This window comes from Ambystoma mexicanum, chromosome 10 (genome assembly GCF_040938575.1).
Source record: "Ambystoma mexicanum isolate Mex_15411 chromosome 10, UKY_AmexF1_1, whole genome shotgun sequence".
NCBI classification, from domain to species: Eukaryota; Metazoa; Chordata; class Amphibia; order Caudata; family Ambystomatidae; genus Ambystoma; species Ambystoma mexicanum.
Window position 1 is genome coordinate 548,830,917 of NC_090932.1, and position 72,089 is coordinate 548,903,005.

Genomic DNA, 72,089 nt, shown 5'->3' on the forward strand with positions numbered 1-72,089 from the left:
AGCTAAAACTTTGAAAATGATTCTAAGCCCATCACTATTGCCAGAAAAAGAGGAGACAAGACCAATGAATTGGTTACAGCAACCAATTTCGGGGTTTAGAAAGTGTGGTTTTTGCACCATGTGTAATTACGGAGTGCCAAATACAGATGTGTTCATAAATACAAATGGAGTGAAAACTCGGATTAAAGAACAGATAAACTGTAGATCTAAATACGTTATCTATGCCATAATATGTGTTTGCAACCTAGTATACATTGGAAGTACCATTCGTGTGTTAAGAACGAGAATTAGAGAGCACATCTCTGCAATTGGAAGCCAAGATAAGAACCTTAAACTGTCATATCATTGGCAAAATCACCATCAGTTACAAAATAAAAAAGACATCAGATTTGTGGGCCTCAAAAAGATCAAAATGGGCAAACGTGGAGGTGACCAAGAATTACGTCTGCGGCAGGAAGAAGCCAGACTTATTTGTCATTTTGAAACTGTGGAACAGGGTCTGAACTCGGACAATGAAATGGCCCCCTTCTTATGAAAAATGGCATATGCTTTGGATTTTTAACTTTACCATGATTTAAAATGCATAATGTTTTTTGTTGTGCTACTCTATTATAAGATAAGTAACAATCATCAGAGATATGAACTACCAATACTAACATAGGCAGAGCAATGTGTTGCAAAAACTACACTAATTTTAAACCTCGTCAACAAATTTCAATCCCCAAGAGGAAGACAGTCCACTTAGAATCATGATGATATAAAGCCAGGATCTAAATAGAAATGCAACTAGGAGAAGCCCGGAACAGAATGAGGTGCGGAGAAAAAAAATTATTTTTGTCAAAATCACTACCATAACCATAATCCTTCACACCTAGGAATAGACAGTGACAACCATTTGCTGCTAGTCATTTTACTCGAATTTAAAAACGTACGGGTAACAACATGTTTTCAGTAACACATTTACTATGGTTTGGTAACTACCTACGGTGGCAAACATTGACCCGTATTTACTTTAATTTGGGAATAATAGGCGGACATTTTTTTTTTCAATGAACAAAAACCAACTGGTTAAGAAAAATTGGGGTTTGTAAGGGCCAATGATAACCCGACATACAGAGGAACATGGTAAGCCATCCCAAAATATGGCCAGCACGTTCCCAATTGAACAGAAAGTGATGAAGGACTTAGGTACACTGGGGATTTAGCAATACTTAGCAAGCCCCGAGAGTTTGAGGAAACCCGACGCTTGGAGCGCGAGCATTAGAATTTTCAGGCAAGCCCTTGGAGTAGGTGGGAAGCCCACCTTAAGTTACTCGCACGCATCAGAGCGTGCTTTGAAAAACAATCCCGCATCGGGAAACATAGGAAAAGAGAAATGAGATTAATCTTAGAATTGTAAACAAAAATACGCGTTGCTACGCATGGAATTCTGTCTTAAAGACAACCATGCAATTATCGCATTGCCGCTTTAGGCATTCGAAACTCAGGTATTGTTAAATTCAGTACCCAGGAAAGTACTGTGATTGGTTTACTATATAATTAACTGCCGTTATTTGTTAAAGAGGTTTGGACATTACACGCTGCATATCTTAAATAAGTTTCATGACCTTACGCATATGAGATTGGAATTGGTGTAGACAGTGACAAGCATACAAAATGAGTGTTTATAGTCCGGGTCACAGGAAATCGGGATGTCAGCCTCGAGTCAGATATGACATGCCCTATACCAATATTAATGTATTCATGCTCCTTTGTATAGGTGGGATTGAGCCCAAGAATTAAAAGCTAATTGTGAAGATAAGAACAATATTCATTGTATGAACCTCAACGCTACACAAAAAGGGTAAGAGGTGATGTATGTCATCCTCTGACAAACATAATGATGACAATCACACTAATCAAAAGTAGTGATATCTATAAGAAGCACATCAAATGAGATGTAGATACAATTAGCAGGAGCACTCCAACCTCCCTGCACCTACTGCTCTGACATAGTGGCATATACTTACGGTCTGGTTCACTAAAACGCACAAGGTGAAATGTTTTTTGCAATGTACGGTATGTGGTTAAAACACTAATAAGGTCACATTATTTCTTTGATAATCAACATAGTATTCCATATATGAGTTTCAAAATGCTGTGTTTGTTATGTTTTCTTTTTCATGATGAATCAAATTATCCCGGATTTGAAAAAGGCGCAGTTTATACGCCGAAACACGTGTCATCCAAGAGGGGCTGAAAATACAGAACAAAAATAAAAGACTGTATTGAATACAACAGATTTTGAAATTGTTATTCAGACTTAAAGGAAACACACTAACAATCTATCTTGGCGCAAATAAGTGTAGGCACAGTTGCAATTTCTCTCTTTATTATATTATGTAACTTAGTAATAAAGGTTGAGCTAAAACCTCAATGGCATGGTGATCATACATTACATTGGCGACGAGGATCTATGAAGAACCCAAGACCCCCAACCCGGAACCTATGATTTGAGCGGCACTGGTGGTGGCTGCACAGGACTGACAAGGTTGGACTGCGACGAACAATGTTTTTCGTTATGTTCTCTAGGATATGGTGAGTCATGGATAGCAGCATTGTGCGGGAGGAAACAGTGGTGGCGGTGACAGACGCACATTAATTGTCAGTGGCTGGATACCTAGACTCAGCATTGTCCCGAGCGACGGATTCAAGGGGGGATTTGATGCTTGTGCACTCAGCTGGATCAATGCAGTTTGCCAAAATGCAATATTTGGTATAAATGGTATTGAAGTCGCAGCACCGTTTCAAAGTGCATCTTTCGAATACAGGGTGAACGACAAGGCGCACTACGCGTCCTTTGCTGCCAATGTTCTGCGCAGACGCACAGCGCTATGCGAACGCAAACAATGGAACGAAAAGTAAACATACCAGTGTGATGAAGGGAAGACACTGGTGTTAAGTATTTCCCATTGCAGCAGTGGAGTTTTGAGCTGACTAGAAACTACGAGCCGAAGGAGGAGGGGCTACCGTCTTCAAGCGCCCGGGGCATATCAGCTGATCGTCAAGTTGGTCGCACGGCAAGGCCCGTCAGGGGCGTGGCGTAAGAAGATGGACCAGATAATTCAGCGCAACTTCCGTAATGGATAAATCGTGAAAAGAACTTCAAGAAGAACATGTGTACCTAGGGCCCTAACGGGGAGGGTACACACGTCATCTATGCTGCCTAAAGGTTGAGAGGTAACTTATTGCGTGTGGATCGCCGTTTGTAAAGCTGAGAAGTTACCTGCTCCTGTGTGTTGTGGCCTTAAGGACGACAGGACGCTGTAGTGAGTCTACCCTACTTTATTAAATGACAACTGGTGTGGACTCTTAGGTGTCCAAGTTCGAATCAAGCACGTACTTACAGTTCAGTTAAGTTCAGGACTTCCCCAGTTGAATCACTGTGGGAAATGTGTGCACTATGACGGCACGCTGTAAGCTTCTAGGGCCCCCAGGTAGCCTCCTGTGGCTGTGGTGTTACACCCTAGAAGCTGTGCTGTACGGGTGCTGTACGGCTGCTGTAAGCTCTCTCTTTCTTGGCTCCTCATCAGGAGCAGCGCTGCGGTGCGACCGCTTCATCTGGCAGGCTGCCAACTCTGAAGCGGGAAACGTTTTCCCGCGGAGCGTGGGCTCGCGAGATCACGTTATGTGCGATCTCAAGAGAACACGCTCCCGCGATCGTGTGATCTCCCCACACAGTGCATTGGATACTGAAATAAGCCTGCATTGAATACTGAAATAATCCCGTATTCTTCTGAAATAAGCCTGCACTGTTACTTTTGCTGCAGGAAGAAAGTGCTCCTTTACTGTGGGTAAAAAATGGCTATGGCAGGTGTACCTGGCCCTCCTATGTTCATGGCCAGTCCGGGTACCATTAGGATCAAATGCCCTGCGTGGAAAAAGGGTCTCATGCACTATATTAAGGCCATTTGTTGAAATAAAATTTCTGCACAGTGGAAAGTGTCAATGTTAATGCATTTTATAGGGTATGAGGGACAAAGGATTTTTGAAACTTTTGCCCGACATCGTAGAGTTGGATTGTGAGAGTAATGTTAACGAATTTGATATTTTCTTAATGAAACTAGATCGCCATTTTGTTGTTCGAGTTAGTACAGTGTTAGAAAGGTATGATTTTGGAGGGAACAACATGAAGGGGAAAGTGTTGAAGAATGCATTACAGCACTGCGACAACTGGCTTTAAGTTGTAAACATGGTGACAAATTGGATGAACACATTCGGGACCAATTTATGTTACATTGTTCCAATGATAAAATACGTGAAGAAATATGGTTAAAGGATGAACCGGAAGGTTATTACAATGGCGAAAAGGGTAGAGCATACAATGCAGTGCGTGTCAAAGCTGTCTCGCAAGGAGGTCAGATTGCCAACCAATGAGGTGTTGAGGGTGAATGAACAAAGGCAAGATTTTCACAAGATGGTCAACAAGAAAGGAAAGGAGAAAACCTATAAAGGAGGGGAGGTGGGAACCGAAAGGGGTGTGAAAGCAAATGGAAAGGACGAGAAATTATGTTTCCGATGTGGCAGTTCCAAACATTTTGAAAGATCCCCAGTATGTCCCGGAAGGAGAGCAATGTGCAATACGTGTAGGCAATGAGGACACTTTGAAAAGTGCTGTAAAAACTATGCAAATGGGGATGTAAAGAAAGTATTGTATGTAGTGGAGGAAGGACGGCAGTCATCTGGTGAGGATGAAGATGAAAAGGTTGAGATAGTTACAGTAAACATGGTGAAATGTGATGATGAAGAGGAATGTGAGAGTCCCCTTGTGCATATTGAAATTAACAGTAAAAAGGTTTGTATGATGGCTGATTCAGGTGCCAAAATAACGTTTATGTCATGAGAAATCTATGAAAATGTGCTGTATGGAAAGGTTGAGGATCTGTTACCGTCTGACAAGAAACCGGGTGGGTACAACTGTGGGAGAATAGATGTGATTGGCTGTTTTGTGGCAACGTTTAGATTTAAATGGAGGGAAACCAAAGGAAAGATTTACGTGACCAGGAGTGGAGAAACCCTCTTAGGGTTGAGGCAACAAAAAGGGTTGAAGATAAGGTTGGACTCGAACACTGATTAACAAGTATTCAATGTTGATGAGAATTCTCATGTGGTGAAAGATTTTCCTAAAGTGTTTAACAAAAAGGTAGGGTGTGTCAAGGGCATGGTACACAAGATTGTGATGAGAGAAGGTAGCAGACCTGTGAGTGCAAAATTACGCCCCATACCTTTTGCGCTTAGGGATGGTGTATATCCATCCATAACATAAGCAGAGTCAGAGTAGATAGTGACTGCCTTCCCCATACTAATTTGCAGCGACTCAGTAAGCACCACCATCTTGGCTGCTTGCGCAGAATAATGTGACGGCAATCGCTTCTCCACCTCCACCCGGTACTCAGCACCACAAGGCTTACAACTGCTGCTCCTCTATATCTCTGATCAATCATTGATGATTCATCAACAAAAAGTGTTCCTCCTGTCTCCAATGCATCGTCTTTAACACTTGTACTTTTCCCCTCATCTCCCTCATAGATCAAACAATCATGAACATCATCACCAGGCTGCACTGAGTCAGCCAAAAAAGTTGCTAGGTTTACTAGGTGACACCTCACGGGTCATACGGAAGTATTTGACAAAATAACCATGTACCCAGAAACTCTCTGAGTAGTCAAAGCTGATTTTGACTTCTCCAAAATTGCAAAAACTGCATGTTACATGTACAGTGTCACTGGGCTGCCCATAGTAATGGCTGAGGACTTTTTGTATTGCAAAGGCTGCTGCCGCAAGAGCTTGCTCATACAGAAACTCACCCTGTATAGTCAGTTAGTCTAACAACCCACTATAATAGGCCAAGGGTTTGTGACCTAATGATGTTTTCTGTGTTAGGACCACTGTCATTACCTTCCCATCTGTATGCGAAAAAAGAAAAAATTGCGTTTGGTGATTTGGAGCCGCCAAAACTGGAGCATTACCGATCGCAGTCTTGAGCTCCTGAAAACAAGTTCTCATTTCATCTGACCACTCGATCGGACTCTTCTCTTTCTGTGCTTCCTTGAGAGCTTGCAGCAGGGGCCTCGTGTAATTAGAGTAGTCAAAAATCCAAGACCTACAATAGTTACAGAGCCCCAAAAACTGTTGCATCTGTTTTACCATAGTTGGTTGAAGTGTGTTCTGAACAGTGGTGACTCTCTCAGGCATTACCCTTCTCCCTGCAGATGATAGTACCTGTCCCAAATACACTACTTCTGTTTGACAATATTGCAGTTTTTCTTTGTCCACTTAGTACCCCTTCTACGCGAGCAGGGTGAGGAGCCTGACTGAGTCTGCTCAACACTGTTCCTCTGAAGCACTACAAACAAGTAAATGATCCATGTATTGAATTACAGTGCTGAACATTTGTAAATTCCCCAAATCCATCTGAATAACTGTATTAATAACACGTGGAGATTCACAGTACCCCTGGGGTAACCTTGTGTGTTCAAATCTCTGCCCACGATACGTAAATGCTGTGAGGTGTGGGAATCGGGTTGCAAAGGAACCGAGAAAAAGGCATTTTTCAAATCAATAACTGTGAAGTGGTTCAACCCAGTAGGGAGGTTACAGTGAATGATAGCAGGATTTGGTACCACCAGAAATTCTGATTCAACAATGTTGTTCAGAGGCTGCAAATCCTGAACCATCCTCCAGCTAGACCCCTTTGCCTTCTTCACAGGATAATTGGCTGTGTTACATGGGGACACGGAAGGTTGTATAATGCCTTGCTTAAGCAACGCCATAACCCTTGGTAAAATTGCTCCTTGTTTTAATTTTATTTGCACTGCCCCTACACTTTTCAATAACCGCACATCATGGGGATTGCTGGTCCATAAGTGGTCTGGCACTTTCTCCAAATCCTCCTTCCTATAGTCTGTGGTACCTCCCATGCTCCACCATTACCTGACAAGGCACCCGAATCTCAAAAACCATTTCACCTGCGTTTTACGCATCCCTGAACAATTGCTCATCGGACACATCTCTTAACGATGAGATCGGATCAATACACAACACTGTGCGCCATTCGCCTACTTCCTCATTGGTGCCTGAAAGAACCACCCTGTCCTTCTTCACAACCACGGCTTCTAAAAGAATGGTAACGGTAGTCCCTGGTGTTATCTCCTGTGACTCGGCAGACCGGAACAAATATTCTAGGGGTATTCGCCATGTCCGATCTCTTATTCCAGGTACCCAACTTAACTGTATCAATACCCCATTTAAGAATAATACAGAATGTACTGGCACGCCCCTAATCGCCTGTCGCTGCAATACGTGGGCAAAAGCGCTGCTTCTCTTAATGGGTACAATCCTGGAGTTGAGCACAATATGCCGTCCTTTGAAAACATGATTAACATGTTACGCTTGCTCAGGAGGCCCCTTCCCAAAAGGTTCAGTGGAGTATATTTGCAGTATAACAAGGTAGCAGATAAAGTTTGATCACCTACCTTGATACGCAAATCTTCAGTGTATGGAACTGATAGGACAGCCCCAGAAAATCCCTGCGTGTCCATTGCTTTGCCAGACAGGGGAAATCCTCCTTCTTTAATACAGGATTTCGTGGCCCCTGTATCGACCATGAAATAGAATGGGCCTCATTACAAGGTTGGCGGTCCGGCAATAACGATACCGGTAAGGCAATACCGGCATCCAATACCGGCATCCATTACCGGGCCGTTGTATCACGGCCCTAGATGCCGGTACTACTGGCATTGATAGTGACCCGCTGTGGCTGTGCACCACCATACCAGTGTGCATGCAAGTGCGCGCGTGCTGTGCCAGTAATACCGGCATGCCGCAAGGAAGAGGTTGTTACGAGTCGCACAGACATGCACATACTGGCATCCAGATGCCGGTAAGAAGGGCCACCATGATGCCGGCAATACCAGCATCGCGGATCACCCGTAAATAGCTAACTGCTGTGTTCCCAACTGTCACAGGTGCACACAATCAACACAGGTGGAGGCAATGGAGCCTGGCCCTGCACAAAAGGCGCACGCCCACACACCACACCCCTTCCAAGACCAAAATGATCCACTTGCAATAGCGATACTGGAGCTGGAGGTCATACCTGCACTGCTACTCCTTGAGCAGGCAGTACAGCAGGGATTACAGAGGAGACGCAGGAGGAGAAGGAGGGTGAGACCGTCCCAGCAAATCCCACCAGTGCAGGCAGTGGTTCCCCGCAGGCAGCCACCAATCCCTCGCATAAGGGCCAGTCCATTCAACTTAACCCCAGCACAGATCCACACACTGTACCGCCTGGAAAGGGACACCATCACCACCATAGTGGATCAAATACTTGAAGACTTGGTCAGCCTGATCAACATCCGCACCGCCATCCCCCCTCTGCTGAAGGTGGTGTCTGTGCCCCACTTCCTAGCCACAGGCACCTACCAGCACACAGTGGGGCAGCTGCATGGCATCTCGCAACCATGTTTCTCTGGTGTGCTAAACCAAGTGCTGGATGCACTCCTAAAGCATGCAAGGACCCACATATCCCTACCACGGACAGAACAGGAGGTGAATGACACCAAAATTGCATTTCCTGCACTGACAGGCATGCCCAATGTCATTGGTGCCCTCGACTGCACCCACGTGGAGTTGGTAGTCCTGCATGCCATGGAGGTGGTGAACCACAATCGGAAGCTATACCACTCCATCAATGTACAGATGGTGTGTGATGCCAGCAAGATCATAACACATTGCTGTGCCAGATTCCCAGGATCCACGCATGATGCAATAGTGCTGCGGAACTCCTCGCTACTCCGCTATATGGAATGAGATGCTGCATGACGTGCCTGGATGCTGGGTGAGTCTGCCCTCTGGGCCATGGAAGTGTATCGTGGGGTGGCGGGGAACATGCATATGCAACCTGCCTGCCCTCTGGGCCATGGGGGTGTATCGTGGTGGGGGGCATGCATATGCAACCTGCCTGCCATCTGGGCCATGGGAGTGTATCATGGGGGGATGGACATGCATATGCAACGTGCCTGCCCTCTGGGCCATGGGATTGTATCATGGGGGGGGCATGCATGTGCAACCTGCCTGCCCTCTGGGCCATGGGAATGACCTCAATGGGGTGTCTGGACACTGTCCATGCTGCCAAACAACGTGCCCATATTCATACAAATAAGATGCATGACAAAGAAAATGGAGGCTGACATATTTGGTGCACTGTTACGCTCACCTGGTTCCCACAGGGGCGTCGATCGGACCCGGACAGCTGCGGTCTCCACCAACGTGATGCGTAGTGAAGAGATGACAGTCTGGACTGGCCCGCCTAATCTTGTCTGCTGGACTCGTAGAAGTATTCTGCAGCAAGTGGAGAAAGGGATTTATCCACCCGTGGACTTTAGTGATGGCCCCCCAACAGTTCTCGTTCTCCCCACTAATGACCTCCGATATTCCCTTTTGGTAACCTCACCTTATGTTTATAAATGATGAGCTCTCCATCCTGCATGTCATGCAGGGGCACGTAGATACCAGTTACTTCACTGGGTTGAAGGTACTGGAGGAGTTCCGGAGGAATATTGACTCCAGTGTCTATAAAGTTCAAAGAGTTCAATATGTCCGATGTTCACTCTTGTTCCATTCTCTCGTTAGGTTGTAGCTGGGTCCAAAAGAATTTTGCCTGGAGGCAGCTGATGGCGTTCAGGTAAGAGTCTGTATTACCAAACACTGTCCGGTAAAAGTTGCATGAGTTTAACATGCTGTTTTCTCTCCCTTTATAGGTGTGGCATAGGAAGATGCGGCGAATTAAAGAATAATACCTCTGGTGGTAAAGCAGGTAAGCCTATGGTGGCAAAGAGATTGTCCTTGTTGGGTTTCTCGGCTCACCTTGTTATTCTTTTTGTTTTCCCCCAGGTGCTGGGTTTCGACGAAGAAAATGATGGAGGCAGCGCCGAGTCGAAAGATGCGGTAGACTGGTGAGTATTACGCGGCGCTGCCGCTGGCGAAGCGACGCGTGCTGAAATAATGTCCTTTCCAGGATCGGAGATGTGCTGGGTCCGGAATCAGGTAAGGAAACAAATAATGTCTGTGATCTAACCTCTTCTCCTTTCTTTGCCTTTTGTCTAGGAGCTCCGAATTCGAGGCTGGCATGGCAGATGACTGGATGCTGACTTGCAGACACGGTGAGCGTCACGCTGCTGGATGCAGAATAACGCAAAGCATGGGCTGCTGTTCGGGCGTGGTTTAAATAGCCTGCAAAGTAGTCCCAGGTGAGAAGTTCCCCAGAACCACACCCGAGTGAAAAATAGTCCCTGTAATAAAATAGTCCCATCCAGGCCTCACGTAAGTAAAGTTTATGAGCCTGGCGTCTATGGCGCCAGGACTGATTTCTATGATGAGCCTGATGCCTAAGGCGCCAGGACTGAATCCAAACAGCCCCCAGCCGGGGCTGTTGGGGTTTTAATGAGTATCTGGATGCCTGCTCCCGGGGCTGATGGACTCGATCCGGATGCCCGGGGGTAGGCATCATGACATCCGCACACCAATATGGAAATGTCAGACTCATAATCAGCGCATACTCCTGTATCTGTCCACTCACCATCACCTGCCCGTACCCACAGCACCACAATGCACCATCATGCAGACGCAAAGCTGAATACACATGACCGCATTGATGCACCTCGCAGGTCATGCCTCCATGAGTGCGCAGTATGGAATCCCCCTCTGGGAAATCCCCTGTCACTGCCCCTCCCCGACAGTTACACTGCATAACACCATGGCAACATGTGCAGATGAATACAAATGGGAAAACACATGTGACAAGAATGCCTCAAATTGGAGCCATTAAGTATTGAAGAACACCTATGTGGGTGAGAATGGTGGGGGATTTACCCACAGCACATGAGTACCAGCATGCAAGTCGATACCCTGCAACATCCAAGGAACACATCCATACACTGGGGGACCCTGCCAACAATCATATTGTGCCCATGTAACTGGTGTGAAGACTTCAAGGGACACGTGCATGGCGTCAACCATTATCCATAAGCTTGATAGACTAAACAAGCAATTTCACGTTGGGCATTTGCCTAATGCATCAAACATTGCCCAACATGCATTTGTCTCATCCCCTGCCACGCAACCCTCACATGTGACTGCATCATGGACCTTGTCACTCCATCTGGGTGGTTGGTGAATCCAAAGCCAAAGCCCCCTAAGTCGTGTACGTCACCCAAGACCAGCACCATGGAGTGCCAAGTTGTGTACAGGACAGATAGTTGGGCAGATGTGAAGTGAATAGCTGCCATTCACGATATACTGCATATGAGCATGAATGATGTACAGGCTGAGCAAAAATGGAACTGAAGAAATACACTTACACATACCTTGTTGTGCTCCCTTGCAGGTGATGCTGGCTATCCCCTGACGCCGTGGCTCCTCCCCCCTGTCAGGAATATGCAGAACAGGCATGAAGAGGACTATAATTGTACCCATACACGCACTTGTGTGGTCATAGAGCAGACCTTTGGCCTGCTGAAGGCACGGTTTCGCTGGCTCAGCAGGTTGGGTGGCACACTCATTTACGGACCTGAGAAGGTGGGCAAGATCATCATGGTATGTGCCATGCTGCACAACATGTGTATCCAGCGGAACGTTCCTCTGCCACCTGACATGGAGCAGCCGCCACAAGATGACGATGAAGATGAGGAAGGAGAAGATGTTGCACATCGGCCAGGCCGCGATGCACAGGAGGGACGTGCTGTGTGCCAATCATTGATAAACCTAAGTTCTTAAACACTGGTATGCAGAGGGTGACATGGATGTGGGACCCTGGGCACTGTGACAGGGGAAATATGGGCACTGGGTTTGGGGATGAATTTGCGCAGTACACTGTCATTCAATAAATTGGCACATGCTAAAGAAGCAATGTCCAGTCATGTGATTTTTTTAACACACCAGGTGTATTGTGCAGATGGTAATTACAGCATGAATGAACTTTCCACCCCCCTCCCACCTCCCCCTCAACACCCCCACACAGCCCCTACACCCTCCCCCATCCCCTTCCCCAATACCCCCACACCCCCCCTCCCGCCAACACCCCCACACACACCCTATATCCTCTTCCCTCCCCCCAACACCCCTCCTCACCCCGTACATCCTCCCCTCACCCCAACACACCCACACATCAAGTGCAAAACATGTGTCCAGATGCACTGCCAGTGGACACGTGCAGGGTTCCCCTGCTACTGCCGGCCCCCCTTTGGAGGAGTGGGTTGCATATCAGTACGCCGCATGCTGCGCAGGGACCTGGGCACAGGGCTGGTCTGCATGGAGCTGGCAGGCGTGGCAGATGACGAAGTTGATGGCTGTGGCTCGGATGCCGCTGGACGCTGCAGCTCCATGGTGTTGGCCATTCTCGTAAGGATCTGGGCCACTGTGGCAAAGCCCTCATGGACCCGCCTGGAATTCCTGTTAACAGCTTTGATGATTGCCACAGTGTTGTCCCTCATTGCATGGCACATTACCTCTCCGTCAGCAACATATTGCTCAACGAGTTCATGCATTTCCTGTTGCCAGCCCTCCATCCTTGACAAACGTCCCTCAAGGTCCCGTAATCCGGTGGAGGTGGATGGTTCATTGGCTGGTGCTGATGTGGCCAATACAGGGCTGTCCTCTGATGTAGCCCACATGTCTGCCCTCGCCTTCAGATTCGTGTGATGGGTGCCCTGTGGGGTAGCCTGTGGGGTGTCCTGCTGGCTGGGCGTTCGTACAACTTCCCCCGACAAGTTGCTTCCCTCATGGGTGTAGTCTTCATTGCCCTCTTCCTCATCGGCAGTTTGTGGTACGTATGCAGCTGCCTCCCCAACAGAACTATTGGCTGCCGATTGTGAGCCCTCATGCTCGGCCTCCACAGATGTGGGCTCGTCCTGTGAGACGTGTGTCTCCAGGGGTGCTGGGGCAGGTGTTTGGTGGTCATGTGTTGGGGGCTGTGCAGCTGGTTGGGCACTGGTGTGTGCCTTGTGTGGCAATTGGACGAACCTTGAGCCCCTGGATGTGGATGGCCTGGTGCCATCGTCCCGACCACTGGAAGTTTTGGCTGGTGTCTTGGAATGTGCACCAGCATCGTGCCCGTCACTGTCTGCATCCGTGCCTGTGGGGGACAGGGAGAGGCAGGGCATCAGTGATGGGAGTACTTGCATCATGCATGCATTGGTGTTTGTGCAGTTTGTGCCATGTGGATCGTTGCATGCTTGTTGTTGTGGCAGACACAGTGCGTGCAGGATTGGTGGGGGTGTAGTATTGGCATCCCTCAGGGGTTGACATGTTTAGCATGGTGTCTGCTGTGTGGCCTACAGGTCTGTAGTGGCTTGCGTGCTGTGTGACATGTGCTGTTGTTCTGTGTATCGGGTGTGTATTAGGTATAGGAGCAGCATGCAGCATGCAATTTGATGTTACAGTGGTGGGGCCAGCATCTAGACAGGGATGTGTGAATGTGTGTATGATGGGCCATGTAGTGGCTCTCATCATATTCAGATTTGTTGTTCTACATTGTACTTTGGATGTCAAGTGTTTGTGGGGACTTGTGTTATACGCAAAGGGTCACTCACCTTCATCAGCAGATGATGGGACTCCATACTCCGCTCCGCCTACTCCTTCGATGCCCTCCATATAGATTGTGGAGCTGCACGTCTCTTCCCACCTTGTTAACTTTATGGCGGAGTGTGCACCACCGCCTGTTGCCAGCCCCTGGCTGCGATTGGCCGACAGAATGTTGCGTACTCGCAGGCGAAGGTCGTCCCACTGCTTTTTACAGTCCTTAACGGTGCGTGCGGTGGTGCCAACCGCACTGACCTTTCTCGCTACATCCTCCCATATCTGTTTTTTCCTTAGCTGTGCTGAACGCCTCAGGTCAGCACAAAATACAATGTCGGCCTGCTCCACTAGCGTGTCGGCTAACATATTTAGCTCCTGATCGCTAAATCTCGGTTTACGCAGGCAAGCCGCGGCTTTCTTGGTTGCTTTGCACATCCTCTTCCAGGTGTGTTTGTGATTTTGCCTGTACAGGTCCTGTCGGCAGAGGATGTTTTTGAAGATGGCCGCCAGAGCATTTCCCGTTCCTGAGCGATGACATTACTTCCGGTTCCGGTAATGACGGACCCGGTAATAACGCTAATGGTATTAGCAGTACCGTTATTTAGGGTTTTTGTTAGGTAGGGCAAGAAATGTGTTTGTGGGAATAGAAGGGACTAAGCAGGTTGAAGAGGGAATATGTGTAGCAAGTATATGAATCGTTTTAGGTTGTTAAAACATTTTTTTATCTAGTTTGTTATTTTAGAGGTGTAGTCTTTCAGCACAGTGTGTTACTCATGGGGATAGGCTCGATACCCTTCAGGCTGCTTGTCTGCTTGGCTGGAGCCCTCACTTTAGAGTGAGGTGGTATCTTATGGTAAGACCACCCGTAGATACCTTTCAGAGGCATATCTTGTTAAGGCCATACTTGTACTAATTGCGCAGGCGGACCCAGCACCTCGAGTTTCTTGGTTAGTCTAACGTATTGTGGGTCTCCGCTGGTAGTTTCGAATAAGATGGCTCTGTAGTAGAAACGGCCATACTAGTGAAAAGAGGAAGAGATACAGCAGTGTTGTAGTGGAAAACATTGCGCTTCTTCTATGCTCGAGCAAAAGTGAAATCTGAAAGGAATGGAAAGAATTTGGGCCGGCGTGTTTTAATAAGACATTGGGCCTCATTACGACCCAGGCGGTCCGGAAATAAAGGTGGCGGTAAACCCGCCGCCACCGTTGTTTCCGGACCGCCTGAGTCCGACCCCTGCAGGCGGGAGGTGATGTTCCCGCCAGGTCTGTCCTGGCGGGTTCAACACCTCCTGCATGCAGGCGGACGAGGAAACACCGGCAGCATTACGAGATGCTGCCGGTGTTTCCATGATCCCCATTTCCATCGAGTCCCATAGGACTCAATGGGAATGGGGATTTACACCATTCCGCCTCCGTGATTCCCAGAAAACCGGGGTTGTAATGCCCCGGTAATTCCGGGAATCACGGAGGCGGAATGGTAATACGAGTCCGGCGTTAACCAGGCGGTTTTACCGCCTCGGTTAACGCCGGACTCGTAATGAGGCCCATAGTCTTTTGTTTGTTTGAGGAATACATAGTTATTGAGGCAGTTATGATAAAGCAGTGAGTGATGAGAGTGAGTGTGAGGAAAAACCTTTAAGGGACAGAAAAGGAATTTTTGTGTAGTCATTTTTGCAGTATTTTTTGGGGATTTTTGTTAAAACATGGAAACTCCATTGAATCATTTATGTCAAGTGCTCCCTGGACATAAATTAAAAATTTTGAAATATCATCGGGAATGGTTGAGAGAAACAAAGGGCAATATGTCTAAACTGTGGCCTGGTGATTGGTCCTATGATAAGGATACATTGGAAAATCTGCTTACTTTCTTAGGGACCAAACACAAGGGGTCAAAATTGTACAATAGACTGAATATCCTGGAGCTATGGAGATTATATGAGAAGGGCAGGAAGGCCCAGAAGGTCGTGACTATGGAAGAAGGGACGCGGAAGGAAGGCGTAGGAATTTTCTTCTGCACCATGCCCATATGGGTGCTATCCTTTGTTGCCCGCAGAAGGGTATACAAATCCAGAGTTTGAGCCTCCATATTCTCCAGTGACTTTTCCGGTGGTTACGAGATGGTCAGGGGTAACACCCCTGTCTGCACCAATTTTCGAGAGACAGGAATATGAGGGAAGCAGAAGGGTAACGCCTTCTTTAGTAAAAGTTGTTGCCGGGCCCCAAAGGGAAGAGCAAAGAGGAAAAGTCTATTTTAAGGATACATCAGCTTTAACCAGAAGAGCCAGAGCGAGAGAGGGTTGTAAGGAGTAGGCATGAAAAATAGTCAGCGAGGGGAGAATTGCCCCCCGGTTCCAGGATCGAGGATAGATTACAGAGAGTAGTGGAAAGGCAAGAACAGCAGAATCAGAAGCGGTAAGGTTAGTAGAGACCGAAGTGGCATGGGTACAACAGGAAAAGAGTAAATAGCAGGAATACAAGAACAGGGAAATAGAGTAAGCGGAGAAAGGAAGATGTAGACATGGTTAAATTCTCGTATGGCTTGATAAATCTGTCATAAAGAGAGTAAGTGTGGACATGGAAAAGGAAAGCGCTGCTATAGATGCAGAGTTAGAACGAAGGGGAAGAGGGACGGCCTGCTACGGCAGCCCATAGTGTGTTATTGTCCCCACAAAAGGATCAGGGGATGTGATAGAAGGGAAAGAGGAGGTTGACTGGGAGACAGACAACGAGCAGACAACGAGCCGACAACGAGCAAGGGGGACAGGAAGCAGAGGCTATGACTCTCGCTCTAGAAGGGACTCTGCAAAGTACGTCATGGGGTCTTCGGACGCGCCCTGCAGCCTGCAAGGCTATAGGGAGAGGGTGAGGACAGATAGGGGAAGCCCTAGTAAAAGCAAAAGTGACTCAATACCCACTACTCCAGAAGGGTCATGGGAGGGCGTATTATGTCTCATGGTCACACATGGACCGGAATAACTTAAATAAAACGCTTCCTTCGCTCACTGCTCTAGAAAAACAAACTGTAGGTGTCATGTTGGCAATTGGGGACATGAAAAGCATTTTCACTGCCTTGATGGGGGAACGGGCAGACGAGTTGTGGAAGAAAGCGAGGTATACAGGAATTCAATTAGACATACCCGTGATGGAGCGGCTTTAAATAATTATAGGGCACACGTTTGGGGAGCACTGAGGATAATGTATCCTGATACGCCAGACATAAATTCCATTTTGGCAAAAACAATGAAGTTAGACGAGGATGCCCACATTCAGTTGATTCAAGAGATATGGAGAGTAGAGACGGGAAAAGCATGGGACAAAAATGTGGCTATTTGTTATCACATGTTGAAAAAGGCACTTCCTAAAGAAGTACAGCATGATCTAGACAAGGTTGTAGGAATGGAGGCGAAGAGTTTGCAGGAGATACAGGCGCACATTATGTATTTTTGTAAAAGGCGACAAGAAAAGCAAAAGTAGAGTACGGACCAGGCACAATTGACTGAGGCCAAGCTGGTCCAGAAAAAAATAGTGAAGATTTGTTTAGAGGGGGCAATGATAACCAGCCTCATAGAGGGACAGCTGGGACAGTTGGGACAACAAGAACAAATAGACTCTGGAATGGGACCAGCATGGACAGACGGGTAGTTACCTGGACCAAGACCGATGAGAGGATTTCCACGGGTAGGGGAGGATTTTTACGAGTCGTCGGGTCATTCAGCGGATTTGGAGGAATGGAGCCCCGGTTCAATGGGCCTATTGGAGGGGGGTATGCAGTAATTATGGAGTGCAGTGTTGGGTGTGTGGAAGAATGGGGCATGTGTCACGAGATTGTTGAAGTTGACCACAGTATTTTAACGCAGGTCCACTCTAGACGAATACCAAAATATTGCCCTATGCCCCGAACTCTGTGCCATTACAGCAAGACCAGGTTGATCAGAACCTGGGAACTGGAATGACAAAGACTCACGGCCTGATCTTGTCAGCCCAGGTGCCAGTACAGGCTTGGGAGAAGAATCCTCTACCGACAGTTACCCATTACACTGGAGCAAGTGTACTCGGAGGAAACCCTTTTTTGCATCCTGGTGTTCAAATGTATCAGGAATAGGCCAGCCCATAGGTATCTCTGACGTGTCCAATTCGATCGGTTTCGAGAGATCCAGAAGAGGAACCCCGGATAGGTGTAAAGGTAGGTAAACAGACATTGGGCCTCATTACGAGATTGGAGGTAAAAATGTGTCATTACCGGCATGCCGGTATGAACGTGTCCGAGTAGCCTTGATGCTGCAAACAGCGACTGATTATGTGTCCTCGTGCACGCATGTACCGGCATGCCGGTAACGGATGTACTGCCATGCCAGTAAGGACCCACAAACCCCCCGATAGCAGCATCAAGAAAAGCGCTGATACCTCCTCCTCCATCGACATCCCCTAAATTAGTTGGAATTTATGGATGCTTAGTCATTTACAATGTGCTTGTTTCTTTCTTTTTTTCTCCTTTATTCACATTATCTTCATTTTGGGACACTTGGACCTGGTATGTGTTTGAATTTTTTCAATTGAAACTATGTGATTACTTGATGGTTCACGATTATTTATTGAAATGTTGATAGATCATTGAGTGAATGTACAGCCCTGATGAAGGTTTCATTAACCGAAATGCATTGGCATCTGTACATACTATCTGAGCCAGTTTTGGCGCAGCCTCATTGAATATGATATAAACATATTCATATTCCAAAAAAAAGGAACTACGTTAAGGGATGTGAATAAACATTTCCTTGAAGCACAATTCCTTTTTATGGTGATAATTTATTGCAAATATTTCAATAAATGGTTACGAAGCGGATTACCTAAATGTGCTGCCCTCTTTAGGGTTAACTGAGAGCACCAGTTTTTGATAGAGTATATTAACTCTATCTTTTTGCTCATGTAAATTAATTACTGCCACTTTTAAGGTTTAACGCTGGACTCATAATGACCCCTATAGTCTATTTGAGAATGTGTTTGATGCACATGTGAGAAGTGACTGAAATCCTATAATTGATGGTCAGAAAATCTCCAAAGCATCCATTAAATTATAGATAGCTGTTGTATTTCAAAATCTCTTTGAATCTTCGCCCACCACCAAGCTTACATTATTGAGGACCTGTGCATTTCCTTGTGTAAAAGTAGATTTGTGTTACCTGCTACTATCCATTCCCAGTATATCCTTTAAGGGTGTCCAGTATGATACAAATGTGTAAGTATGATCATTCCGTGATCCTTAAACCATATTATTTCTCCCTGTTTTATTCTGTTTATAATCTCCAACAATGAGTGGGACATGTCTATGAAACAACAGGGCCACGCCTGCTTCTTTGCACAAGTTGGAGAAATAATATCGCTGATCACAACCTGTGGTTAGAAGATGTTTCTGATCTGCTTTTTTAAAAATGTGTTCCCTTTAAAGCAATCGCAGCTACTTTCAGCCCTTTCAATTCTCTTATAATCAGAACCCTATTATTCGGTACATTCAGACCTCTTCTCTTCTAGGTCCCCCAGGGCTCCTATTTTGTTACATATATTATATTGTATTGCATTCACCTCCCATACTCTATTGTTTTGTGATTACTGTATTCTATTTTATATTTGGGCGTTGTTGCATTTCTCTTCTTACTCCTCTAGGCCCCCCAGATTACTAGCTTCTGCGTATCTTTTAATGTACTGTATTGCATTTCTCCTTTGCCCCCCCCCAGTGGTCTCTATTCTATTATCGCACCTTATTGCACTGTCTCCTCCTGTCTCCCCTAACTGCGTGCATTGTTTTTTTCTGTTCTCTGTGCTCAGCTCACTGTACCTGTTCTCTGGTTGCCTTCCCCCTTTGTGTGACCCCCTGACCTCCTCCTGCTTGTCTGCCTTCTCCTGCTCTACGCCTCACCCACCTCTATGGTGCTCTCAATCTCCCCTATCTTCTCTAACTGATTCTATCTCCTATCCTATCCCGCTCACTAAGTCTGGTAGGAAGAAGCTTAAAAGGGACACACTGGCCTCCAGAACCCACATATGGTCTCTGTTCTCTCTCCTTTTTCCTCCACTCCCATTAATGGTGGCACTCAGTGGTAGGTCCTCCTGGCCCTCTTCCACTCCTCCAAAACCATCATTAATGTCTATCTGAATGTCACTGTCTTGGTCCTGTCCCTCAGCCCAATCTCCTCCTTTTCAATAGACGCTTCACACGTCTTATCAACTTCCTTACTTCTCCTGCTACGCCTACCTACTCCTCTCCGGCTCCTCCGCCACCTTCGTCATCTGCCACTGTTCTCGCACCCTCCTCTGCTTCTTTGGCTGTTCTGCTTCCTCCTTCCTCCACCACCTCTCCGGCACCCTCTTCTTCCTCTCTGCCATCTCCTTCCTCCTCCCCTGCTCACTCTCGGGCAACTCGAACACCTCTGCAAGGCTTACCTCATGCCTGTACCTCTCCATGGAAGTCTTTCAAATGTGGCAATCTGATCCACGTCGCTACCCCTAACTATTGCTCAGCTGTCAAACACTCCTCCGACATCTGCCGATTGCTCGATGAACTTGATCTGGATGTCCACGGTCTCACCAAGATATGATTTACGGCCAGCTCTGTCACAAGTTTCGACACTCTCCTCCCTGATGGCTACAAGATCCTCTCTGAACACAGAACTAACCATCGAGGTGGTGGAGTAGCCCTGACCTTCCCAGAGTGGATCCCTGCTTCTATCATTCTTAAGCAGGCCCACTCCACCTTTGAATGACTGGTTTGCAGGCTCTCTATTTCTCCTGGCCTCTCTCTTACTTTGGCCACCATCTACAGGCCACCTGGTCAGGTCACCCTCTTCCTCTCTGAGTGGGGTGACCTCTCCTCCTCCCTCCTTGCCTCAACCTTTCAACTCCTCCTCGGAGACATCAACATTCACTTGAATGCCTCTAGACCCTTCTCTGGGCTCTTTCACAATCTCTGTGACTCTCTCTTGATATTTCCTTCTGGCCCAACCCACTCTGCTGGGAACACCCTGGATGTTCTTATCTCCTCTGACATCCCCCTCTCCAACCCTCTAACCACTCCTCTTTCCTGGACTGACCATTTTCTTCTCTCCTTTTACCTGTCGCTCTCTGTCCCCCAGGCGAAGCTGACCCCAGCAATGCCACCCACCTTCCCTGTCATCCGGCCCATGAAGAGTGTGTAAGTGGAGGCTTTGGCTGTTACCTTCTCTCCTCCTCCTTCACCTGCGGTTGACTCACACTCTGACACAACCCTCTCCAACCTGCATCTCTCAATCTCTAACACTCTTTATGTCCTTGCCCCTGTCATGGGGGTCCATCTGAAGCCCACATCCAAGTGCAATTCTTGGTATGATTCCGACCTCACCACCCTTAAATGCAAGTTTAGGGTGGCTGAGAGGAAGTGGAGGACATCAGGCTCATCCCCAGACAAACCGGCGTGCCGCCCGGCTTCAAAGGCAATATAGACTCTTTGTCCTGTCCAAGAAGAGAGCTTACACCAAAGCCTGCGTCTCTGCGGCCTGTAACAACTCAGAGGAACTTTTCAAAATCTGCAAGGAGATGACCAATCCTGCTGCAGTCTCCACCTCTTCTGTTCCCTCCCAGGCCCTCTGCATGGCACTGACTTCTCACTTCACTACTAAAACTTAGCACATCCTGTCCACTCTCTCCTCTTCCTCTCCCTCTCCCTCTACCACTCCTGGCCCCCCTCCGGCGTCTCTCCTCCTCCTTTCTTCTCCTTCCCTTTGTTCACCCCGATGATGTTTCTAGACAAGTCTGATCTATGAAAGTCTCATTCAAGTAGGTGTTCCCCTGCTCCTCCAGAACCATCAAGGACCACATCGACAACCTCGCTCTAGCCTTCGCCGATTTCTGCATTCACTCTGTTGCCACTGGAACCTTTACTTCCCCCTTAAACACTCCCTTGTGCACCCCCTCCTCAAGAAGCCTTCTGCAGATCCTTCCTCTCCGGCAAACTACCCCCTGATCTCTATCCCTCCTTTGCTGGGCAAACTCCTTGAAAAGGTGACCATCTCCCAGCTTAATCTCCATACTGAATTTGTTGTCTGTCTCCGTAACCACCAGTCTGGCTTTAGAGCAGCCAGAAGCACTGAAACTGCTCCCCTGAGCACCAGTGAAGACGTGTTCTCAAATCTCGACTATAACCTTCCTTCTGTCCTCATTCTCCCTGATCTATCCTCTGCTTTCGATACGGTCAACCACGCCATCCTGATCAATCTTCTACGTGACAATCTGGGCATCGCGGGTCAGGCCCTAGCATGGTTGACTTCCTTTCTCTCCTGTGAACCTTCCCAGGGTCCAACTTGGGTCCTTTCTCTCTCCCACCTTTCTCTCTGCTTGTGGTATTCCCCAGGGCTGTACCCTCTCACCCTGGCTCTGCAACCATTACTTGGCTCCTCTGGCCCACCACATCTCTACCTTGTGTTCTAACTTTCAGTGTTATGCGGATGACACTCGGCTCTCTTTCAGGCTCTCCTCAGCCTCCTCTGATCTTTCGCTCATTCTTAACTTTCTATCTGCGATGATTCAGGTATGGTGTGCCTCCAACAATCTCTACCTTAATGCCAGTAGGACTGAGATCCTTCTCATTGGGACCATTGCTCCCGCTTTCCCTCCTGCACTCCAGTTGCCCACCCTGGGCCCTCCACCCGCACCTTCCTGCGAGACTAAGAACCTTGGGGTCATCCTCGACTCCACCCTCTCCTATGCTTCTCACATCTCGGACATCTCTAAGAAGTCACCCTACCAGCTGCACCTCCTCAGAGGTAGTCTTCCTTTTCTCACTTTCCCGCAGAAGCTCACTGTCTCCAGAGCCCTGGTTCTCTCTAGGCTGGGCTACTGCAACAGCCTCTTTCTAAATCTGCCTGCCTCTACTTTTTGCCCTTCGCAACTAATCCAGAGCAGGACTGCGAGACTTGTTCTTGGCCTCAAGCACAGGGATTGTATCTCTCCAGCCCTGAACTCTCTCCACTGGCTCCCAGTGGCTGCAAGGATCAAGTTCAAGACCATCTGCATCGTCCACAAGGCTTTCTGGGGCAGGGGACCACACTACATCCAACTCTCGCTTCCGAAGCATCTTCCTTCTCAAGCCCTCTGCTCATCCACTTCCAACCCTCTGAGGGTCAGACACTTCTCCAGTAAGAGAGTGTGGGGTATATCTCTGTCCTCGGCTGGGGCATCTCTCGGGAACAGTCTCCCTGCCTCTCTCAAACTTGAGCAGGACCACCTAAGGATCTGGAAGCAACTGAAGACATTACTTTTTGCTTCAGCATTCTCTCTCTCCCCTGCAGATGCTGTCTGCTGTGCTAACTAGTCACCTGGCCTCCCATTGAACCGCACAGGCACTAGGCTACTGCACTACCTGTGACCGTTAGCCCCTTGCACTGCCTCGGGGCCTCCCACCCACTTAAGGGTATGTATCTTAAACCCTACAGTCCCCTACCTCTCTGAACTTACTGAGCCACCACCCTGGAAGCACTTAATGCGTTCTTACCACTGCACTCTCCCCTCCCTCGGCACTTCCCCTCTTCCTTCTCCCTAGCATTTGCACAATTAGAATGATACGAGGCTTAGTAAGATTGTTTGTTTTGTCCTCCATCTGTCTACCCTTCCTTGTCTTGTCATGCCTAGAAACACTTGTGTACAAGCGCATTATAAATGACTTATCATATCATATCATATCATATGTATTTTTATTTTATTTCTATAAGCGCTTAACGCCTAAGCGTTTTACAAAACAAACAGTACAATGGGATGAAAAATGAACAGTAAATCCAAAAGATCAAGCAGAAAGAAGTTAGGCCTTAAGTCGGGTTTTAAAGGGGGGAAGAGAAGTAGAGCACAAGGGGAGAGGGGGGTGTTACAATACTTCAGAGCAAGCAAAGTAACAGAGCAAGAGGCGGCAAAGGGTCAGTGTGAAACAGTTAGAAGAAAGAGGGATTGTGAACAAAGGGAAAAGTGTTGGGGAAAAGAAGCAGATCAGAGAAGAAATTTAAGAAAGATGGTTAGAAGGAAGACCAAAGGGAGAGAAGAACAGTAGAAAATTCAAGAGAAAATAAGAGAAGAGATGAGAAGTTTAGAATCAGAAAAGTTAAGGAACCAATGGGCCTTCCAGATACTATACAGTTGATAGTGGCAAGAGCATGATATAATAGAAATATGTGGAGAGAAGGAGAGCGAGGAAACAAAAACAACACCCTAGTTACATGAAGTGGAAGAAATGGGCAGAGGGCAATGGAGAAAAGAGATTGAGAGAGGGGAGAATTAGTATTAGCGGGAAAGAAATAACCTATTTTTTAGAGCAATTAAGGTCAAGATAGGACATCCATGAATGTATTGCACTAAAACAGGCAGGGAGAGAGGAGTGAATGGAATGAGTAAAAGAAATAAAGGGCATAAAAATTTGAGAATCATCAGCATAAAAATGGTTAGAGAACCCAAAGGAAGAATCCCAAGGAAGAGGTATAGAGTGAGAAAAGGAGGAGACCAAAGACAAAAGGATAGAGGAGGAGTGACTAGCTGTCAAGACGTGAGTCACCGCGTAGACTAAAGTACCTCCGTCCCCAAGTACCTGTCAACGAGATATAAGATAACTCGCTGACCGATTATTGGGACCACAGGTGGCTGGACCAACAGCACAGGGTCCCCAGGTAGCTGAAAAGGAAACAGGACAGGTTAGAGTCAAAGCACTGTGCAGTACAAGGCAAAATAACTAGAGTAATCGCACCTAACCATGCAATGGGGTACAGGCACTGAAGTGAAGGAAGGAGTCAGGCTCCCTAAATACAGGAAGTACTTCCTCCACTAGATGTGGTGCACAGTGTGTATGCAGCAATGATCCAGCTACAAAGAGGATATAACCCAGGATACTGCAACAGGGAGGCAGCGTGGAAAACAGACGCAGTGCAGTAGTGATCCTGGTACAAGGGGAAGTCCAATAGCAATCCGATATGAAATCTGTGGTCAAGTTTGTTGAGATGTGCCCAGACTTCAACATGCATCTCTTACACTCAAGAATGATGAGCGGACACGGAGTCTTCATGAACACATCTTTATTCTCACACGTTATCTGGAGAACTGATTAACCCCCTGTCATTTCCGGTCCCTCCCCTTCCTGCGGCCCCGTGTTCCTTTCCACGTGACCAGGGAGTCATGTGACGACATCACACCCCCCCGATACTAAACATTAAGTTCGTTATCAGGGCATCTCTTCAATGAGACGAGGTGGTCTTCTTCGAGTTCTCTGAGGTCTCCAATTGTTTCTTTCATTAGATTCCTGATGCAGCCAACAGGGCTCATCAGTGTCAGAATCCTCCTGATCTCCTTCATAGGGTGCATCCCGCACCGACACGTCTCTTGGCACGTGATGCTCGATTAGGGGTAGGATCCCTGGCATTTTTTTGAAGTGAGAACTGTTCCTTGTCACTACGTGCGTAGTTCCTTCAGCTGTGATGAGAGAGCCTTTCCTCTGCTTGACAGTGAGGGGTTCTTCATTGAATGCTGCCATGTTTTTGCGGTTTTGTGGCTGTCTCGCAACGACTATGTCTCCTGGTTCTAAGATGTTCTCTTCAGCCCTTCTTTTCTTATCCGCTGTGTCTTTCATGGTTGCTTTCTGGGATGTGTCTTGTTGTCTCATCTCAGCATCGTCTTTGTACCTTTCTTCTTCTAGTTCTATGTGGGGTATCCTGGTTCGCACATTTCTCCCAAACATGACTTCTGATGGTGATTTGCCAGTGGTGCTGTGTGGGGTATTTCGATAGTCTCTCATTAATTTACACAGTAGTTTCTCCACTGGTTCTCCCGTCAGGCGAGCTATTTGTGTGGTGCGTTTGATGCTCCCCATGAAACGCTCAACTGTACCATTCGCTTGAGGCCATAACGGTGTTACTTTTCGGTGGTGGAAACCCATATATTCCGCGAAGGTTTTGAAGTCTTGTCCGGTAAATGGAGGACCATTATCTGATTTCACTACTTTCGGAATTCCGTATGTGGCAAACATCCTATCCAATGCAGGTATGGTGTGATATGCCGCTGTTGACGGCACAATTTGTATATCTGGGAATCTGGAGTATTCATCTATTGCTACAAAGACATATTCTCCCCCTTCCAATGGACCATAGTGATCTATCGCAATCTCTTCCCAGGTTCCGTTGGGCAATTCAGTCATTCTGAGCGGTTCAGGTCTAGTTTGAGGGTTAAGAACCACACACGTGGGACAGTTCTTGAGCAGTTCTTCCACTTGTGTGTCCATTTGGGGAAACCACACCCTTTGTCGCAACATCCTTTTCGTGGACATTATTCCCCGGTGTCCTTCATGCGCAAGCTCAAGGACCTTTTTCCTTAATGACCGAGGAATCACTAGTTTTGTCCCTTTTAGTAAGAGTCCTTCTGTTTCTGCAAGCTCTTCCTTTACTGTGAGCAGACAGGTGATGTCTTGCTTGGTGTCTTCTTCCGCACTTTCTTTGAGTTGTTTTGCCTGTTTCCAGTGCCCTGTCTCAAGACATCTCATAATGATCTGCATTGCAGGGTCCGAGTTGGTTTCTGTGGCTATTTGTTCCATGTCCAGACCTGGTGGTGTACTTTCTTGGACCACATACATGATGTATTGATCTGCAATGGATGGATCAGAGTTGCAGTCTTGATTGGGATGACGCGAGAGGAAATCTGCTGGATTTTGTTCTTTTCCCGGTCGATGAATGATGTTGAATTGATAGTCTTGTAGCCTTAAGGCCCATCGAGCTATTCTGGGAGGCATCTTGGCTTGAGCATTTCCATAGATGAACAATAATGCCTGGTGATCTGTGACTATGGTGAAAGGTTTCCCATACAGGAAGAGATGAAAATGCTCGCATGCCCACACGACCGCCAAGCCTTCCCTCTCCGCTTGTGAATATGCTTGTTCAGTCTTTGAGAGGCTGCGGCTGGCATAAGATACTATGTGTATGGACTGGCCATCTTTGTGATCAAGTTGAGTCAGAATGGCTCTGAGGCCAACTGGACTAGCATCCACTATCAATTCTGTGTGCTTCTGTGGGTCAAAGTATGCCATATTTTTGGCATCTGCGATGCGATCTTTGATAATTTGGAACGCTTGTTGACATTCATCCGTCCATCGGAAATCGGCGTTAAGTTTGGTGAGGGCTCTCAAGGGTGCACTGACGGATGCAAAATCTTTGATGTATCTCGTGCAATAACTTGCTAGACCCAGGAATGACCGCAGATCGGTGACGGAGGTCGGTGGTGTCGTGCTTGTGAGTGCGCTGACTTTTTCAGGATCAGGTGTCATTCCATTTTTGGAGAAGATGTGGCCGAAAAATCGCAGGGTTGGTTTTCTAAATTCACATTTGTCCTTATTCAGGGTGAGGTGTGCTTCTTCCAGTGCCATGCACACACGCATGAGGGTGTCGTCATGCTGTTCTTGAGTTTGTCCAAAGACTAAGATGTCATCACTATAGTTCAAACAATTTGGTACGTGTTTTATTATGTTATGAATTTCCGACTGAAATATTTCGGCCGCTGAAGAAACTCCAAAACTGAGCCGCTTGTATCTGTAGAGGCCCAGGTGAGTAGCAAAAGTGGTGATGTATCTGGACCTTTTGTGAAGTTCTAATTGATGGTACCCCTTATTGAGGTCTAGTTTTGAAAACACTGTGGCTCCATTGAGCAGATGCACCATGTCCGTTATTCTGGGAGATTGATGACGTTCTCTCAAGATTGCTTCATTGGGTCTTCGCATGTCCACGCAAAGGGGACTGGCACAATGGGAGACACCCAAGGAGTGGGACCTTCAGCAGGTTCAATTATGTCCGCTTCCAAGAGTTTCATTAATTCGGTTTCCACTTGTTTTTGTATATTGATGGGAATACCACGGAAGTGTTGCGCTACCGGAGGAATGTTGCTGTCTATATGTAGTTTAATTTGTCTGTCCTTCAATTTTCCGAGTCCTCTGAATAATGTAGGGAAAATCTTGTCAATGTTGGCGGTGGGGTCCAGGTGCTTGTGCATCATGAGTCTATATAGAACGTGAATCAGACCCATGTCGACCGCAGATTTGTAGCTGAGAATGCATCCACTGTCAGTGGCTGCTTCGAGAACATGCATGGGTATTTCCTTCACGTGATCTTTGTATCGACATGACGCCGTGAAGAAACCTTTACATGGTAGTGGCGTCTTGGAGCCATATGGAAAAATGAGCGCTCTCGCTGGTTGTAAACGTGGTGCATTTGGCATGTTGTTGTACACTTCTTCACTCACCACATTTACCGTGGCTCCTGTGTCCACCAGAAATTCTGCAGCCACTTGGTTGACATTGATGATGAGAGTGGGGCTATTTTCTTTTGCCGTGGGGTTTCCAAGTGCATATAGGTAGCCTTTTATCCGTGGTTCTCCTCTGTGTGGATTTGATTCCTTCTTGGGTTTGTCCTCTGAGGAGGTGCTAGAGATACTGTCAGAATGTGATTGTTCCACCAGACACCTGACATATCTCCGAGGACGTCTTCTCCGCCCGGAGGATGAAGATTTGTTGTCACGCCACTCATGTGTGGGTTTTGATTGTCTTCTATTTGATGGTTCTTCTCGTTGTCGGCGGCGTGTCGCGTCATTATTGTAGTGTGACTCACGATTGGGACTCATGCGCCTCAATTCCCTTTCTGGTGAGGAGCGTCTATTTCTTCCACTTCCTCGCAATTTGCTGCGATAGATGAAACACACAGCCTTGTAATGATTTTCCCCCCCGCATGCAGAACAAATTTGACCCATGGCAGGACAAATGCCTTCATGAGGATATTCATGTCCACAGCGATAACAAAATGGATCTGCGTTTCCTTTGGCGTTGCTCTCAAGTTTGTGTAGATTTTCATGTCTCCCATGAATGATGGTGATGCCATCAAGACTCTCCACCTGTGCTGTTAATGCCACCTCAGACCGAGCCAGGCGTAGAATCTCTTCCAGATTTCGAGCCTTTTGTAGGAGCCGTTTTCTGAAATCACTGCTTTCGCACCCTACAATTATCTGTGAGCGAAGTGCCTCCTCATTTGAGTAGTTGTTAAAATCGCAGTGTTTCATCTTTATTCTTAGTCTCATCACAAATGCATCCATTGTTTCACCTTTTAGTTGTTTAGTGGTGTGAAAGATATGACGCTCATAGTCCACGTTTGTGTGTGGCGTGAAGTAGTTTGTTAGAGTTGTCTTCAATTTGGTGTAGGTGTCTGTGTCATCTTCAGGAATTTCATCTAGAATGTCTCTCACATTTGATCCTATGGCATGGGTGAGTAAACTGTGTTTCCTTTCATCCTCTAAAGGGCCCACTGCCTTGAGACACACTTCAAAATCCCTCACCCACTTTTTCCATCTTGGTCCCAGTGTGCTGGTGTCACTTAGGTCAAAATTGGGGGGTAGTTGTGTTATCAGGCCGTCCGTCATGCTTGTGCGTGTTGTTTTGACAGGAGTTACTTGTACAGTTAGTGATTCCTCAGATGAATCATCAAGCATGACAGATGATATGCAACTGTGCACTTGCTGAGTGTGTAAACTTGGATGACAGCAACTACGTGTTTCTTGTTAAGACTTGATTTCAGTGTGCGACACAAAAGTATGTGTGTGGGGAGCCGACGCGCTCCACCCACGTGGCTTCCACAAATTGGGCAGAGAGAGAGAGAGAAAAAAAAAAAAATATATATATTATTATTATTTATTTATTTATTTTTTTTTTGAAGAGAGTGAAAGTCTCTGTGTGTTTTGTCTGTCGTTCGCGTACCTTTTATGTGTGTGGGGAGCCGACGCGTCACCCACTGATGCCACTTCTTCTGGCGGGAAAACGCTGTGAGGAGCCGACGCGCTCCACTCACACGCCTCCACGTGAGGAGCCGATGAGCTCCACTCACGATCAGATCCCTTTCACAGGAATGAGCCGTCGCGGGGAGCCGATGCGCTCCACCCGCGAATTTCCTGCCCGCCGTTGGCGGGAAAACGCTGTGAGGAGCCGACGCTCTCTACTCACACGCGAAATGTGCCTCTGTGAATGCGAGGCAGTCGCAGGGAGCCGATGCGCTCCACCCGCGACACGGACGTGTGGAAAACTGCAGGGAGCCGACGCTCTCCACCTGCGGGTCTTCCTGTCACCGATGGCGGTTATTTGCAGGGACCGCTCTCGGATACCTGATGGAAGTTCAGCTGGCGGGGAGTACACTGACTCCCACCCGCCGTATGTTGCCGTCGAGCCCGAGACGCCGGATAAGTGATCCTGCTGCGTGGATTCACTCGTCGCCAGTGTTGAGATGTGCCCAGACTTCAACATGCATCTCTTACACTCAAGAATGATGAGCGGACACGGAGTCTTCATGAACACATCTTTATTCTCACACGTTATCTGGAGAACTGATTAACCCCCCGTCATTTCCGGTCCCTCCCCTTCCTGCGGCCCCGTGTTCCTTTCCACGTGACCAGGGAGTCATGTGACGACATCACACCGTTCAATGAGGAATCACCAAGAGCGCAAGGAAATCAGCGTCGTAACAAAACACAGTCCAGAGAGTAATGTGTTAAAGATTTGCTAAGGTTTAGAAGCCAGGAAATCAAAAGTACTTGAAGACGTGATGCAAGGAGTAATGTTAGGTGCTGGCCGGGAACACAGCTGAGAAGCGCTGAGCCTCGTGCCGAGCGTTCTTTTAAGCGCATTGCTGTGGTAACCGATCACGTGACTGCTTACGTGTCACGTGATCGGATAATGGCGTTACCCAAACATCCCCTAGTTTCCAGGATAACTGCCATCGGGAATGCAGCCGGAGCCGCCAGGGAAGCATCCTCTGTAAGGGGGCAGAATTCCTCCCTCAATGGCATACACAACGGCATGTGCAGTGTTTGCCGTGCCCCTGCTAGTTAGAACTCTGTTGTGAACGGCGAACGTGCTTGATGGGGATTGTAGGCGTGACACTAGCCCCGGAGACTGAAAAAGTATGGCCAAAAAGATAAGAATGAAATCAGTTGAGAACAGAGTCTTGTAAACCAATGTTGACTAGCGATGAAGGAAGAATATGATGGTCAACTGTATCAAAAGCAGCCGACAAGTCTTACTGAACAAGAAGAGAAGAAAGTTTAGAATACGAGAGGTAAGGAGTGAGTTGATGACCATCAGAAGAGTAGATTCAGTGGAGTGATGTGGCCCAAGTGAAGGCAGATTGATAAAAGAGGAAACCAGTGTGCACGCTTCAGAAGTTTGGAGAGAAAAGGAAGGAGAGAAATAGGTCGATAGATAGCAGGCAAGGAAGGTCAAGTATTTGAATTCATAACCACTAATGTGCCATGTAAATACCATGCCCATATTTTGCCTTTTGTTCTCCTGACTCTAAGATTGTAAATTGATCCGACCTAAAAACTTAGTCTCGGCCCTTCCAAGCCACTTTCTCCTGAGTTCAAATCCTACTCTAACAGCCCTGAATATATAAGTTCCCCTTGAGGTGAGTAACCTAAATCAAAAACACCCTCTTCCAAAGATCAAGGGTATCGCTCTACTCTTATACTAAATTCTAACATTAGGATCCATTTTCGAAGCGAATTGCAAGTATAATTTGTAAAAGTTGTTCCTCATGATAAGGACTCTTGAAGCAACAACCGTTTGATTCTCATTGTATACCACAAACAATTGTCACCTCTCAACAACTTATTGCATGTCGATCTGAAATCAATGTAAAGGAAACTTTAACCTGTCCTTTTATTTTACATCAATACCTCTTTTCTTAAACCTGGTTTTCCTTTACTTCTATTTCTCAGGTTGGTGCATCTTCAAATTCCTTCGATCTGTTTCTACTCTTCTTGGATCACCTGCTGTACCAAAGAGGCTTTTCCATTCTTTTCAAAACTGCTAGTTTGTTCTTGAGGTCATTCCATTCAAATGCAATTTTATTTATTGATTATTTATAATGCGCCTATACAGCAAATGGTGTTTCATGTCGCCACAAGACCAAAAGGAGGCGGGGGGAACAGGGATGAAGAAGAACAAAAACGGTCCTACTAGGCCTTGTGTTATTCGGATCATGCCAGTGCAGCAACAAGGAGTGCAGGAGATTGGGGAGCAAGGGTGGGGGCGGGAGCGCCGGTCAGAGTGGAATGTGAAGTTGCCAAGGTGGGAAGGGAAGTGCAGGTCGGAGTGGAGAGTGCGCAAGTGCAGAGGGGAGAAGGAGGGGGAAAAGGCCCCTGGGCTAGGCCGGTGCGAAGTGGGGGTCAGGTGGACAAGTGCCAGGGGAATGCAGGGAGTGCAGGGAATGAAGGTCCACATGCTAAGTGCGAGGACATAGCTGTACAGGGCTCAGTAGGTTTGCAGGCCTGCCAGGCTAGTACGGGGAGGGAGCCCAGTGGGCTAGTGCTGGAATGGGGGGGTAGAGGGAGACCAAGGTAATGGGGTAGACTGGGCAGGGAGGGCCTGGTGCCCTGTAAGACTCAGAAGGAACAAGGCAGTCAATCAAAATGTGTCAGAGGGGGGAATTCGCAGGGGAGGGGGAGAGTGAAGAAAGAAGCAAAAAGGAGGGTCTTGAGAAGCTTCTGGAACTTAACGAGATCTGGCTCAAGCCTGAGGGGGGCAAGGAGGCCATTCCAGAGGGAGGCTCCTGTGGAAGAGAGCGGTCTGCCACCGCCCCCCTCGCCCCCATTCTGCTTGGAAAAGCATCTGATCTGCACGGAGTTGGTGCTAGAAGACCGAAGGGCTCTAGCGGGCAGGTATTTAGGGAGAAAGAGTTGGATGTAGTCGGGCCCCAGACCTCAGAAATCCTTGTGGATGAAGCAGAGGGTCTTGAACTTGATCCTCACAACAACCGGGAGCCACTGGAGAGAGCTTAGGGCTGAGAGATGCGGTCCCTGGGCTTGAGGCCAAGGACATGTCTTGTCGTCCTATTCTGGATAAGTTGAAGAAGGCGATGGGAGTATTTAGGCAGATTGAGGAAGAGGCTCTTGCAGTAGTCCAGCCTACAGAGGACCAGAATGCTAGATACTTTGAGTTTCTGGGGGAAGGTGATGAAACGGAGAATGCCTCTGAGAAGGTGCAGCTGAAATTGGGCCTTCTTGGCAAGGTCCGCGATGTGAGGAGAGAAGGAGAGAGAGGAGTCAAAGATCACATCAATGTTTTTTGCCTCACAAGAGAGTGAGGGGAGGGGACCCATCGAGGGCGGCCAGAGAGTAGGAGGGAAGGAGGGAGCTGGCGTCCCAATGAGAAGGATCTCAGTTTTACTGCCATCAAGGCAGAAATCGTTAGCAGTGCACCATGCCTGAATAGCAGTCATACAGTCAGGAATGAGAGACGATGACGAGGAGGCAGTGGAGGGAAGCTTGAAGGAGAGCTGTGGGTCACCCGCATAACACTGGAAGTGAGGAGAGAAGGCGGAGATCAAATGGGACAGAGGGGCAAGGCAGATGTTGAAGAGCCACAGCGAGAGTATAGAGCCTTGAGGGACGTTGCAGATGGAGAGTGTAATGGAGGTGAGAAAAGGGCCCAGTTGAACGTGGGATGGTTGGTCAGAGAGAAAGGAGGTCAACCAATCCAGTGCCAGTTCTGTGATGCCCAGGGTATCACAGAGAGGATTTGTAGGGATGGCATGATTGATCGTCTCAAAGGCAGAGAAAAGATTGAGAAGGATGATAATGGAAGGAGAGTTGGATTCATGATTTGAGAGCAAGTCTTCATGCGTGTTCAGGAGTCCAGTTTCCATGCCTCTGGCTGCTCTGAAGCTAGACTGGTGGTCGTGGAGACAACCAACAGATTCAGTGTGGTGGATCAGCTGGGAGATGACCAGCTTCTCCGAGAGGTTGCCCAGGAAGGGGTAATGCCGTTAAGGCAGTAGTTAGCCAGACAGGAGGGGTCAGTAGAAGGCTTTTGGCTCAGAGGGTGCACCAGGGAGTGCTTGAGGGGAAGCAGGAAAGAGCCAGTGGCAAAGAAGTGATTGCAGAAATCAGCCATGGCTGGAGCAAGGGAGACAATGTTGTCCTTGACAGTTCTGGAGGAGCAGGGGAACACCTGTTTGGAGACCTTCATCTAGAGGACTTGTCTAGAGACCTCATCCGATGCTATAGGCGAGAAGGGGGGAAGGGGAGAGGGGGGCCAGGAGAGGCCTGAGAATGGGTGAGGGAGAAGGGATGGATGTAGAGGAAAGTGAGGACAGGAGTTTTGGTTATGAAGTGAGAAGCCAGTGCAGTGCAGAGGGTCAGGGATGGCAGAGGAGAAGTGGAGACTGCAGTGTGATTGGCATGTTCCTTGCAGATCTTGAACTGTTCAGCCATGTTGTAAGTGGCCCCAGAGATGCAGGCTTGGATATAGGCCTTCTTGGAGCAGATGGAAAGTCTGTATTGACTTTGGAGCAGGCGGCAGGCCAGTCTGTCAGAAAATGTGCGTGAAGCTTGCCACTTCTGCTCAGCAGCTCTGCACTTGTGTTTCAGAGAGGCTAGGTTGGAGTCATACCAGGTGTTGCACTTGGAGGCAGGCTTCATAAGGATCCTCATGACAGGGGCTAGGATGTCAAGGGTGTTGGAGATTGTTGAAGGTTAGCAACCGATGTGTCAGTAAGAGAGTCAGTGGCCGGAGTGGGTAGGGGAATGAAAGTAGCAGCAACTGACACTCACTTCATCTGGCGAATCCCGGAGAAGGAGACTGGTCGTGCGGGCAAAGGCTTGGACGGGAGACCCAAAAGATCCAGGTGAGAGGACAGGAGAGCATGGTCAGACTAGGAGAGGGGTTTAGTGAGAGGGTTGGAGATGGGGATGTCTGCTGAGATGAAAGCATTCAACGTATGCCTGGCTGAGTGTGTCGGACTGGAGGGAAGAATGGTGAGTGAATGAGAGTCACAGAGGCTGCGGAAGAGTCCAGAGGCTGCATCAGGAGAGTCAAGGTGAATATTGAAGTCTTCGAGAAAAAGAAGCTTGGAAGGAAAGCAAAAGGGAGACTGGACCAGGGGCCCTGTAGACGGTGGCAAGAGTCAGCGAGTGGATTGGAGAGTTACCAAGCCTGCAGACAAGGCATTCAATGGAAGAGTATGTCTCAGTGGGTATGACAGTAACAGAGACCCATTCAGGGAAGATCAGGGCCATGCCTGTTGTACTACCTTGATGAATGATGGAGTTGGGGCATTAGGAGATTTTATAGATGATTTATTCAAGGAAGTCCCCGGCGGGCAACATCCACCAACCGACCATCATAACAGTGACGTTTCGCTCCTCTTGCCGGAGACAGGTTCCAGAACAAGGGAAACGAAACGTTCTTATTGGAATCATTTAACATTCCACATTATAACATCTCCCTTCCCAAACATTCAAAGAAGAGTAATAACCATAACTATGTACAAAACAAACACAGAAAATTAACATAGGCTGCAACAACCTTGACCCATATAACTGTGTATAAGGTTCATCACTATGGGGATCCATGAAACAGCCTAAATCTAAGGTAACTATATACAAGGTTCACATATTGCAAATAGCATACCCCCATCCCCAATAAGGCCTCCTAAACGATATTAAGGAAGGAGGGACACTGAGGAAAAAGGATACACTCCAAGAGTCAGCAACATGTCTAGCGCTATATGATCATAGGCTAAATTGATGTCAGGTCTGCAGACTCTGTGGTAGTTAATAATAAATACAATCTTCCTTGTAGTTTGGTACAACTCTTCTGGGCCTTGATGAGTACTCAACATTTCTGCATGGAGCTTTATAACTCTTCCCTTCGACCGGCTTCCTCACTGTTTCTTCCTCATTTATAGCTTGACTGGATGCTTCAAAAGTGGTGTTACCACTCTTTACTCCACTCTTTTCCACCAAAATGATGTCATCACAAGACCACTTGTTTCCATCTTCCAAAGTTGCTGATTTTTTAGAACACTTGATTACTTCCTGGGGAGCACGGAACTTGGATTTCCCTTTCGAAATCCTTTTGGGTTCTCTTACTCTGACCCAATCTCCACCTTCCACTTTACTCTCCTTCACGTGTCTTTGTCGATCATAGTACTTTTTGTATTGCTCTTGTCTTATCTTAACTCTCTTCATAATTTCATCCATGTCAATATTTGCTCTCTTCCTTGTGGTCATCCAAGCAGGTTTGAGCCTGTTGTTGGCAATCCTTCCCCTCATCAAGGTGAAAGGTTCCACTTCCGTCACAGAATGTGGGGTGACTTTGTAGGTGTTTAACGCTTCCTTAAGTGTATCTTTCCATGGCAAATTATTCGCTACAGTCAACTGAATTGTTCCTTTTATGAAGCGGTTCATTCTCTCCACTAGCCCGTTACCCATGGGATGGTACAAGGCCATGGTGTTTTGTTTGATAGCTCGATCTCTCAGGAAACACTGTACTTCTTGCGACATGAACTGAGCTCCATTGTCTGAAATCAGCTCCTGTGGATCACCCTCTCTACTAAAAATCTCCTCTAAAAATTTTGTAACTTTGCTGGCGGAAACTGACTCCTCGATGACTCCACACTCCACCCACTTTGACGTGTAATCAACCAATACAATAAGGTATATTTTCAATGGTTCTAAAACTTCATAGGGACCAGATATGTCAATGGCCAGCTTTGACCAAACAGCATTTGGTACAGTTATCGGTTGAAGTGGTGTGGTTCTTGTTAGTTTGCCTTTGTCGCTCACTGCACAGGCGGAGCACCCCTTGACTAGTGATTCTAGTTCACCCCACACGTTGGGCCACCAATATGTCCCTCTGACTCTTCTTTTTGTCAAACTCCTACCTATGTGCCCTTCATGGGCAATATCCATGATTCTCCTCCTCAGTGTTGTAGGAGGAACAATGCGATCCCCTCGATAGACACACACCTCATCACATGACATTTCATCTTTAATCTTTTCCCAAGACTTGATTTCTGTCTGGACATTCTTCCAACCACTCACCACTGCTTTCCTCGATCTTGTTCTGGATCCAATTTTGTGGCTGTAACCCACTCATCTCTTCCAAAACTGGGATGTATTTGCGCAATAATAGAATCCAAATCTTGATCTTCTGTCACATTCTCACCACTTAATTGCTCATCACCCTCACCAGTACACGGCAAGCGGGAAAATCAATCAGCAACCTTATTTGTTCTGCCGGGGGTATACTTTATGACCACATTGTATTGCATAATTATTAATGTCCATCTTCTAATACGGGGAGACGTTAAATGAGAATTCTTTGGGTTCAATACATGAATAAGTGGTTTGTGATCCGTTTTGAGTTCAATTGGAATTCCCCATATCAGTCCTTTGAAGTGTTCTAAAATCCATTTAATGGCTAGTGCCTCTTTCTCAATAGTTGAGTAGTTTTTCTCTGCTCCCTTTAGGGTCATAGAGGCAAAAGCGATTGGAACAACAAAACCATCACGAATCTGCTCTAAGACACCTCCTAATCCCACATTACTTGCATCCAACGATACAAGAGTCTTGGCACCACAATTGAACATCTTGAGGGCAGGTGCTTTGTTAATTAAATCTTTGATTATGTCCAATTCCTTTTTACACTCTGCCGACCATTCAAACTTCGTGCCTTTGGTCATCAAATTTCTCATCTGACAAGTTCTATCTGCATAATGGTCCACAAATTTAGAGTAGTATTCTGTGAGACCCAATAAACTCCGGAGTTGGTCTTTATTTACAGGATCAGGAAGTTTAAGAATGGTATTTATCAAAGTCTCTTTCGGCCTTATACCATCTTCATTGATGCAGTGACCCAAATATGTCACCTCCCTTTTTTTTATCTTGCATTTCTCGATCTTAAGAGTCAAACCTTTCTGTTGTATTATTTGCAACACTCCTAGAAGTTTGGCGTCATGGTCTTCTTCTGTCATGGCAGACACCAATGTGTCATCCTGAATATAATGTACCCCTTTTAGACCACTGAAAAGATGTTGCATAAGTCTCTGAAAGACGGCAGCTGCCGATGCCAAAACGAACAGCAACCTCTTGTATCGGAAGGCCCCCAAAGGTGTTATAAAAGATGTAAGATGTCTGGACTCCTCTTCTAACACAACTTGATGATAGGCAGACGATAAATCTAGCGTGGAGAAAAACTTTGCCGATTCCATTTCTCCAATGTTGGGTAACGGATGGCGATCAATCCAAATATTGTTGTTAAGGTCTCTTAAGTCTACACACATTCTAATTGCTCCTTCGGGTTTCCTCACAATAACAATTGGAGACAGCCACTCAGAGCTGTCAATTGGTTCAATGATGTCTTGTGAGCACAGTTTTTCCAACTCCTTCTGTAGAGCTTCTCTTGTACCAATCGGAATGTTCCTTACCCTGTGCACCACCGGTCTTGCACCTCTCCTAAGTATTATGCGATGCTTGAAACCCTTCAGAACACCTATATTGTCATTGAAAAACCTTGGAAAAGCCTGTTCGCCAAATTCTCGGCAGAATCGCAGCTGTTGTTCATTATACTCATAATCGGTACATTTTCACCAGGGTGTATTCTGATCCTCAGTGATGCCTGCTCCCACCATCCAACTATCGAAAAGCCATCCTTCGCTACATATAATTTACAGTACGTCTTCCTCCCCTCAAAGTCCAATTGCACCCACGTATACCCCACAATATCAATGGGTGTTTTGCCATACCCCTTTGCCTTGACTTTGGACACTTGGAGATCATTCATGTCCTTTTTTAATACATTCAGATATGTGTTTACATCCACCATGGTATATGGCGAACCTGTGTCGACCATTACCTGTAGAGTAACGCCATTTGTTGCCATGGGCAACCAGGGACCAACAGTGCCTCCAGCTGGTGTGAAAGCCAATACATATACCTCATCTTCGAGGCAACTAGTGATTGCCACCAAATCATTTGACCCAGCCGACTCTTCCAGTGCTCTCACACTTGTCGTAGCTCCCCTTCCAAAATGATTATTATTTCTTGTGGTGTTGTAACGTAGATTGAATCTACCTCTACCTCTAATATTTCGACAAACTTTCCCAAAATGGCCCACTTGTCCACATCTGTAACATTCTGCCGAGTGGGCCGGACAATCTTTCTCCATATTTGCGTGCCTGGACCAACCACATTTGAAACACCTGCCTTGCGGTTTTTGAAACACCTCTTTGCTTTGTCTTGAGTTTGAGCCGAAATCCGACTTTACCATCCTTTTCACCATGGCAATCAGCACCTCTTCATCTCTATCACTGTTTCCATCACTTGTGTCTTGTACAGATTTTATGTCGACACATTCAGCTTTACCATGAAGTTCTTTCATGCACTTCTCTCCCAGTTCAAATGTTCTCGCTATTTCAATAGCCTGCTCCAAGGACGGGTTTTTTGCTTGCCATAGACGTTGCTGGATTCGACTATCCGCCACATGCAAAACCAACTGGTCTCTCAAGTACTCATCTGCCACACCTGTGAATTCACATGTTGATATCAGACCTCTAAGAGCTGCAATGTAGTCATCTACTGATTCATTCTTGTTCTGCTTTCTAGAAAGAAATCTGTATCCCTCAAGTACAATGTTTGTTTTATTGCCAAAATGTCTGTTCAATTTCAGTAGTGCAGTCTCATATTTCCTTGTACTGGTGGCTGAATCCCCAGATCCTATTTCTGTGACACTGGGTTCTGGTAGAGTTCTAAAGCTTCTCAAAGCTTCTGCCACTATGCAATTGAGCAAAGTAGCTTCCTTAACATCATCATTATATTTGGCTCCACCAACTGCCCTCAGGTAAACCTGAAAGCTGTCTAGCCACTGCTCCCAGGGACATACCGGATTACCAGGCAGGGCCAGAAACTTCATTGAGGCTATAATACTGTGCATGATGGATGATCTTTATGTAGAACCTTTTCTTTTTTTAAAGGGCTCCTTTCTTTTACTTTACAATTACCCAGTGTGGCACCACAAACTTGCGAATAAAGTGTTCAATACAGTCAGTGAAACACCTTTACTTAGTCTGACTTATCCACTTTCACTTTCTCTTTTTCTCGACTTGGCTTATTTAAATCGTTCCCATGTACGTCCCATATCATTAAAATTTTGTAATATAATGTATTGAACGCAGGTGTATGACGTGCCTGCAAGCGCACTGTTTATTTTCTCTTCAACGCTGTTTTCTAAAACGTATTGTCCATAGCATTCATTGTTACCATGGTACCATTGTTTCCTTCTACAAAATGGAGGCACGCAAGGCACGTACCAGGGTCCCTTTCTTTTAACCTTCACGTTCGGCTTCACGTAGGTTAAGCGTATTGTCATCAGCACGTCCTGTGCTGTTCAATCAGTTGCCAGCTCGTGCACACATTTAAATGATGCACATCGACTTTTCATGCCAACGCAGTAAGTATTATAAATATTTTCTTGTCCATATCATATTCATGACCTTGTTTAAGTCTGTAATGCGCCGCTCGCGTGAGTTCAGAATTCCGTTCGGCGACAAGCTTGACTCGATACAGGTCCCCGCATATGCGCGTCGAGTCGGGGACTTCCTGCTGTTCATTAACAGCTCCTCGTCGCCATTTGTTGTAATACCTTGATGAATGAAGGAGATGGGGCATTAGGAGATTTTATAGATGATTTATTCAAGGAAGTCCCCGGCGGGCAACATCCACCAACTGGCCATCATAACAGTGACGTTTCGCTCCTCTTGCCGGAGACAGGTTCCAGAACAAGGGAAACGAAACGTTCTTATTGGAATCATTTAACATTCCACATTATAACAACGCCATCCCCAGACCGGTTAGGCATGAGCTTAGAGAGGATCTTGCAGCGCACATGGAGGAGTGGGTCAAAAACAGTAACAGAGCTGGCAGTTAACCACATCTTGATGAGAGCGAGAAAGTCTTCAAAGGAGAAAGTCTTCAAGGAGGTGACAGATGTCAAAAGGAGTGTTTCAGCAGAGCAAGAGTTGAGGGTAGCTAGGTGAAGCTGGTTGCCATCTTTGAAGGTCCTCCGAGAAGGGGTACAGGAATGTGGTATGCCTGTCAATGGTGGTGAAGAGGCCAGAGGGGTGTCTGGAGGGGACTGCTTCTGTTTACACTTTGCAAACAGGGCCCCCCCCCCAGGCAATTGTCAGAGGGAGGGAGTGTATACATTCCACAATATTGCTAATTTCAGAACCGACCTTAAAGAAAGGTAGCACATATTCTCTATTATTTGCCTTGTTTTACAAGTCTTTATTTTTGGTAGGAGAAGGGAGGGAGTTGATGAGAGAAAGAAGATGCTAATCAAGAAGGAGGAGATTGGCCTGACAGCCCTGGACCATGACAGTGCCATTCTGATAGACATTAACGATGTCTCTAGAGGATGGGAAGTATTCCAAGAGTACTTCCCATCAGGTTCCACCATTAATGGGCGAAGACGATAAAGGGGAGAGGACTGAGACGATATGGGGAATCCAAAGGTCTGGAAAGGGAACGACAAAGAGGATGTCAGTGACAGTCTGCCTGGAAGAAGTGCTGACGTAGGTGTCCCTGATGGGCAGGCCTGGATTGAAGACCTGGAGAACTTTCTTGAACATTTTCCTTCCAGACTTAGAGAGATAGGATAGGTGATAGAGTAGCAGTTAGGGTAGATAGGGGAGATGGAAAGCGCCATGTAGGGAGAAAGCAGAGAGAGATGGAAAGAGGGAGAGAGAGCAAGGGACAGAGGAACTACACAAAGCATGACAAACTCACCAGGCGGCAAAGCAGCAAGACAGGCGCAGACAGAGAATGCTCCGAATTTGAGCTCCTTATTCTGGCGTCACAATACTTGTAACTTTCTCCCCAACTTTAATTGGCGACCAAACAATATGTCCACCCATAACAAATCTGTCTTTTAATAAAGTCCTTAATGACGGGCTTAATAGATCTTCACCCAAGTAACTCTGCTTGCAAAAGGTCTTGAAAGATTTGAATAGTACTATCCTGACAGTCATTCTAGCTTATTTAAAGTGCTGGCAAGAAAATAGTTTCCTTGGTAAAGTACTTGTGCATTTTAACTACTGCGGAGCTCATTTTAAATCATAACTTGTCTGGAGGGGACTGCTTCTGTTTACACTGTGCAAACAGGGACCCTCCAGGCAATTGTCATCATTTGCACTGCAAAGTGAAAATGAAAGTGTAAAGGGATGGCAAAAGCCTCTTAACACCTCTCTTTTGCACTCAGCAGTTCAAATAGAGCAAATGCCACCTGCCATGTAACCATGGCAGGCAGCATTTACAATAATTCCCTATGGAAATCGCCTGTTTTTCGCTGGTGCAAAAATCAGACATATTCCATAGGAAATCATTGGTTTTACACCAGCATGACAAGCTCACGCTGGCGTAAAACTAAGTTGTTTCGAAGGCGGAGGGCAAAGAGGAAGCAGAAACGTAACTCCTGTTCCGCCCTGTCATATTCCATTCAAAAACAATGAAAATCCCTGGAGTGTAAATGAAGGTGTTACACCTGTCTGTAACACTTCTATTTATGATTCCGGGGACTCAACAATTAGCCCCTATGTTCTCTTGGTGTTGATTGTCCGTCTTGTTTTACAACTCCAATGTTATGCACCCTATTAAGTTTAATGTCCTTGATATTTGTATCTTTTAGTAGTTCTTGAAAGAGGGAGTGTATACATTCCACAATATTGCTAATTTCAGAACCGACCTTAAAGAAAGGTAGAACATATTCTCTATTATTTGCCTTGTTTTACATGTCTTTATTTTTTTAGTTTAATTGCCTGGTCGATATCTCTGAGCTCCTTAATTTCCTCCATAATTTGAAACTTGACTTACTAACATTGAAATCTCGGTTTCATTGATCCTGTCCACTTTTGTAGCAATTTAACACTTAGCTGCTGCCCCCTCAGATCATCTCAAAGGGTTGTATTTCTGTATTTCAATTTATTTGAAGAATAGGGATGTCAAGTTTGATCAGAAATGATTTACAGTACACATTTGTAGATGGCACAGGCATTCATTGAAAGGGTGTGTGTTCAATAGCACAAAGGTGAGAAAAAGTGATGAGTGAGTTTATGAGGCTGTAAAGTGGAACCAGAGACAGAACAAAGTAGAAAATAAGACACGGGTGACTTATAAAGGCCCACTTAACAACATTCCCAACCTCTTAGTCTTGGGGTCACTAAATACTGGGCCCACACCTGTATTGCTTCCCTGTGGTGGTAGCATTGCTAAATCTGATAAAATGGGTGATCTTTATAAGGTCCCCTCAGAAGGGAAAGCGGGGGACGTGACTCAGAAACACCAAATCAACAGAACTTGTTCTAGATAAAGGGACTTTTATGGAAGAAATGAAATTCTTGTTATTGTTTTTAATGTATTTTTAAAAAAATCGTTTTTAATACTTAATTTATTGTTGATGAAACTTTGAGAGGTATAAAGAAAGACGTATTTTAGCTGGAGCAATATTTACCAAGAAGGAATGAGCAGGCGATTTTAGTGATAGAAAATCTATCTGCATTCCACCGTTCATCTAGAGGACTTGTCTAGAGACCTCATCCGGTGCTATGGGCGACAAGGAGGGAAGGGGAGAGGGGGACCAGGGCAGGCCTGACAGCGAGTGAGGGAGAAGGGATGGATGTAGAGGAGAGTGAGGACAGGAGTTTTGGTATGAAGTGACAAGCCACTGCAGTGCAGAGGGTCAGGGATGGAAGAGGAGAAGTGGAGACTGCAGTGTTATTGGCAAATTCCTTGCAGAGCTTGAACAGTTCAGCCGTGTTGTAAGTGGCCCAGAGATGCAGGCTTGGATATAGGCCTTCTTGGAGCATATGGAAAGTCTGTATTGACTTTGGAGCAGTCGGCAGGCCGGTCTGTCAGAAAATGTGTGTGAAGCTTGCCACTTCTGCTCAGCAGCTCTGCACTTGCGTTTCAGAGAGGCTAGGTTGGAGTCATACCAGGTGTTGCACTTGGAGGAATGCTTAATAAGGATCCTCATGACAGGGGCTAGGATGTCAAGGGTGTTGGAGATGGAAATTTAAAGGTTACAGATGTGTCAATAAGAGAGTCAGTGGCCGGAGTGGGCAGGGGAATGAAAGTGGCAGCAACTGACAATTACTTCATCAGGCGAATGTCAGAGAAGGAGACTGGTCGTGCGGGCAAAGGCTTGGATGGGCAACCCAAAAGATGCAGGTGAGAGGACAGGAGAGCATGGTCAGACCAGGAGAGGACTGTAGTGAGAGGGTTGGAGATGGGGATGTCTGCTGAGATGAAAGCATCCAACGTATGCGTCGGACTGGAGTGAAGAATGGTGAGGGGAAGAGAGTCACAGAGGCCTCAGAAGAGTCCAGAGGACGCATCAGGAGAGTCAAGGTGAATATTGAAGTCTTCAAGAAAGAGAAGCTTGGAAGGGATGTCAGACCACTCCAAAAGGAAAAGGGAGACTGGACCAGGGCTCCTGTAGATGGTCGCAAGAGTCAGCGAGAGAATTGGAGAGCCACCAAGCCTGCAGACAAGGCTTTCAATGGAAGAGTAGGTGTGAGTGGGCATGACAGTAACAGGGACCCATTCAGGGAAGATCAGGGAGCTTAGAGAGGATCTTGTAGCGCTCATGGAGGAGTGTGTCAAAAACAGTGACGGAGCTGGCAGTGGACCACGTCTCGATGAGAGCGAGGACGTCAAGTTCAAAGTCATCAGGGAGGTGACAGATGTCAAAAGGAGTGTGTCAGCAGAGCAAGAGTTGAGGGTAGCTAAGTGAAGTTGGTTGCCACCTTTGAAGGTCCTCCGAGGAGGGATACAGGAATGTGGTATGCCTGTCTGTCGGTGGTGGCGAAGAGGCCAGAGGGGTGGCAGAAGGAGGAGTGGTAGGAGAAGGGAGGGAGTTCATGAGAGATGGAAGATGCTTATCAAGAAGGAGGAGATTGGCCTGACCGCCCTGGACCATGACAGTGCCATTCTGATAGACATTAATGATGTCCCTAGAAGATGGGAAGTATTCCAAGAGTACTTCCCATCAGGTTCCACCATTAATGGGCGATGATAATAAAGGGGAGAGGACTGAGACGATATGGGGAATCCAAAGATCTGGAAAGGGAACGACAAAGATGATGTCAGTGACAGTCTGCCTTTAAGAAGTGTCGACTTTACTTTACTTTACTTCAATAGATTTATAATGCGCAGCAATGAACCCGTAGGCATGATGGCGCGGACAAGACAGCACGGCAAAAAACAAGAAGAATATGGCGGCAAGAAGAAGTCATAGACTAAAGCGGGAGAGGACCTTAATCAAACAGCCAGGTTTTAAGCTTTCTTTTGAAGAGCTCAAGTTTGGTTTCCAGCCTGAGGTCTAACAGCAAACAATTCCAGGCTGTCGGAGCTGCTATGGCAAAAGCTCCTTTTTCGGCTTTCCTGGATTTGCTTCTCGGGATCATTAGCATGTTGGTCTCCTGCGACCTAAGAGATTGTGAGGTGCTCTTTGGCAGTATAAGTTCATTCAAGTAGCGGGGCATAATACACAAACGACTCTTAAAGGTAATGAGTAGTAGGCGATAATGGATTGTGGCCTCTACATGGAGCCAGTGTTAAGCTCTTCTGGCAGGTGTGACATGGTTACGTCTGGTCAGACCTGCAGCCACTCTCACTGCTTCATTCTGGATAACTTGCAGTCTATTCATTTCTGTTTTAACTAATACCAGTCAACAGACTGCAACAGTAATCAATTTTGGCTTGCACTATGGCTCTAGCCAGAGTTTCTGCATTTGCCTGGGAGATCATGGGTCGAAGGGGTGCGAAAAGTTTTAAATAGTAAGCCGCACCCGATACCACACTTCCCACATGAGCTTTCATAGAAAGCTTAAAACAGTGGAATAGAGTGGAATATCCACCCCCAATGTTATAAGGGAAATGTTACTTCCCTCAATTTGCTTAAGGTTTGTGGTTTACTTAATACCTCGGGATCAAAACACAAATACGGATACCAGGAGTACGGGTGGCGCTATATCACCACATTGCCTCCAAGGGGACCTATACATTATCAGATCCTTATGAGGGGGACTAAGGAGAGAGGCCCTCCATACCATGCTGATGGCTAACACCACCTTGATAACCCTGAACGTGCAAGGGATTGGACACCCCATAAAACGCAGTCGGGTCCTCAACCATCTGAGGGACCTTTAGGGGGATATATTGTTTCTCCAAGAAACCCACCTTAACGAGGTGGCATCTAAAAAGCTGGAGAGGAGCTGGGTTGGGGAAGCAGGCCTACGCCCCATTTCGGGGTAAACGAGAGTGTCCATATTGTTCCACAGACGAGTGCCCTTTGTGATCCAGCACACGGTAGCAGACAGAGAGGGGAGATACATCTTGGTACAGGGCCTACTACATCAGCACCCACTCACACTCAATAACATATATGCCCCAACGACCGACATCCCAGCCTTTTTCACTCATACCTTCGCGCCTGCACCCCATACATGAGACGACTTACACTGGTTGGAGGAGACCTTAACGTTGCACTAGACCCGGATGTAGACAGACAAAGTGCGAGCTCCCCGGGCTTGGGCAGTCCAAAAAAGTTAACCACACTCACCTCCCTTCTGACGGACCTGGGTCTGAAGGAGCAAACACGGAACACACAGAGATTACACCTTCTATTCATGCAGACATCAGAGCTACTCACGTATAGACTACTGGCTGGCACCAAACACAGTGCTTCACACGCTAGAAGAATGCTCTATACTCCCCGTCACCATCTTGGACCACACACCTGTTAAAACCAGAGTATCTCTACTCGACACATCCCGGAACCCCCCAAGCTGGTGCCTGAATATGAGAGCCTTGGCGTACCCCATCTTTGTAGAACTCATTAGGGGAGACATGGTGATATTCTGGGACACAAATATTAACCCTTCATATAATACTCTTGCATGCTGGGATGAATTTAAGGCCTACATGAGAGGCCAGTGCATCTCTAGATGGGCACACAAAATTAAACAGTGGCGCGACAAGGAACACCAATTAACGATCGCGCTAGAAGGCCTAGAAAAACAGCATAAAAAAGCACCAGCCCAGCAAACACTCTTACAACTGCGTAAGATTTGAGCAGACATTAAAGACACCACGACCACTAGAGTCCAGAAATCCTTTTCGAGCTGGTCCCAAAGATACTACCTGGAAAACAACAGGCCCGTGCACCTAATGGCACTCGCCCTAAAACAATGCCAGGCAACTACGGTGATCACCTTTATCCGGGATAGGGAGGGGAACCTGATCATAGGGGATGCGGACATCAACTCCAGATTTGCGGAATTCTATGCGAACCTGTACGCAAAGCCAGAAACACTCCCCTCACAGGCGATGCAGGGATTCCTGCGCTCAATCCAGCTGCTCAAAATCACCCAAGCCCAATACGAGGCGCTGGACACCCCACTAACGGTGGCCGACATCAGACGGGCGATCCACCCCATGAACCCAGGCAAGGCCTCAGGCCCCGACAGTATCCCAATAGATATATACAAACTTGCGGACAATGATATTGCCCCGAAACTCAACGCGGTATTCTCAGAGGCAGCCCATAATAACTGACTACCATAGTCGATGCTAAGTGCCAACATAGTGGTGCTCCATAAAAAGGGGAGGCCTGCGGATGGATGTGGCTCGTATCAACCCATCTCACTTATAAACTCCGATGCCAAGGTCCTGACGAAATGCCTGGCACAGAAAATAGAAGCAGTCATGGCACACCCGATACAGGACAACCAGACAGGCTTCACACGCAAACGGCACTCGGGGGAGAATGTTCGCCTGCTGTTGGATGTCATCACGGGGGAGGCAGGTCAAGAGGACTCTAGCCTCACAATAGACGCCAAAAAGGCATTTGACAAAGTCCAGTGGGACTTCATGTTCCTGGCCCTGGCTGACTTTGGCCTCCCCCCATGGCTGATTGCCCTGATCCACCTACTGTATACAGGCCCTGAAGCAATGGTAACAACCAACGGCCTTACCTCTTCCCCCTTTCCTCTCCATTCTGGCACGCATCAGGGGTGCCCATTATCGCCCCTCCTTTCTGCCCTGTCTATCGAACCAGTAGCCGTGATACTGTGGACTGACCCTCAATGGCGGGGGCTATGGAGAGGAGGTGTAGAACACCGGGTTTCCCTATATGTCAACAACCTCCTCCTATACATTGGCAACACCCCCACTTCCCTCCCCAGAGTGCGCTACCTCTTACAGCAATACGGTTCAATGGCAGTATATCGGGTAAACTGGGCCAAGTCTGAGATATTGCCGCTGAGACCTGACATCCCCTGGGATCCGGGAGGGGTAGCTCCATTCCGGCTGCAAACTGACCACATCAAGTGTTTGGGGGTCAACATCAGCGCCCACATTGATGATCTCAGAGACCTCAATTATCTGCACACTGTTCAGCGGATCCAAGCAGATCTTATTAAATGGGACACCCTACCGTTATCTCTGACTGGCAGAATCAATGCCATTTTTATGAACTTGAGGCCCAAACGTATCTATCTAGCTATGATGCTACCGTGCACCCCAAGCCCAAAGATGTACAAAACTATACATACAGCTTTCTCAAGATTCATCTGGAGGGTCAAGAAAGCACGCATGCATTCGAGGGCCCTCACAGCTTCATAACCAGACGGTGGCCTCGTGCTGCCATCATGGCGAAACTACTATCAGGTGCCCAAATATGCTGGGCCAAACGGTGGTTGAACCCAGAGAATGGCTCTGGCTGGAGAGGGATAGAACTGACATTGCTGGCTCCCTGGACACCTCTAGATGTCCTTGCCATCCCCCCCAGCAAACTTACCACGGCGAATCAAGACGCATCCCGTGGTGGCCCAAACCATAATCCAATGGCACAGACTCTGATCCCAACAAGGGGTCGATATCAAAAAGGCACCCACGTGGATGTAAATCAGAACCCTCCTATCACTCGACCATATAACTAAACTCCACCCTCAACAAGATACCCGATGGGCGCAGGTCAGAATTATTGAGCTATGCGAAGGCACAACAATACAAACATTTTCAGTGGCCCGCAGATCATTAGACCTGCATGCAGGACAGTGGCTACAGTATGGCACAGTCCACGACGCAATATCACGACATACCTCAGTGACCTCCTCACAGACTCTCCTGGCCCCCTGCGAGCTCGAACTACAGCGACATAACCGAACACACCCACTCCTATGTACTTTCTATTCGAAGTATAAAATCATTCAACGCCTATATTAAACCCCGTCCAAAAGGCACAAAATGGGGTTAAAGCCTTCCCCACTCTGCTGGCGTGGGTGTGGAGCAATAGCTCTATGGGACATATCGTGTGGTCTTGCCCAAAGATCAAACATTTCTGGCAAATTGTCCACACAAGGATGACCACCCATTTTCCAGAGACTGGGATAACATTGGAGCGTAAGACATGCTATTTGGGGCCAGCTATAAAGACTGGCATACGGACCCTCTGGCATGCAAAGACATGAGTACAGCAATTTTTGCTGCTCGTAAACTCCGAATAGTTAGCTGGAAATCTACAGAGGCACCCAAAAAACCACAACTGCTTGCTTTACTGGCCAAGACATTTTCGCTAGAAAAAAAGCGCACTTAAAAGGATGAACCCGACCAATGCGGAACTAGCACACACATACTGGAATATGCTTTATCTTCGCCCATAGAGCTTGCTCTACGCAGGAGAGGGGGATGCCGCCAAGACAACTACCATATCCCGCAGACACACAACACCAGACGCCCATGCCTTCTCCGGCAGTTGATGGCCATGGCAACCCTCACCCGATAACCAGCACAACATACATGACATTGGCACACCAACTCACCGATAATGCCACGGGCGTTTCACTAATGACAGGTAACCTGATCCCGAGCAGTAGCAGTAGTAGTTTTACTTATAAGTAACGGGGGGATGTGGGGTGGGAGATTGCGGGAATGGCTGACAGAGACACTGGGCCTCATTATAGGCGGTAAGGGATTACCAGCACCGGTAAGGGCACCGGTGCCGGTAATCCCTTACCACCCTACTACGAGGTCCCTTAGCGGGTCCCTTCCTTAATGCCTGGTTTTACCAGGTGTTAAGGACGGGACCCGCTAAGGGACTTCAGAGCTAATAACGAGACCGCAATTTGCGGTACCGTTATTAGATCCATCCCCATTCCCCTTTGAGCCCTATGGGGGCTCAAATGGGAATGGGGAATGGTTCCCGGAATGGGGATTTACCGGTCCCGCAATGGTCGGATTAGACCGGTAAGTCCCTATTCCGGGAACCCGGACCCGGAATGCGGTAAGGGGGTAGCCATGGCGCTAATAGCGCCATGGCTACCGCCTACCGTGTAATGAGGCCCACTGACTCTGCACTAAGCCATGCTGGCGCTCGCCACAACAGGCAATGAAGGACTGGGGCTATGACCTCCACCTGCTTCATATATGCAACAGGGGAGGGGGGAGGTCCCGGGAGTCGCTCAATCTGAGTTGGGAAATATTTTACTTCATTGTGTATGATGTACTGTGTTGTTTATGTAACAAACAGACGTTACAACAAAAAAAATGTATAATTTCTTATCAGTGACCATCATCCTTTAGTGTTACAAATCAATTGGATGGCGGAGGTGAGAACCATCAATGTTGTCCCTCATATAACAATGGCTGATCTACATATAGGACATACAAGACTTCGATGGGAAAGGGCTGACATTATATCTTTACATAAGAATCTCATTAAACCTAATGTCAGTCATTTTGACGGTATTCTGAAAACAAATTCCAATATAAAGGCCATTATGACATCTTATAGGCAACTTATATTGGCTACTTAAGATTCCTGCTTCCGTTCTGTTGCATCATCATCCTCTAATAAAAAGAAGGGTTGGTTTAATGACAACTTGTAAATTGCTAAAAGGAACTTACTTGACACATTAAGAAATATCCTGGTTAGACATAATGAGATTGTGGCAGCGGGGGTCCCTACACAAACGCCATTATAGACAGGAAAAAAGAACTGGATGAGTCAGTCTGGCATGTTCTCATCGAGGCTTTTTTTCAGAAATATTCAAGAAAATGTTGGTTTATTTATTATAAATCAAGGTCCAACTTAACAGAGTGGTCCGGTAGGCGTTGAAACCACTATTGAGGACCAAGACTGGATAACTAAATTTTCTTCTTTATATATACATGATTCCAGTAATGGTTTTCCACCAGAATAGTATTCTGCTACTGCCAAGTCCTTGCTGATGGAAACAAGCCAGGTTAACACTGCTCCAATTGACGTCTCTTATTATGAGGTTCTAGTTGACATACATAAACAAGCTTTAGGAAGATACCCTGGTCCAGATGGTATATCTGCTGATCTATTCAAAGTGCTGAAAGATATTTGTTCACTTTTCTTCACTATGGTTTCAATACCATGATCCATGACTTTGATTTCCCTGTCTCTTTGAAAAAAGCCATAATTTTTCTGATTTTTAAAAAAGATAGCCGAGCAAATCTATCATTGTATACTATAGACCAATGTCCCTTCTTGACACCGAATTTAAGATTTTTGCTCGTATTCTATTTGCCAATATGTGAGTGCATTGGGTTAAGTGACATGGGTTTTCCCTATGGTATAGGGTCCAGTGAATACACCCTTCATTTATATCTTGTTGTGCCATACACTATATATGTCAAAAAAGAACCTATGTATTTAGCATTCATGGATCTGACCACTGTGTTTGACAGAGGGAACTGTGCTAAACCATGGCAAAGGCTCAGATCCATGAATTGCCCTGAGACCTTGGCCCAGATCTTGTTAGAATTTCGCAGAGGTAACTAAGGTTATGTTAAATCAGGTCCGAACATACAATGTACATCGTATTTTCCAGTAAATGCTGGGGTTCGACCGGGTTGTGTGCTAGCATCTCTTATTTTCCCTCTATATGAATGGTTTATCTGATTGTTAATATGCCCATGAATGGAAACAGACTCTTTCCGACATTTGTTTATGCCGACGATACAGTGATCTTGGCACACACCCCTCAGGCACTGTAACTTCTGGTTGCGCAGCACACTAATTTCATGTCCTCACTTGATTTAAATGTTAATGCCAGTAAATCGGCTATTATGGTATGCCAGAACGATAGAGGCAGGTTAACATTACAGGTATATTTACTGATGATTGCAAAATCCCTTGGGTCAACGGAATTGACTACTTGGGAGTGCATTTCTCCTCCAAGTTTACAGGAAAGGTCCATGCTAGTAAACAGAAAGCGAAAATGCAGCAATCAGTGGCAGGTATTTTCAGATTTATAAGGCTATGTAATTTCCAATCAGTCTCTCTGACCTTAACAGTGCATAATGCCGAACCAGCTGCTGTAGCTAGTGTGAAGTATCCTACAGATCCCTCATTAAAACCCTGACTAAAGTCTCCTACCAGGTGGCCAGGAAAAGGCAGACACTTCCTGATTCTGACTTTGGGTGTGGTGTACTACTGTAACGCTCACCTGGTATCCACGGGGACGTCACTCGGCCCGTTCTGACCTCTTACGACCTCAAACCCTTCCCTGGAGTCTACTCGACTGGAGACTGGGCCTGAAACACAGGATTGGTAGAGTTTAACTCCCTATTGTCTCTGTGTGCTTGAACCCCTTCTTCCCCGGGGTCCAACCCTTCCCTTTGATCCACAGGTCACCTTGTTTTCTTGGAAAGTGTGCTCTCCGTCCTGCTTTCAGCAGAGGGGCACGTTGATTGATGCAGGCTTGTTGCTGCCTAGTTACGTCACTGGCAAGAGTCCGACAGGTAAGTATAATGAGTTTTTTTAACAGTTCTCTAACTTCGTTCCTTTCTTTCCTTAGATGATGGCGGCGTCCGGGGATGGCGACGTGCTGCTGAGATGAGTAGTGCTGAAGGTGAGTGAAAGCACGATGCGCAATGCGACCCTTTCGTATTTGTATTGAACTGAATTCTTTTTCTGTGTCTTCTAGGTGCCAACACCTTTTCAGGGTGGATGCCGGTTATGAAGAAGAAATGCGGTGTGTAAGCGCTGTATGCGGCGCCTCTAGATGTTTCCACGCTAACCTGGAGTGTCTTTTCCCTCTTGCAGATGGATGAGAAGTTCCAGAGACAAAGTTCCCCCAGAGCGGCTGGGATTCAGGTAAGCGTTTGAAGCTCGTACAGTCTTTAAAAATAAGGGAAGATTTGCTGAATGCTTACTAATGCCTTTTTTCTGTTCTTTTCCCTTTTCCTCAGGAAGCGGCGTGCCGGGATGGGAATGACACCGCCGAAGATGCCCGCAGAACAGAAGGAGCGATGAATGATGGGCTGAAGCGCCGCAAGGTAAGGCTGTTCCTAACGGTGTTCTTGTTCTTGCAGGAGCTGAGCGCAGAAGAAAGATGCAGGCCTACTGGAGACCGATCCGAACACGGTGAGTGTCACGCTGCAGGTGCAGAAAATGCAAAGCATGTTTCTCAGCCTGGGCGTGGCTTAAATAGTCTCTGGGTATTCCAGGTGTCTCTGGGCTGAACCACACCCAAAAGACTAGACTGCACATGCAGTTCTAGGAACCGAAATATGTGGGGGCATCCATCTTGTTCCCATCAATGCACTTCAAGTCCAATCCCCAATGTTATCCTATGGGAGAGAGTGAGTGAGTCTGGTGCCATAAGCGCCAAGTCTGACTCCAAATGGGTCTTTGGAGGGATGGAGAGGCCCTTGAGGGCCATGTAGGTGATTGTGGCCTGGCTCCAGCCTGACATCTTGGAGGGCTGGGGACATGAGGGTCAGGAATCATGACAACTATGGGAGGATCACCTGGGAGGAGACAAGGCCCAGGGTGGTGAGGAGATCCTGTGGGATGAGACATGTTATGTGTCTTTTGACAAGGAAAATCTCTCTAAGTTACCAAAAACAGGTAATGGCATATTGCCATTGTAATGTCCCTAACCTACATACAAAACCTGTGGTTTTGGGCACAAGTATTATAACATTTGAACAAGCCTTACCCATGGAAAGATCTTTCAAGGGATTTCAGGATAAAAATCCTCCTTACTCCCAAAGGTACAATGAAAAGGCAACTAGAAATTCTGCCTTAAATAAAGTGTTCTCCCCTTTAACAACACATTCAAAAGGTTCCATTTTAAAAGACCTTAAGGGAAGTACATCTACTCTTAAAGTCACACAAATACCGAAAATAACTAATTTAGTTGTTGAAGACTACATGTCCCATAATCCCATGAGTACTGCGACGAGGAAGAGAGCTGAAGAGGCATGTAGAAGTAGTAGTCAGGCAATTAAGCCTAACAGTGCACATCTGAAGGAACCAGGGAGGCATAAAAGGCTCACTCAGTTGCAGGAAATCAGAGGGAGCTGGAACTGTGGCTGGAGTGAGCACTGGAGTAGCAGAGGCAGAAGGAGAAAGAAACGGTGCAAGCAAATCAAGCAGACATGGGAGAATCTGAGGGAATCCAGGACGTGGATGCAGCAGATTTCACCTGCTTGTTCAGAGAGGGTCCTGGTTTCCCAAACTCTGAAGGGCAGAAGGTGTGCAGCGGAAGACGTGCTGGGGGGCAGTCTTTCCCCCATTTGAGCCTGATTGCTGCGATTGCTGTGCAGGAGCCGTGTTGGAGACCGTAGCGAGGAGCTGTGGGTGAGTCGCAGATTTCAGGAGCGAGAGGGGCTCCAAAGGAGAGTGCCTGGACCGATGACACCTGAGTAGAGGAAGGGTGCAGGTCTCTGAGATAATGATAATGATGTTTATTTATATAGCGCCTTAATCCAAAGCGCTTTACAGAGCACATATTTACATACAATATCACCCAACCGAAATTGGTACTCATTTATCGACCTCAGAAGGATGAAAGGCTGAGTTGGCCTTGCCGGGATTCGAACCTGCGACCTGCAGATCACGCTCAGATCCGAGCAGCGAGTGCTCAACCCGATGAGCTATCTTACTGGCTTAGGTGCCAGAAGCCGTAGAAGTTGTCACCAAAGTCATAGAAGTTGGGCAATCCACAGAACAAGGATCACAGAAGCTGGTGAGTCAAACCTGGTGCTCTGATTCCTTATGCGAACATTGCTGGCAACAGTATACAGTTCCAATATTCACTCACGCTTAAGTTAAAGCGAGCCGAAGTGTTCGATGAAGTCTTTAAACACAGGGACAATGGCAAAGTAACACTCGCGTGAGATCGGTGAGTAATTCACATTTCATTTGGGGGAAGAGCAAACGTTAAAGAAAACATTGTTAAACCCTTAAAGCTCATAAACTTTATGAAGAAGTGGTTGCGTTTCTTCCCATACATAAAATAACTATGCGAAAGACATTGTTAAACCTCTAAACTTTGAAAAACCTACGAAGAAGTGATCGTGTGTGCCTAATTTTGGTTTCAAAAGGAACACTGAACTCTAATCCTTTATTCACATGAACAATCATAACAAAGAAGTTAAGTGGTTAAACATTGTATCATTGCATATGTGGCTGAAGAGAAAGAGCAAGCATTGTCCAAGTCAAGAGTCTTTCCCTATTTAAAACTGAAAGCAGTTTTTCTCAGAGCCAAAACGCAATTGTATTCCTACTGTGAGGCCAATAGAAGTTCAATCTTGCTTAAAACATCTATGTGCAAGTGTTACCTGAAACCAAGAGAGTGGCACTGAGGTTTTGGGGTAATTGTTTGGCTGACAGTTGGCAGAGAAAGTGAAGGCAAAGTTGAAAAGGGCAACTTGCTGCTCATAAAGACTGTGAGAGAGAAGTGGGTCATAAAGGCAAACTTGGGTTGTTATAGTGGCAGATAGACAAGAGAGGCAAAGAGGCTGCCCCTTTTGAGGAAAGCCATTCAGAGGAAGAGTTCCTTGCCTGGGTGAATGTGTTGAAGTACCGTGAAGGGAGTCTTATCAAACTCTGTCTTGAGTCTTTATACTACTGAAGTAGTGGTGGTGTATCTGGTTGTCAGTGGATGCAAACTTTCAGTGACCCAAGTGAGGTGGAATGCTATGAGGCAAAGGTGAATTTCCTCATGGTAAACTATAACAGAGGTGAAGTTGGTGAAGTGAAAGTAGTAGTAGCACTGTGAAGTCATCCTGACAAATATACCTATTGTGAAGAGTACTACTGACGCTAAGGTTGTATTACAAGTTGAACAGAAAAATAAGTACTGGTATCTAAGACATATGTTCCACTAACCTTCTAGAAGTTGTATTTCTTTTGAACTGTATCAAGTCTTCTGGTAAGTGGTGAAAACACATTGGGGCTGGGAGTAACGTTGATGCTATTCTAAGGAAGTGGAAAATCTGTATTTCTTCAAGAAGAAGAACTCTGTTGTTGTAACTTTGGTTAACAAAACTTTACCTTGCTATTGGAATTCCAAGAACTGAATTAAGACTTTGCTACATATGTGGATTTCATTATTTTCCTTTTGATGAACAGTAGAGCTGAACTGACGAATCCATGGGAAGGGAGTTCACCCAGGTTACTGAAAAGGTTTACAAGAAACTGTAACCATCCTTGTTTATCTTGATTGAATTGGCATATATTTTTCTTTGTATTGTATGTTTAAGTGTGAGGGCCAGGCATCCTGTATTTGAGCGTTTCCCCATAGTTTTGTTAGGCACATATGGTGTCAGGTGTGGGATCAGAATCAGCTGATGCAAACGGGGGATCCACTATGTATATATATATATATATATATATATATATATATATATATATATATATGGCAGATTCTAATCAAACAGAAGTTAAGTCAGAAAAATATTGGTCTTAGCTTATTCCTCCTACTCATGCCACTTGTACTTCCCATTCAAAAACTGATTCTTATACCTCCCTTACTGGGGGGGAAAGGAGTTTTGATTCCTTTTCCATCAAGAGAACCAGGGGAATAAGAGAAGTCCCTTGTAATCAGTGGCCTCTTAAGATGAATGTGGACATAACATTCTTCAAACTCTCAGGTAAGGCAATTCTTCCAAAAAGACAGTGCCCCTCATTGTAAGTTTGGTGGTCTGGAAATAAGGTGCCGGTAACAACCCTACCGGCACCTTTTCCGGACCGTCAAACTACAAGTCTGCCGGTAGGGGCAGTGAACTACCAGCAGGCCTGAGCTGCTGATAGTTCAACTCGCTACAAGCAGATTTTATTACTGAAGTACTGGCACCGTTACTAACGGTGCCGGTGCTTCAGTGTTCCCATTCCCGTTCCCGTGCTTCAGTGTTGCCATTCCGCTGCCGCCCGTAATATCTCTGTATTACTGGGATATCTGGCGGTGGAAACGGTAAGCCGAGTTTGCCGGTACGGCAACCTCTTTGTAACGCTCACCTGGCTCCCACGGAGGCGCTGGTCTAGTCTGGGTTGCTGTGGCCTCTTCAAGGGTGATGCGCAGAACTCGGACCACTGATTGAACAGGACCCTCAAATCTTGCTTGTCTGGCCCGTAGGAATACCCTTCTGCAGATGAGAAAGGGGATTAACTGTCTGCAGAATAGTGTGCTTGCTCCCCCCTTTCCCCCTTCGTTCTTCTCTGACTTCCTCCAAAACCCCCGGTTTAAGCTCACCTTATGGTTTGGAAGGATGACCTTTCCATCCTGCTTCTGGTGCAGGGGCGCGCGTTCGTCCAGTTACTTCACTGGTTTTCAGAATGGCGCTGGCAAAATCCACTTGACTTTTCTGAGCGATACGCCGTAAGTATGAAGATTCAAAAGTTCAAGTGTGAGCCTCTTTTTATGTTGTCTTCCTAACCTGTGATCTGTCCTTTATTTCAGGTGCAGAACGAAGGCGATGCGTTGAAGGGTTAAATTGCCGATGGTAAAGTCAGGTGAGTTAGTGATGAGGGCGACCCCTCTAAATGTCTTTATAATTCCCCAGTAATGTCTTTTGTCCTTTCCCCTTAGGGGCCGGGGTGCGGTACCTGCCAACGAAGCGGCGCCGACCCGAAATGTGGAATGGTTCACCAAGAAAAGCCAGTAAGTATTATGGCTGAAAATTCGCCTTTCCTCCTGTGTTCCCTCTGCTCACCTTTTGTCTCTTCTTCTCTCCCCTAGGTGCAGAGATGTGGCGACCGGTGCTGACAGCCGCGATGGAGCCGGGAGATGTCTCGAGGACAGGTGAGTGAAGCGCAGCGCTGCAGCGAGCAACGCAATGCTTTTAAATGGAAGTCTTTCTTCAAGAATGCTGGCGTGAAGATTCCGGATGCAGGTAAGAAGTTTGAATAAGTTCTTGGTTTTCACCTTTCTCTTCTCTTCTTTCCTTATAGGTGTTCCAGGTTCGAGGCGGGCGTGGCTGGAGTCCAGGTGCAGGAGCAGACACGGTGAGCGTTCAGCTGCTGGGATGCAGAACAACGCGAAGCATGTGTGGCTGTCCGGGCGTGGCTTAAATAGCCTTGGAAGAAGTCCTAGGTAAGTATTCTTCCATAGCCCCACCCAAGTAACAAAATAGTCCCTTCAGTAAAATAGTCCCTCCTAAGCCTCATTTGGCTTGGGTCTTCATGCAGCATGGTCTGCATCAGGTGAGGATGCAGCATGGTCTGCATCAGGTAAGTGCACCAAACACTTTCCTTTATGAGCCTGGCGCCTATGGCGCCAGGATTGATGTCCAACATGAGCCTTGCGCCAAAGGCGCCAGGACAGAATCCAAAGAGCCCCTATAAGGGGCCGCTGGGCTTTTACCCGGGGGCATGATGCCTGCTCCCGGGGGTGCTGGGACTGGCCTGGTGCTCCGGGGGTAGGCATCATGACACTCATAATGAGGGCCAATATGTTGAAGGGAATGTGTACCATCGATATTTCTCACAGAATCATATAATACCAGGAAAGGATAAATGTATAGTGTCTTTATTATTGGAGGTGGAATTTCCCATTTATATATCCACCTATGTTATTCCTGACCAAGGACCCAGTTTTAAAATGTATCCTCTCCTCACTAGTGGTAAAGAATAGAGGTTCATGATTCTCAATTTTTCAACCACTGCCCGTGGAATACATTGAGGAGTGGGCAGGTTGATGTATGATGTAGCTTGGAGTCATGAAATCTGGAAAATATTGTACCTACCAATCCTTTGAATAAACCTAGGAACATTATTTCAACCTGTGAACTCCATACTACTTTCTCTAATAAGACAAAATAAGAAGTTCATAAGAATATCATGGTATATTGTATTTATGAGGAAATTACTTGTCCCAACCTTCAATACCTATATAAAGATCAGTCAAATGAGACTTGGAGTCTAGAAGAAGAACAAAACCCTGATCCTTCTAAGGAGATTGGCAGATCTGGGAATAGGATATCAAATGCATTTTATTTATCTTCCTCCGAGTCCAAAAAAAGTTGCCACTTGATACATCCCAAAAATCTATCTCCAGATTTTCCCAGGAAAACACCTCATCATTTAAAGTATTGGGTTTTTCAGAAAAAGATATATCTCCTGAGTCAAGGTGTTTAAGATGTTGACATTTTGAACAGCATGAATATGGATGTGGGGCACAATGTCCATATGGCATAAAAGATTAACGGGAAGAAGAAAAGCCAACAGTCACTGAGAAAAGTATATCATCTGTAAACTTTTCTAAATACAGCAGAAAAGTCCCACCGGTTAATATGTTTTGTACGGGAGAGAAAACCAGTCATTGAATTCCTGTAATATTCTAGGGGAAAACTATTTGGGCCCAGTTGGGTATGGGATGTAAAAGTTCTGCGGCACAGACTAGCCTACTTCCATCCAATTGGAAACCGAGAGGCTATAGAGAAATACATTGTGTACATGGACTACTAGAAAAATTTGCCTTAATCATTATTGATGTTACCATCTTAGGAAATAATGTTTCAGTATTATTGGCAGTAATACCTGACCTTCCTCCATCTTTGGTTTTGGGTACCGAAATTCTCTGATTTGATGAATGGATTTTTCTTGTGGCACAAATGACACTAATAATTAAGGAAAATCTTAATACTCAAGTAAGGGCAAAATAATGTTCATATTCTCCCTGTGATTCATGATCTCATGAAGAATTCTTTCTCAGTGATCCAGTCTGGGACTGGAAGACTGGTGGACCTGCTAGGAAAGCGGGGTAGGCAGATAAAGAAGATGAACAGGAACCTGGACTGGGAGGTCAGGTATTTAGGGGAAGGGTGTGTGACGAATCCCACGGATTGCTCACTAAAACCCTGCCAAAAGTCTCCTCCCAGGCAGCCAGGGAAAGAAAGGTGCGTCCTGTTCCTGACCTTGGGGGTGGTGTACTGCAGGAGGATCACCTGGGAGGAGACAAGGCCCAGGGTGGTGAGGAGCTCCCGTGCGATGAGACATGGTATTTGTCTTTTGACAAGGAAAATCTTTCTAGTTTACAAAAACAGGTAATGGTGTATTGTCATTGTAAAGTCCCTAACCTGTGGTTTTGGGTACAAGTATTATAAAATCTGAACAGGCCTTACCCATGGAAAGATTCTTCAAGGGATTTCAGAATAAACAACCGCCTTACTCCCAAAGGTATAATGTAAAGGAAACTAGAAACAGTGCCTTAAATAAAGTGTCCTCCCCTGTAACAACAAATTCTAAAGGTTCAATGTTGAAGACCTAAGAGAAGTAAATCCTCCCTTAAAGTCATACAAATACCTAAAATAACTTTGTTGTTGAAGGTTACATGTCCCATATTCCTCCGAGTACTGGGACAAGAAAGAGGGCTGAAGAGGTGTTCAGAAGTAGTAGTCAAGCAATTGAGCCTAACAGCTCATGCCTGAAGGGACCTTTGAGGCCTGAAAGGCCCCCTCCGGTCAGGCAATTAGAGGTAGCTGGAACTGTGGCTGGAGTGAGCGCTGCACTAGCAGAAGCAGAAGGAGGAAGACACAGTGCAAGCAAATCAAGCATGAGTGGGAGAACCAGAGGGACACCGGAATGTGGATGCAGCAGATTTCACCTGCTTATTCTGAGAGGGTCCTGGGTTCCCAAACTCAGAAGTGCAGAGGCTGTGCAGCGGAAGACATGCAGGGAGGCTGTCTTCCCCATGTGAGCCTGATTGCTGTGATTGCTGTGCTGGAGCCCTGTTGGAGACTGAAGTAAGGAGCTGTGGGTGAGTCGCAGGTCTCAGGAGAGTGAAGGGCTCCAAGAGAGAGTGGCTGGACCGAAGACACCTGAGTAGGTCCCTGAGATGCCAGAAGCAGTAGAAGTTGTGCCCGAAGTGTTAGAAGTTGGGCAATCTACAGAACAAGGATCACAGAAGCCAGTGAGTCAAACCTAGCATTCTGATTCCTACGCGAACATTGCCGGCAACAATGTCCAGTTCCAATATTTACTCACGTGTAAGTTAAAAGGAGCTGAAGTGTTTGTTGAAGTCTTTAAACACAGGAAAAATGGGAAAGTAACGTGTGTGTGATCAAGTAATTCACATGTTACTCGCGGGAAGAGCAAACATTACAAAAATCATAGTTAATCCCCTGAAGCTCATAAACTTTTTGAAGAAGTGGTCGCCCATTATCACCCCTCCTTTCTGCCCTGTCTATCGAACCAGTAGCCGTGATACTGTGGACTGACCCTCAATGGCGGGGGCTATGGAGAGGAGGTGTAGAACACCGGGTTTCCCTATATGTCAACAACCTCCTCCTATACATTGGCAACACCCCCACTTCCCTCCCCAGAGTGCGCTAACTCTTACAGCAATACGGTTCAATGGCAGTATATCGGGTAAACTGGGCCAAGTCTGAGATATTGCCGCTGAGACCTGACATCCCCTGGGATCCGGGAGGGGTAGCTCCATTCCGGCTGCAAACTGACCACATCAAGTGTTTGGGGGTCAACATCAGCGCCCACATTGATGATCTCAGAGACCTCAATTATCTGCACACTGTTCAGCGGATCCAAGCAGATCTTATTAAATGGGACACCCTACCGTTATCTCTGACTGGCAGAATCAATGCCATTTTAATGAACTTGAGGCCCAAACGTATCTATCTAGCTATGATGCTACCGTGCACCCCAAGCCCAAAGATGTACAAAACTATACATACAGCTTTCTCAAGATTCATCTGGAGGGTCAAGAAAGCATGCATGCATTCGAGGACCCTCACAGCTTCATAACCAGACGGTGGCCTCGTGCTGCCATCATGGCGAAACTACTATCAGGTGCCCAAATATGCTGGGCTAAACGGTGGTTGAACCCAGAGAATGGCTCTGGCTGGAGAGGGATAGAACTGACATTGCTGGCTCCCTGGACACCTCTAGATATCCCTGCCATCCCCCCAGCAAACTTACCACGGCGAATCAAGACGCATCCCGTGGTGGCCCAAACCATAATCCAATAGGACAGACTCTGATCCCAACAAGGGGTCGATATTAAAAAGGCACCCATGTGGATGTAAATCAGAACCCTCCTATCACTCGACCATATAACTAAACTCCACCCTCAACAAGATACCTGATGGGCGCAGGTCAGAATTATTGAGCTATGCGAAGGCACAACAATACAAACATTTTCAGTGGCCCGCAGATCATTAGACCTGCATGCAGGACAGTGGCTACAGTACGGCACAGTCCACGACGCAATATCACGACATACCTCAGTGACCTCCTCACAGACTCTCCTGGCCCCCTGCGAGATCGAACTAGAGCGACATAACCGAACACACCCACTCCTATGTACTTTCTATTCGAAGTATAAAATCATTCAACGCCTATATTAAACCCTGTCCAAAAGGCACAAAATGGGGTTAAAGCCTTCCCCACTCTGCTGGCGTGGGTGTGGAGCAATAGCTCTATGGGACATATCGTATGGTCTTGCCCAAAGATCAAACATTTCTGGCAAATTGTCCACACAAGGATCACCACCCATTTTCCAGAGACTGGGATAACATTGGAGCGTAAGACATGCTATTTAGGGCCAGCTATAAAGACTGGCATACGGACCCTCTGGCATGCAAAGACATGAGTACAGCAATGTTTGCTGCTCGTAAACTCCGAATAGTTAGCTGGAAATCTACAGAGGCACCCAAAAAACCACAACTGCTTGCTATACTGGCCAAGACATTTTCCCTAGAAAAAAAGCGCACTTAAAAGGATGAACCCGACCAATGCGGAACTAGCACACACATACTGGAATATGCTTTATCTTCGCCCATAGAGCTTGCTCTACGCAGGAGAGGGGGATGCCGCCAAGACAACTACCATATCCCGCAGACACACAACACCAGACGCCCATGCCTTCTCCGGCAGTTGATGGCCATGGCAACCCTCACCCGATAACCAGCACAACATACATGACATTGGCACACCAACTCACCGATAATGCCGCGGGCGTTTCACTAATGACAGGTAACCTGATCCCGAGCAGTAGCAGTAGTAGTTTTACTTATAAGTAACGGGGGGATGTGGGGTGGGAGATTGCGGGAATGGCTGACAGAGACACTGGGCCTCATTATAGGCGGTAAGGGATTACCGGCACCGGTAAGGGCACCGGTGCCGGTAATCCCTTACCACCCTACTACGAGGTCCCTTAGCGGGTCCCTTCCTTAATGCCTGGTTTTACCAGGTGTTAAGGACGGGACCCGCTAAGGGACTTCAGAGCTAATAACGAGACCGCAATTTGCGGTACCGTTATTAGATCCACCCCCATTCCCCTTTGAGCCCTATGGGGGCTCAAATGGGAATGGGGAATGGTTCCCGGAATGGGGATTTACCGGTCCCGCAATGGTCGGCTTAGACCGGTAAGTCCCTATTCCGGGAACCCGGACCCGGAATGCGGTAAGGGGGTAGCCATGGCGCTAATAGCGCCATGGCTACCACCTACCGTGTAATGAGGCCCACTGACTCTGCACTAAGCCATGCTGGCGCTCGCCACAACAGGCAATGAAGGACTGGGGCTATGACCTCCACCTGCTTCATATATGCAACAGGGGAGGGGGGAGGTCCCGGGGGTCGCTCAATCTGAGTTGGGAAATATTTTACTTCATTGTGTATGATGTACTGTGTTGTTTATGTAAAAATCCTCTAACAAACAGAAGTTACAACAAAAAAAATGTATAATTTCTTATCAGTGACCATCATCCTTTAGTGTTACAAATCAATTGGATGGCGGATGTGAGAACCATCAATGTTGTCCCTCATATAACAATGGCTGATCTACATATAGGACATACAAGACTTCGATGGGAAAGGGCTGACATTATATCTTTACATAAGAATCTCATTAAACCTAATGTCAGTCATTTTGACGGTATTCTGTAAACAAATTCCAATATAAAGGCCATTATGACATCTTATAGGCAACTTATATTGGCTACTTAAGATTCCTGCTTCCGTTCTGTTGCATCATCATCCTCTAATAAAAAGAAGGGTTGGTTTAATGACAACTTGTAAATTGCTAAAAGGAAGTTACTTGACACATTAAGAAATATCCTGGTTAGACATAATGAGATTGTGGCAGCGGGGGTCCCTACACAAACGCCATTATAGACAGGAAAAAAGAACTGGATGAGTCAGTCTGGCATGTTCTCATCGAGGCTTCTTTTCAGAAATATTCAAGAAAATGTTGGTTTATTTATTATAAATCAAGGTCCAACTTAACAGAGTGGTCCGGTAGGCGTTGAAACCACTATTGAGGACCAAGACTGGATAACTAAATTTTCTTCTATATATATACATGATTCCAGTAATGGTTTTCCACCAGAATAGTATTCTGCTACTGCCAAGTCCTTGCTGATGGAAACAAGCCAGGTTAACACTGCTCCAATTGACGTCTCTTATTATGAGGTTCTAGTTGACATACATAAACAAGCTTTAGGAAGATACCCTGGTCCAGATGGTATATCTGCTGATCTATTCAAACTGCTGAAAAATATTTGTTCACTTTTCTTCACTATGGTTTCAATACCATGATCCATGACTTTGATTTCCCTGTCTCTTTGAAAAAAGCCATCATTTTTCTGATTTTTAAAAAAGATAGCCGAGCAAATCTATCATTGTATACTATAGACCAATGTCCCTTCTTGACACCGAATTTAGGATTTTTGCTCGTATTCTATTTGCCAATATGTGAGTGCATTGGGTTAAGTGACATGGGTTTTCCCTATGGTATAGGGTCCAGTGACTACACCCTTCATTTATATCTTGTTGTGCCATACACTATATATGTCAAAAAAGAACCTATGTATTTAGCATTCATGGATCTGACCACTGTGTTTGACAGAGGGAACTGTGCTAAACCATGGCAAAGGCTCAGATCCATGAATTGCCCTGAGACCTTGGCCCAGATCTTGTTAGAATTTCGCAGAGGTAACTAAGGTTATGTTAAATCAGGTCCGAACATACAATGTACATCGTATTTTCCAGTAAATGCTGGGGTTCGACAGGGTTGGCTGCTAGCATCTCTTATTTTCCCTCTATATGAATGGTTTATCTGATTGTTAATATGCCCATGAATGGAAACAGACTCTTTCCGACATTTGTTTATGCCGACGATACAGTGATCTTGGCACACACCCCTCAGGCACTGTAACTTCTGGTTGCGCAGCACACTAATTTCATGTCCTCACTTGATTTAAATGTTAATGCCAGTAAATCGGCTATTATGGTATGCCAGAACGATAGAGGCAGGTTAACATTACAGGTATATTTACTGATGATTGCAAAATCCCTTGGGTCAACGGAATTGACTACTTGGGAGTGCATTTCTCCTCCAAGTTTACAGGAAAGGTCCATGCTAGTAAACAGAAAGCGAAAATGCAGCAATCAGTGGCAGGTATTTTCAGATTTATAAGGCTATGTAATTTCCAATCAGTCTCTCTGACCTTAACAGTGCATAATGCCGAACCAGCTGCTGTAGCTAGTGTGAAGTATCCTACAGATCCCTCATTAAAACCCTGACTAAAGTCTCCTACCAGGTGGCCAGGAAAAGGCAGACACTTCCTGATTCTGACTTTGGGTGTGGTGTACTAATGTAACGCTCACCTGGTATCCACGGGGACGTCACTCGGCCCGTTCTGACCTCTTACGACCTCGAACCCTTCCCTGGAGTCTACTCGACTGGAGACTGGGCCTGAAACACAGGATTGGTAGAGTTTAACTCCCTATTGTCTCTGTGTGCTTGAACCCCTTCTTCCCCGGGGTCCAACCCTTCCCTTTGATCCACAGGTCACCTTGTTTTCTTGGAAAGTGTGCTCTCCGTCCTGCTTTCAGCGCAGGGGCACGTTGATTGATGCAGGCTTGTTGCTGCCTAGTTACGTCACTGGCAAGAGTCCGACAGGTAAGTATAATGAGTTTTTTTAACAGTTCTCTAACTTCGTTCCTTTCTTTCCTAGATGATGGCCGGCGTCCGGGGATGGGGACGTGCTGCTGAGATGAGTAGCGCTGAAGGTGAGTGAAAGCACGATGCGCAATGCGACCCTTTCGTATTTGTATTGAACTGAATTCTTTTTCTGTGTCTTCTAGGTGCCAACACCTTTTCAGGGTGGATGCCGGTTATGAAGAAGAAATGCGGTGAGTAAGCGCTGTATGCGGCGCCTCTAGATGTTTCCACGCTAACCTGGAGTGTCTTTTCCCTCTTGCAGATGTATGAGAAGTTCCAGAGACAAAGTTCCCCCAGAGCGGCTGGGATTCAGGTAAGCGTTTGAAGCTCTTACAGTCTTTAAAAATAAGGGAAGATTTGCTGAATGCTTACTAATGCCTTTTTTCTGGTCTTTTCCCTTTTCCTCAGGAAGCGGCGTGCCGGGATGGGAATGACACCGCCGAAGATGCCCGCAGAACAGAAGGAGCGATGAATGATGGGCTGAAGCGCCGCAAGGTAAGGCTGTTCCAAACGGTGTTCTTGTTCTTGCAGGAGCTGAGCGCAGAAGAAAGATGCAGGCCTACTGGAGACCGATCCAAACACGGTGAGTGTCACGCTGCAGGTGCAGAAAATGCAAAGCATGTTTCTCAGCCTGGGCGTGGCTTAAATAGTCTCTGGGTATTCCAGGTGTCTCTGGGCTGAACCACACCCAAAAGACTAGATTGCACATGCAGTTCTAGGAACCGAAATATGTGGGGGCATCCATCTTGTTCCCATCAATGCACTTCAAGTCCAATCCCCAATGTTATCCTATGGGAGGGAGTGAGTGAGTCTGGTGCCATAAGCGCCAAGTCTGACTCCAAATGGGTCTTTGGAGGGATGGAGAGGCCCTTGAGGGCCATGTAGGTGATCGTGGCCTGGCTCCAGCCTGACATCTTGGAGGGCTGGGGACATGAGGGTCAGGAATCATGACAACTATGGGAGGATCACCTGGGAGGAGACAAGGCCCAGGGTGGTGAGGAGATCCTGTGGGATGAGACATGTTATGTGTCTTTTGACAAGGAAAATCTCTCTAAGTTACCAAAAACAGGTAATGGCATATTGCCATTGTAATGTCCCTAACCTACATACAAAACCTGTGGTTTTGGGCACAAGTATTATAACATTTGAACAAGCCTTACCCATGGAAAGATCTTTCAAGGGATTTCAGGATAAAAATCCTCCTTACTCCCAAAGGTACAATGAAAAGGCAACTAGAAATTCTGCCTTAAATACAGTGTTCTCCCCTTTAACAACACATTCAAAAGGTTCCATTTTAAAAGACCTTAAGGGAAGTAAATCTACTCTTAAAGTCACACAAATACCGAAAATAACTAATTTAGTTGTTGAAGACTACATGTCCCATAATCCCATGAGTACTGCGACGAGGAAGAGAGCTGAAGAGGCATGTAGAAGTAGTAGTCAGGCAATTAAGCCTAACAGTGCACATCTGAAGGAACCAGGGAGGCATAAAAGGCTCACTCAGTTGCAGGAAATCAGAGGGAGCTGGAACTGTGGCTGGAGTGAGCACTGGAGTAGCAGAGGCAGAAGGAGAAAGAAACGGTGCAAGCAAATCAAGCAGACATGGGAGAATCTGAGGGAATCCAGGACGTGGATGCAGCAGATTTCACCTGCTTGTTCAGAGAGGGTCCTGGTTTCCCAAACTCTGAAGGGCAGAAGGTGTGCAGCGGAAGACGTTCTGGGAGGCAGTCTTTCCCCCATTTGAGCCTGATTGCTGCGATTGCTGTGCAGGAGCCGTGTTGGAGACCGTAGCGAGGAGCTGTGGGTGAGTCGCAGATTTCAGGAGCGAGAGGGGCTCCAAAAGAGAGTGCCTGGACCGATGACACCTGAGTAGAGGAAGGGCGCAGGTCTCTGAGTTAATGATAATGATGTTTATTTATATAGCGCCTTAATCCAAAGCGCTTTACAGAGCACATATTTACATACAATATCACCCAACCGAAATTGCTACTCATTTATCGACCTCAGAAGGATGAAAGGCTGAGTTGGCCTTGCCGGGATTCGAACCTGCGACCTGCAGATCACGCTCAGATCGGAGCAGCGAGTGCTCAACCCGATGAGCTATCTTACTGGCTTAGGTGCCAGAAGCCGTAGAAGTTGTCCCCAAAGTCGTAGAAGTTGGGCAATCCACAGAACAAGGATCACAGAAGCTGGTGAATCAAACCTGGTGCTCTGATTCCTTATGCGAACATTGCTGGCAACAGTATACAGTTCCAATATTCACTCACGCTTAAGTTAAAGCGAGCCGAAGTGTTCGATGAAGTCTTTAAACACAGGGACAATGGCAAAGTAACACTCGCGTGAGATCGGTGAGTAATTCACATTTCATTTGGGGGAAGAGCAAACGTTAAAGAAAACATTGTTAAACCCTTAAAGCTCATAAACTTTATGAAGAAGTGGTTGCGTGTCTTCCATTACATAAAATAACTTTGCGAAAGACATTGTTAAACCTCTAAACTTTGAAAAACCTACGAAGAAGTGATCGTGTGTGCCTAATTTTGGTTTCAAAAGGAACACTGAACTCTAATCCTTTATTCACATGAACAATCATAACAAAGAAGTTAAGTGGTTAAACATTGTATCATTGCATATGTGGCTGAAGAGAAAGAGCAAGCATTGTCCAAGTCAAGAGTCTTTCCCTATTTAAAACTGAAAGCAGTTTTTCTCAGAGCCAAAACGCAATTGTATTCCTACTGTGAGGCCAATAGAAGTTCAATCTTGCTTAAAACATCTATGTGCAAGTGTTACCTGAAACCAAGAGAGTGGCACTGAGGTTTTGGGGTAATTGTTTGGCTGACAGTTGGCAGAGAAAGTGAAGGCAAAGTTGAAAAGGGCAACTTGCTGCTCATAAAGACTGTGAGAGAGAAGTGGGTCATAAAGGCAAACTTGGGTTGTTATAGTGGCAGATAGACAAGAGAGGCAAAGAGGCTGCCCCTTTTGAGGAAAGCCATTCAGAGGAAGAGTTCCTTGCCTGGGCGAATGTGTTGAAGTACAGTGAAGGGAGTCTTATCAAACTCTGTCTTGAGTCTTTATACTACTGAAGTAGTGGTGGTGTATCTGGTTGTCAGTGGATGCAAACTTTCAGTGACCCAAGTGAGGTGGAATGCTATGAGGCAAAGGTGAATTTCCTCATGGTAAACTATAAGAGGTGAAGTTGGTGAAGTGAAAGTAGTAGTAGCACTGTGAAGTCATCCTGACAAATATACCTATTGTGAAGAGTACTACTGACGCTAAGGTTGTATTACAAGTTGAACAGAAAAATAAGTACTGGTATCTAAGACATATGTTCCACTAACCTTCTAGAAGTTGTATTTCTTTTGAACTGTATCAAGTCTTCTGGTAAGTGGTGAAAACACATTGGGGCTGGGAGTAACGTTGATGCTATTCTAAGGAAGTGGAAAATCTGTATTTCTTCAAGAAGAAGAACTCTGTTGTTGTAACTTTGGTTAACAAAACTTTACCTTGCTATTGGAATTCCAAGAACTGAATTAAGACTTTGCTACATATGTGGATTTCATTATTTTCCTTTTGATGAACAGTAGAGCTGAACTGACGAATCCATGGGAAGGGAGTTCACCCAGGTTACTGAAAAGGTTTACAAGAAACTGTAACCATCCTTGTTTATCTTGATTGAATTGGCATATATTTTTCTTTGTATTGTATGTTTAAGTGTGAGGGCCAGGCATCCTGTATTTGAGCGTTTCCCCATAGTTTTGTTAGGCACATATGGTGTCAGCTGTGGGATCAGAATCAGCTGATGCAAACGGGGGATCCACTATGTGTATATATATATATATGGCAGATTCTAATCAAACAGAAGTTAAGTCAGAAAAATATTGGTCTTAGCTTATTCCTCCTACTCATGCCACCTGTACTTCCCATTCAAAAACTGATTCTTATACCTCCCTTACTGGGGGGGAAAGGAGTTTTGATTCCTTTTCCATCAAGAGAACCAGGGGAATAAGAGAAGTCCCTTGTAATCAGTGGCCTCTTAAGATGAATGTGGACACAACATTCTTCAAACTCTCAGGTAAGGCAATTCTTCCAAAAAGACAGTGCCCCTCATTGTAAGTTTGGTGGTCTGGTAATAAGGTGCCGGTAACAACCCTACCGGCACCTTTTCCGGACCGTCAAACTACAAGTCTGCCTGAGCTGCTGATAGTTCAACTCGCTACAAGCAGATTTTATTACTGAAGTACTGGCACCATTACTAACGGTGCCGGTGCTTCAGTGTTCCCATTCCCGTTCCCGTGCTTCAGTGTTGCCATTCCGCTGCCGCCCGTAATATCTCTGTCTTACTGGGATATCTGGCGGTGGAAACGGTAAGCCGAGTTTGCCGGTACGGCAACCTCTTTGTAACGCTCACCTGGCTCCCACGGAGGCGCTGGTCTAGTCTGGGTTGCTGTGGCCTCTTCAAGCGTGATGCGCAGAACTCGGACCACCGATTGAACAGGACCCTCAAATCTTGCTTGTCTGGCCCGTAGGAATATCCTTCTGCAAATGAGAAAGGGGATTAACTGTCTGCAGAATAGTGTGCTTGCTCCCCCCTTTCACCCTTGGTTCTTCTCTGACTTCCTCCAAAACCCCCGGTTTAAGCTCACCTTATGGTTTGGAAGGATGAACTCTCCATCCTGCTTCTGGTGCAGGGGCGCGCGTTCGTCCAGTTACTTCACTGGTTTTCAGAATGGCGCTGGCAAAATCCACTTGACTTTTCTGAGCGATATGCCGTAAGTATGAAGATTCAAAAGTTCAAGTGTGAGCCTCTTTTTATGTTGTCTTTCTAACCTGTGATCTGTCCTTTATTTCAGGTGCAGAAGGAAGGCGATGCGTTGAGGGGTTAAATTGCCGATGGTAAAGTCAGGTGAGTTAGTGATGAGGGCGACCCCTCTAAATGTCTTTATAATTCCCCAGTAATGTCTTTTGTCCTTTCCCCATAGGGGCAGGGGTGCGGTACCTGCCAACGAAGCGGCGCCGACCCGAAATGTGGAATGGTTCACCAAGAAAAGCCGGTAAGTATTATGGCTGAAAATTCGCCTTTCCTCCTGTGTTCCCTCTACTCACCTTTTGTCTCTTCTTCTCTCCCCTAGGTGCAGAGATGTGGCGACCGGTGCTGACAGCCGCGATGGAGCCGGGAGATGTCTCGAGGACAGGTGAGTGAAGCGCGGCGCTGCAGCGAGCAACGCAATGCTTTTAAATGGAAGTCTTCCTTCAAGAATGCTGGCGTGAAGATTCCGGATGCAGGTAAGAAGTTTGAATAAGTTCTTGGTTTTCACCTTTCTCTTCTCTTCTTTCCTTATAGGTGTTCCAGGTTCGAGGCAGGCGTGGCTGGAGTCCAGGTGCAGGAGCAGACACGGTGAGCGTTCAGCTGCTGGGATGCAGAACAACGCGAAGCACGTGGGGCTGTCCTGGCGTGGCTTAAATAGCCTTGGAAGAAGTCCTAGGTAAGTATTCTTCCACAGCCCCACCCAAGTAACAAAATAGTCCCTTCAGTAAAATAGTCCCTCCTAAGCCTCATTTGGCTTGGGTCTTCATGCAGCATGGTCTGCATCAGGTGAGTATGCAGCATGGTAAGTGCACCAAACACTTTCCTTTATGAGCCCGGCGCCTATGGCGCCAGGACTGATGTCCAACATGAGCCTGGCGCCAAAGGCGCCAGGACAGAGTCCAAAGAGCCCCTATAAGGGGCTGCTGGGCTTTTACCCGGGGGAATGATGCCTACTCCCGGGGGTGCTGGGCCTGGCCTGGTGCTCCGGGGGTAGGCATCATGACAGCACTCCCCCCCCCAAGGCCCCTCCCAAGGTCGTTCCCTCTGGAGGTTTCGGTTTGTTTGGGAAATTCCGATGGAACCTTTTTACTAGCCGAGGTGCATGTACGTGGTCGCTGGGTTCCCAAGACCTTTCCTGAGGCCCGTACCCCTTCCAATCAATTAGATAGTAAAGTTTTGATTTTGAGATCTTAGAATCCAAAATGTTCTTCACCTCGAATTCAGGCTCCCCATCTATCTGGATTGGTTCTGGTGGCTTTATTAATCTGGTTCCTGGTTGCACTAGTTTCAAAAGTGACACATGAAAAACGGGGTGAATCCGCATGTTAGCTGGTAGATCTAGCTTGACTGCCACTTGGTTAATTATAGCTTTGATCGAGTAAGGGCCTAAATACCTTGGATTAAAAGTCTGAGGTCCCTTGAGCGATAAGTGTTTGGTAGCCAACCATACTTGATCCCCTATTTGGTATGGAGGCGCCTCTCTTCGATGCAGATCCGCATTCTTTTTGTATTTCCCTTTCGCATGTTGTAAGT